Below are 52,772 nucleotides of genomic sequence, written 5' to 3'. Positions count from 1 at the left end.
AAGCTGAGGTGGGAAGGACCAAATAACAAAGGAAAAAATGCTGGAAGGTAAAGGAAAATAGAAAGAAAGTTAACAGGAAACTGAACAGCTGAGGAAGGAGATGCCAATGAACACAAGACATAGGCCAAGCAGCCAGTGATGAGGTGCTCCAAAAGGGAGTAAAAATGGAATGGCACTATGGGACTGAGGTGGAAGCCTGGGAGATGGTCCCAGCTTGCATTTGGTCTCTAGGGTGTTATCTTGGTTTGAAAAGACAGGTATCTGCTAAGGAGAGGCGGGGCCTCTCTAGGAATGGGAAATTCCAATCCCTTCCCTCCGTGTTATTATGATTTGGAAGATTAAAAAAAAAACTTTTCAGTCAGAGCTATGAGGAAAGGAATAACAGCCCTTTATAGTAAATATAACAGGACAGACAAACAACAACAGCAATTATAATAATAATAAACAGAACCAAGAACCTCGAAGGGCTTTGTCTCACAAGTCCCAGGCAGTGTGATCCCTTGGGACCCCGAAAGCACCAAGCCAAAATGGTGGAAACTCCGGCTGATGGCTGGAAATGGTGCATTGTCCCCAGCAGGCAGGGGGTGTCCCGGCAGGCAAAGTGAGCAGTGCTGAAGAAGCCGTGGCAGCTGGACCCGGGCTGACCCAGGTCCAGCAGGGCAGGTGAAGAGCTCTGGACTCCTGGGTGCTCCAGCAGACAATAGAATTCCCAGGACCGGACTCCTCCGTTAACCATGGACTCCATGCAGCTACCAGTCACCCGACTGTCCTCCCTGGAAAACTGAGAGCCGAGAGACTACCACCCTTAGCTCTCGGGAGCCTTTTCCTCCCCCACTAAACTAAGTGATCCACTTCTTTTGTACGGGGCAAGCACCCTTTAAGCATCAGTATTTAGTCTCTTAGCAGCTTATGGGGGGAAAAAAATTCCACAGGAAAACTTAACCCCCAGCAGGTGTGTTGGAGCAGTGCACAGAGAGGAGCTCTAACATGATCACCATCACCTGGCCATATGGTCGCTGTCTGGGAAGCTCACTGAGCAAGCTGTAAAAGCAGCAGAGGCAGGTCAGCAGCTGGATGTCCAGTTCTGCTATGTCCTGCACAGACACAGCTGCCACATGTGCCAGGACTGCTGGCAGCTCTGACAACAGCAGGGATCTTCAGTAGCTCAGGCTCTGACTAGGTGCCCTCATCATGTTGCCTCTCCTAGCACCAGTAACTGGCTCCAGTCCCAGAGCACCTGAACACTGCATGACTTCTTGCTCCAGTGAAGCAGAAAAGAGTTAACTCCCCCTCAGTTCTCGTCCAGAAGAGAGAAGATGGAAATGTTTCATACTGTGCTATTTTTAAATCGTTCAAGAAACATATTACTAACAGAAGAAGAGCATAACTGACATTTCCCAGAATCAGCTGATGAAAGTGCAGAGCACAGCTCCTCTTGGGCAGTCCAGGGAAGGTAGAACAACTTAAAATAGCTTCCAAATAGAAGAAAAATGCAGGAAACCATTATAGAGCTCGGTAGCTAAAGTCCACTTTAGCTCTTAGCCGTTGTACTTAAGGCAATAGAGAGAAATTAAGCAATGAGACCAATGGAAGGTTTGTTTCCCCATTGAATCCTAAAATAGCTCCAACTAATTGCTAGTGAAAGGCATCACAGTGACAGGGCCAAAGACCAGAGGCATCTACCCAGATGTCACACAAACCTCTGTACCAAGGGTCTCGTTTCAAGTAGGGGTCCCCAGCTCTTTAGACTGTGGGATGAACACTTGGGAGCGACCTGTGATGTTGACACCTCTCCACTGTGGCCTGATCTGAGACCCACAACAGGCTTCAGATGATTTGCCAAATGACTCACATTTTCCTTATGGAAGCTCACCCAGAAACAGGGACAGGTAGGACAACTCATAACAGCTACGTATGCAAGGATCTGAAATGACCCTGTGATCAAATAATTACTGCTACACTGAAAGAGCAGAACAGTGTCTTTCTGAAGGCTTTTTACTTCTGAGGGCAGCTAAAGATAAAATTTGCAGTGGTTAGTCCAGACTAATTTTCATGTATAATAAATTCAGATTTGAAAGAACTTGAGCTCTTGTGTGGTCTGCAGGAGGCAGGAGGTCAAGCAAAGAGATTACTCTGGCCTCTTCTGAGTTCCTGGTGTCAGAAGGAACACAGTTCCTTGTCAAAACACACCAGTGAGCAATAGTGGCAGCACTGCTGGGAGGTGTGCTGCAGTGAAAAGCAGGTGTCCTAAAGAGCCTGTGAGGAAATGCTCTTCCTGTTGGAGTGGATAGTAAAATGTCGATCCAGGTAATAAGTGTGGCTTCCCCACTTCCCCTTTGTTTTTGTTATAGGTTACGAAACCCCCAAGCCTTTCTTCCTTTGTTTTAAGGAAGCAAAAATGAAATGCAGATTTTGTGCTGCAGCTGGTTGTGCTCTCATCCTGAGGAGCGAACAGACTCTAAGGTGAACGTCTCCTTCTAGCTAAGGAACACAATCCTTTGACAAAATCCTTTTGGTGCTACCTTCAAACCTGGCATAAGCAGCAGCCTGCAGAGCAGTGCTGTGCTTGTAATGTCCCGAGCCCAGGCTGGGCTTGCATCATCTTCGTGCTGTGTTGCTGCTGCGGTAGATGCTAGAGACAGCATCTCCCAGCCTTTGAAGAGTTAGCAGAGGAGAGCAAGCTAACAAGCCTGGGAGCAGTACAAGCATATCTAATGTGTGACTAGTTGTGCCTTCCTCACTTACAAGCCATCATTTGTAAATATTTGTGGAAGTTGCCTAGCAGGAGGCAGGTGAAATGCACAAAGACGGAATTTTTTTCTGTCATGAGGAAGATATATTAGCAGCTACCAGTGGTAGCATAGACATGCCCTTGGACAAAATACAGGCACTAGGAACTGCCTGGGGGCCTGGTACAGGTTATTCTCTGAACAGCTACTGTGCACAAAGTCACAGTTATGTTTTGATTCAATCTTTTCACTGCAGGGCACCTTTTAGGTACAAGGAGCTTATCTTGCTGCAGAGCTAGCGCTGCAAGTTAGTTAGACACAGTTGTTAAAAGATCACTAACATGCTTTGTTCTCTGGTAGAAAGGTTGCATTCATCCCATGAAAGAGATCCAGAAGCCCAGTGGTGACATTTTCAGCCTGGCTGTGACAGTACTGCATGTGGAGAAAAAAAGCACTCCTGCAAGAGGGTTTAAGATTTGATGCTCTCCTTTTGAGAGGCTTCTCTGTGCAAACCCCAAGTTTTCTTTCACGGTGGGATTCTCTAAAGTGTCAGGCAAATTTGTACAAAAGCACTAGGTCTGTTTTCCTGTGGTCTCCTGTCCTTCTACACGGACTCTGCCAATGTAGGTCACCAGTAGCTCCCTGGTATGTTCCTACACCTTCGATCAGGTGGTGGGGTTATGCTCTTTTCAGTTCCCCTAAGGCAGAGCTGTCCTATCCGGGGAACAGACTGCCAGGGCTCTTGCCTGAACAAACTCTTAGTCTTTTTCTATCTCACATCTCCTACTAAAGGAGGTCTAAACAGCTCGCCGAACACTTAACCAGGGAGAAGAGTGATGGGGTGGAAGTCACTGCTTGTCTCCTGGTCATATAGATGCAGAAGCTGTCTCAAAGAGGGATTGAGATATTTATCTGGGGCTGCAAAACAAGTAGGCAGTAGAGTTAGGAGCTGACTCTCATACTTCTCTGACCCAGTCACTAGAGTAATCTTCCTTCCTGGCAAAAAACCTCTAGGAAGGACAGCTCAGAAGGAGTGAAGTGAGGGAGTGTGAAACTGTGCAGGGTAAAAATGAGCAGATCCATTGTTATTCTATGTTTTGTGTGTACAGAGGGGAGGAGAGGTGGTGCAATTTGCCTGGAGTGTTGTCTCCACAACTGGAAATATTTAATTATGTGAATTACTTTTCTAGTTCTTTAAAAGGCATTAGACCTAGCCTGAGCCCCATTTTGATAAGCTTAGTGGACTGCGAGGAATTTACTGTCAGATTAAGAGAGACAAAAACGTAGAAGTCAAATTGGTGGCAAAATGCAGTTTCTGGCTCCTTGTCAAAGCACCCACATGCCTCATTACCTTGGTTTAAAGCCAACAGACTAGCTTAACAGGGCTGTTTATTACTCCCTCCCCTTCCATCTATACAAAAAATGGGGTTTCAGCTACAAATCCTTCCTTTGCTAAGTTGCACTTTGCTTTTATTTTTTTTTTGGCTATATATCCTTTCTTAGAGCGCCTCATGGAAGCGCGGCGTTTGCATACAGCTGATAAATGCCACCTGCTGAGGACGCCTCTCGGGCCATTTCAACCAATATCCTGTCCCCATACCAGCTGTTTCTGCTGGGAACATTATTGTACCCTGCTGCCAGTCTTGGAGCCAAATGATCCTGGGGAGGAGGGGAGAGAGTGTTAATGAGATAATAAAAGTATGCACTCACTATTTTCTACTGCAGTGTCAATGTGGCTTTTTCTTGACTTTAAAGCCTGTTTAGCCATTGGAATGTGGCTCTGTCAAAGAGAAACGTTGATTCCTCTTTTTATTGCAGCCCTCACGGCACTGCACCACATGAATTGTCAGCTTTTTCTTTCCCTTTTTACCAGAAAGCATCTGTCCTGTTTTCCTTCATGTCCCACGTAGCACAGACACCCAAGCGTGGTGCTCGATTCCTTTGCACCAACCAACCTGCCGTAAAGACACCCCCAGGAGATGGATATAAATGAGGGACATAAATGCTTCTGCTACAGCAGTGTCCCTTATTGCAGAGCTGATGGGACCAGATGAGTCTCCAAAGAAAAACGTAGCTTCAGGAAAGGAATTAGCTGCAACCTGTCTTAAAATTGTCTACCCATATTAGGTACAGTAAATGTTCAACGGGGAAAACAAAATCTCGAAGCACAAGTGCCACAGCTGGTGCTGGTGCTGGAGCTGCTCAACCACAGCCCTGTTCCCATCCCTTTCTGCACTGAAAGGGCAGCTCCACACGTGGGAAGGGGTCAGAAAATGGGTGCAGACATAGAAGTGGCCTTTTTTTCCTGCTCATCACTCACTGACTGAGAGCTGGACTTGCACCTCCAAACTGCCCACAGAGCCATTAGCCCTTGACCTCTGGATTTATATCCAGCTAAGTGGTTTCTCCTATAAGGCTGTGCCAGGTCCCCATGGCCAAAGCTTCTCCCTTCTTTTTCTGCAGGCTCTGCTGAGGAACATGTTACCTAGCCTGTATCTACACCCTACTACACAGTGTTTCACAGTGATTCAGCCCCTGGTGTGCTGAAACCACTGCCTGCTATACGGACAGTACAGTCTCAGCGGTTTGTTGCAGCCTCATTCATATCTGTATCTTTCTCTCTTCTTCCTATCTTATCCCCAGTGTGTCAGCTGTTTTCAGCAGGAACCTTCCATGCAGGTGTCAGTCCAAGCAAGTGGGGCTCCTGCCATCAATGGGTCCTTAATCACAAAATACTTAAAGTTAGCAATAACAGGGATAGCCATTTTAGGGCAGCAGTGTTTAAAAAGTCAGGGGGTGAATAAGCACATGATTTTGTATTCAGTTATCCTAAATTTTAGCAAAGCTTTAGTCTGACCGGTCATGCTGTTCCTATAGGTTTTCCTGTGCTGAATGATCCTCCTTCATACAAATGCAAGCAGAGCTCCCAGAGAACCAGCCTGTGAACTTAGCTAATTAGTCAGCTTGCTTGGGGGAAACACAGATTAACACCTGGCTTCATCTCTGCTGATGAGCTGTCTTCAAAAACCTGTTTAGGAAGCAGGGGAGCCCTTCAGCTGAAAGGAGGTTTTAATGAGGTCTCTGCATGCTCACCCGGAGCAGAGAGGTGAGGATTTTGCTCAGGAGCTGTACTGCCGACAATGTTCATGCAGGGATGTGATGAGTAGGATGGGTGACGGGTTCCATTGTTGCCTGGCAGAGCAAACAGCATACAGGGGTTGCTTTTCCGTCCTCACCTACTTCCCTTTGGTTTTAATAGGGATTTGTTGCAGCTGTAAGCACTACTCCGGTTCTTCTGGAGCATTGTGAAAGAATGTGATGATGTAGCTCTTTATTATTTTTAGCCTGTGTTCCAAAGTGAATTATGCTTACACAACTACGTCTCTACAGCCCTACCCTCCCTGCCCCTCACACGCAAGCACTCGTAGCTTTTACATTCATATGCTAATTTTAAACAAATTTGAGAGGGAGCAGAGGTCTCAGAGCTGTGAAGGATAACTCCCAGCGCTGGCGTGTGGGCAGGAGAGAGGCGCACCCTCGCACGGCTCAGAGCCTGCTGCCGGCAGGGAGGCTGGAGCAGCTTGGCTCCGGACTGTGTCGCAGGCGGCTCCCAGCCAGCCTGACCTCACAGGCGGTAAGGGGAGGGTGTGGAAAAGGCCGGGACGGGTCAGGCATAAGACACGGGGGACATTGCGGGAAAGGCTGAAGGATATAGGAGGTACATCTGTGGCAGATCGGGCCTCCGCAGTGCTGGCGCTGAGGAGCTTCATGCATTGTCCGAGAGCGATTGGTGCCCTGGGCAGGGGTCTAAAGAAGTTTGTCTGCAGTATTCTTCAGTGGGATTAAACTCCTTTTAAACTCTCCTCTGGGATTAAGGAAACGGTGATAGAACCTGCCTCGACAGGTTTACTGATTCTGGTTCTAGCCTAGGACAAAGAACAACCTGAACTGGGGGGGGGGAAATGACTGGAGGGTGGGAGTGTGTGTCATTCACTCTTCCTATGACGAGTAGCCTGAAAATGTAAAAGGAAATCTAAAGTTCAGAGTCCCAGGCTTTATCCTTCCAGGTGAGGGTCATTCTCCCTTAATGTGCAAGGGCTACCAAAGCTCTGAGACCTTTGTTAAAACCCCTACAAAGCCCCATCCAGGTGAGAAATAATTTGCACAGTAATTGTAAAAGGGGTAGTGTGAGTGTGCGTGGGAGCTGCTGCCCTGCTGGGTTGGGATTCCTAAGCCCTCCATGATACGAGGCCAGCCTGGCAAAGCCGGGATGCTCCTGAATGTGAAGTACCTCCCCGGGATGTCAACAACCTCTCTGGTTTCTGAGGCTTCACAAGCTGGGGTGAATGAGTGACAGGACTTCCTGGGTAGAAATGCAGGGTACGTGGGTGCCTGCATCACCGTTCAACATGTCCAAGGCATTTGATACTCACCACCTGAAAAGTGAGTCTTTAGACATAAGATTTATTGTGTGCGAAGGATGAGGAGATAACCAAATTCAAAGGGCTTATGATGAGTACATGAGGCAGTTCGGTCTTTTATTTCTATCCAAGCATTGTTCCCCAACATTTTCTCAGCAAAGTAGTCCTGCTGCAGAACTGGGCTCTCTCAAAGGAGTATTTCTTTGATGGTGCTGGGTACAGGCTGATATTTAAAGGCAGAGCCACAGCTAGCACTGTCTGTTTAGTGGCACTAAAGTCAAACTGAGTATAAACTTATTTTTTCTATTTTAGAATTCAGACTCTAATTCTTTTTTTTTTATATATATTGTTACTATGGTCAGCAGCCAATCTTTCAACAATTAGGACATTATTTCGCTCTATCAAGCGTGAAGCTTAGAGGAAACTTCAACCTTCCATTTGAAGTACCATAGTGTAAGAGAAAGAACCTCTTACCTTGAAACTGGAACGCTGCTGACTGTCAGGAGACCTGAGCTGCCTGTGGGGTCAACCTGCCTGTGCCCTGAGACAAGTGCTGGAATCAAGCTCTTTTCTGAGTAACCTTTCATTTTGAAAGTCTCACCATTTGCATGCCTCTCCCAAAGACTTTGATTTCTATTGTAGAGGTTGTTGACAGTTTTCAGATTCCGTTATTTGTGGTTGCTTCCAGAAATAGAGCATGTGTATAATACTTTTATTTTTAAAATTTTATTTCTTTATAATTTTTGGATACACCAGCTTTGTATAATTGTGCTCCTGTTGCTATATTATGGTTGACTTTTATAATCACAAGAACCTTGTAATCAAGAGAAATGTAAAATTACTAAAATATCAGCTTAGCTCTTATTTTTAAACTAAGATAAGCACTTAAATGAGACACATAGTTGGAAACAGTCAACTTACTCTGACATTGTGATTTCACAGTAGGTCAAATCCAACCTTATTACAAATCTATAGAAGATGATGCTTTGGCCACATAAATCAGAAGTGCCATTTCACAGGAGATAAGTGGAGTTCAAAGGAAGCCCTTTCTGCATTTGAAATGCCAAAATCTGATGTGATAATATGTGATTTAGACCCCTCCTCAAAATAAAACAAATCCACTTTCTCCACCATGACCGCAAGATATAACTCTTTTATATTTAGCCTACCACTGGGCAATGCCATTCTAAGAAAGACAAAATAAAAGCTACTAAAATCAAACCAGTCAGGTCATCAGTGACTCAGGCAGCTAAAATCAAGGAATTAACTGAAAGCACAACAGCTTTTAAAGCCATAAAGCACTACAAGGATCAGTTTCTACCTGTTGTAGAGTATGGTAAAGGTCAATAGTGTCTTCTGCTATCATTCCTTTGCAAAAGTGGACATTCACAGAGCAGCCCAGGGAAGGTTGACCCAGCTAAGTGGGACATTCAGGGACCTCTTCAGGTAGTAAGGGGAAGAGTGAAAGGTGAGGGGAGCTGTGGATGCTTGGCCAAAGCTTGATCCTGCTGTATCCTGTCTGTGGTGGCTGGACCATAAGAAGCCAGCTATGCCAGCTGAGTAGTTTCCAGACATGAAGAAAAGGTGAGCTATTACTGCTGGAGCATTTCTGAGTTCTGTATCTGAAATCTTTGCCTTTTAACATGCAGGGAGGACGTGATAGAAAAAGTGTGTTCCTCTTGCCCTGATCAGTTCATTTGTTCCCATGTTTTGTTGAGGCTGCAGGGCCAGCTGCAGAGACACCACCTCATGTCAATGAAACATCGCCTCTGATGGACCCTGTGGCACGTCCTTTCAACCACAGTTTAGCTTCCCCATGGTGAGGAAAAGGGACATATTTCTTAATGGAGATAAGTTCACTGGAATGATAAGTACTCAGACTGTGTTTGAATGAAAAATTATAAAACCCCCCCATGGACCTTTCCCCCTGCAAAGCACATAACAGGTTTGTCTCACTGTCCCCTTGCAATTATAATCACACCAGTAAAGGAGCTCTAGGCTTGTTACCTAGCTGCATAAATGAAAAAATGAAGCACATTAGCAGGACAGATGGATAGTTGGCAGTAGAGGCTGAAACAGGCTAAAATCCAAAGTGCTCTGAAATATGCCCTTGGGCTTTCTCCGAAGCCTATTTGCTTTTATAAGAGGATTTTAACATTCATAAGGACTTCATGAGAAGTTTGCTTGCTTCCAGAAATTGTCATTGTCCATGGCATAGAAGCCCCAACTGGTGCTCGGATTCTTCATTTGTCAGCTAACACCGGTAGTTGTTACACTGTCCTTAAGATTTTCAAGTTGAGTCACTCACGGAGCAGCACTGCTAGTGCCATGGGTTGTGCCCTCTCTGCCAGGAGTGATCCTGGGGAAATTCATCACAGAAACTCCACAGAAACCAACCACCCTTTGGACAGACTCTTCTGAAAACTGTCCTGTGGTCCTCAGACCTCAAAGTAGTACTTTGTTTCTAAAAATTCTCTTTTCCCACAACTGTTTTGTTAGCCATACCTGTTTCTTTGTCAGGAGGAGAGGAAAGTCGGTACTGACATTCCCGACAAATACTGACAGGGAGCGCAGGGCTATATACTGACTAGCCAGGGGAACCGAATCTTATCCTACACATCCAAGAATGTCTTTGTTTAATATTTTTCTATAGCATATGCTGATATCCTTGTATATTTTTAAGGCACAGAAATTGTCCTTAGCAATTTTTCTGCTTGCTGTATAGTAATATTTCATATCATGGGCAAAAAAACATACTGCTGTTGGACTCTGCAGCAGGTGCCTTGTATGGAGATGTATGAGACATCATCCTTCCACTGCCTACAAGGGCATGATGTGCTCCCTTGGCAGAGCCAGCTTCCTGCACTGTGCATGGCAGGCTGGTGCCTTCTGCCAGGAAGGGATCTGGCTTGCTGCACCAGTGACCATTTCTGATGTGTATTAACTGCTCTGCTGAATCACTTGAAGTTCAGAGGCTACAGTTCAGCTCCCCAAGAAGTGGTTACAATCACGAAAATAAAAGGCCAAGTAGCAAAGACAAGCCAGTAAGTAGCAAAGCTAGTCTTATACAAGTGCATAAGAGAGTAAGGTAGGGATAAGTACTACCTCAGCTCCTGAGGTTGTCTGTAAAACTAGGAAGTACTCAGCTTCTCCTTCAGATCTTATGTGCTATTGGAAGAGTGGTGTCCTTGGGTGTGGTTCCATCATTCAGATTCCTACTGGTTAGGCTATCAACTCTGTGGCTGTGCTGGTGTGAAGGACCAGAGGGAAAGGGATGTTCAACCTCTCATGTTGGAGCCTGCCTCCCATGCTTGGGTGAGTGGACTAGGAAGAGGGTTTATATTAGAGGTGAAGCCAGCATCCAGAACTGATGAAGTGGAACTGACATTTGTCACTGAAGAGAAAGCACCATCACTTGAGGCTACCCGTCCATATGATCTGTCAATACTGAGAATACGAAACAAATGTTACATGTCTCAGAGTACACTTGCCACTCAAAGGTTTCAAAAGGATTTACAAATCCTGCATTGCTGTTATTAGTCTTCCCTAACTACTTTGCAAGACAAGCAAACATGACTGCATCATTCTGCAGAACACTAAAGTAAGCCACGTGAATGCTCTTCTGTAACCCACCACACCACGTCCCACTTGGGGCTGATGATGGATAATCCAAATGCTACTAGCCAGCTCCTTTGTCATCATTTGACCATATGGCTTCTCAAAGTTCCTATATCTATTACTTCAAAAGTGTTTCTCTTTGCAGTGTTAGCCTGAGCTAGAGCACAGGTGTTGCCCTACTTTAGCTGCCATCTGTACACAAAACCTTGCTGTAGCTTGGATTTCTTGGCTGAGATGGTCAAGTGGACATCCCACAAATACTGCTTTGTAGGGTAGCTGCAGGCTAATGCCTTAGACCACCTGTGGTCCTCCACACATTTCCCAGAATTCTCTGCCAAGCATCCAGAAAGGATAAGCATGTTCTCACACAGTACTATCAAAAGCTTACTACATGTCTGTGATTTGTGCTAGGCCTTGTATTGCACAGAAATGAGCTCAGGGCAGGTGTGGGTCATACAGTGTTTCTGCTGTCATGGGTGCCAGGCTCACCCAAGGTCAGCAATGTGACCACGAGTAACTCAAACTTCAGCCACTGGGAGGGTATTTCAAAAATGCAGAAGGCAAGAACAGAAATATATTCATGAAAGGTTTGTGTTATGTAACTTGCTTGACAAAACAAAAAAATGAGGAAATTGGGCAAAATAGTTAAAAACAAAACCACAGAGTGAATTCTTTGAAACCATAGGTCTGTAAAGTACTGTACTTATTTAGCCCAAGCCTGCAAAAATACTAAATAAGCTGAGGAGCTTGGTCTTGGAGTTTTAAGGAGTGTCTAGGGCATTTGTGTCTCTGCCAAGGGTTTGAGTGAAGTACTGAAAAAACATATCCAGAAAAAAAAGGGAAACTGTGTTTTACGTAAGGAGGAGGAGAATCAGAGCAATTAATCTGCCAGAGGCCATCTTCTTCCTTACAATGAGTAAGTGTTTACTGCTCCTGAGTGGGATACAGGTGATGTGTACTTTACAGCAGAGAAAGATGAATTATCTGGAATAGATAGCAGACATCTGAGCTTATGAAGGAGATGAGGGGTCTATTCATTTTTTTCTGCAACTGATTCTGTGCTTGGCTGGGAATACACTGGCCAGCAATTCAATATCATGCTACCTAATGCAAACACAGATTAACTACTTTTAGCCCTTATTAAGGCAGTAGTGTGTGACATTGGATTCATACTGTCAGGAAGGCAAGGGTATGTATGGTTTGGGTTTGGGTTCCCCCCGGCTTGATTTGTTTTAATTTGTTTCTGAAGGAGGTGGTCATGTTTTAATCTCCTTGTAATGAACATGAGGATAGCAAGCTAAAAATTGTTTTAGGGGAGTATTTTGCGGTCTCTGTAACAACAAAACATATATGTATGTCACAGTAAAGCTTTACTAAAGATGCAGTTGTTTATGATCTAGGTAGCAATGAAAAACTGAATGCAGTCTATTTTTGAAAGCAATGCGCCTTTGTAAGACAGAGGATGTACTGATCGATCCTTCTTTCTGGTTTGGATCCAAAAGTTTACATTTCCCTCTGTTTCCATCAAACCTCCCACAGAATATGACTTGGAAACAATACATTTAATGTCTGGCCTTTTTTTTTTTTTTTTCCACTTGCTTGTTTCCAAGCTTGTTTGAACGTCGACATGAGTGAAGGCAAAACACAATGGCTCAGACAGCAAAGTGCACCGTGCATCTTGTCCTAAGACTCTTAATTAAGCCATTAAAGATTGCTGGGGTTGGCAATACCACGTCTACAGGGACCTAATTACTTGTGCAACTGGTGAAATACCATGACAGCAACAAAGAATGATATTTTGTAGACAAGTAACAGTGACAAGCTCCTGCCCTGCAGCATGAAGTTGGTAAGGTCAGCTTGTACCCTCCCAAGTCAGAGGAGTGTCTCAAGTGAATAAGAGCAACTTAGAACCCAGATTTTTTCTGAGAATGTGATTAGAAAGAATGCAGTAAACTCTAGTAAATACACAGTCTAGGGATATGTCAATCAGTGCAGATACACTGAAGATATACAGTGCATATAGTTGGATACTACTTTAAGAGCAGAGCGATGGGCCCAGTGAAAAAGTGAAATTATTCACTTTTTCCTGGTTTGCACTTTACACTTTCATAGAGATCGTGGGTTTGGTTTAAAAGTCTCTCCAAGGCCATCTGCTTTGGTGTTCTTTTTTTTTGGTGTTGTTTTTTTTTTTCTCACCAATACCCCCAAAGGAGTTACACTTATTTCCCTTTCTCTGCAGCAACAGCAGTACAGGGGCTCTAATTTGTTTGCTGGAAGCATGTTTTTGTGTTGAGAATTATGTGTGTTCCTCTGAGACCTTTCAAAAGAGCCTAGCTTGTGTAATTGCAGGATTTCAGCTGAGGTCTGATTGTTGAAGGATCTCTTTTTACTCAGTAACCTATATCACTTACTTCTTTCCTTGATATAAAAGCCTTGATTTTTAATTAATTTAATATTCATTAAGAACAGAGACTAGTTGAGGCATCTGCTAAAATCTATTCTTGTGGGGTTTTTTATTGGAAAATAATTCAAAGCAAATTTTTATGAGGTGGAATCTTAAAAGCCTTAAGGGTGTTGGCATTAAAGCATGGACAAATACAGACTGGGAAGAGACTGGATTGAGAGCAGCCCTGAGGAGAAGGATTTGAGGATGTTGGTTAACAAGAAGCTCAATATGAGCTGGTAATGTGCCAGGCAAATTAAAGACAACCATATCCCAGGCTGTATGAAAAGAAGTGTCAGCAGGTCAAGGTAGGAGATTCTCCCCATCTACTCCACTCTCATGACACCTCACTTAGCTCTGGGGCCCCCAACATAAAAAGGACTTGTTGGAGCAGATCCAGAGGAGGGCCATGGAGCTGGAGTACCTTTTCTGTGAAGACAGACTGAGAGCTGGTGGTGTACATCCTGCAGAAGAGAAGGCTTTGGGAAGACCTTATAGCACCTTCTAGCACCTAAGCTGGGCTATAAGAGACTTGGAGGAGGACTTTTTACAAGGGCTCGCTATAGGACAGAGGGAAATGGCTATAAACTAAAAGTGTAGAGATTTAGATTAGCTATTGGGAAGAAATTATTTACTATAAGGATGGTGAGACTCTGGAACAGGTCACTAAGAGAAGCTGTCTACACAGTTTTACAGGCCTTGATCACATTCAACCTTGATTTTCTCTCCAAAGAGAGGAACACATGCCTTTTTAGTCTCTTGAATTCAGCTTCTCTCTCCTCTTCTAGTTGTCCTAGTTGCCTCTCTTTAACTCTGCTATATCCTTCCTGAGATGTGGAGACCTAGGCTGCACTCAGCTGCTGTGTATGCTTCAGGACATTGCATAGCAGCAAAACGGTGCCTTTCAGCCTCTATCTCAGTCCTTTTTGTGCTGAGAAAGGAGCATTTCATGGTGTGTGGTGGGCGTCTGTATTGCTATATAGGTTTGTCAGGACTAATAGTACAAAACTGCAGCTTTGTGCCTATCCAAACAGCACAAAATTCCCTGAAAAATCTATTAGGGGATTTATGGATATTTCTAAAGACTGAATTAGCCATTTATTCTGGTGACTGCTGTTTTTCAAATGAGCTAAAGGGGAAAAAATATCCCACAAAATTGAAAACCTGCCTGACACTTCTGTAGACACCCATTTTTTCAGCATTGTGGAAAAATAACACTCAACAGGAAGGGTCTAAACTCTGAATTTATGCAAAATTGCTAGGCACAATTTGAAATAAGGAATTTTTAAGTCTCTGAGACCTGGACTTCAGCCACCTTCCTGCAGCTCTCTTTCCTTTTCCTACTCCCACTGGGCAGCATAAGGCATTCAGTGAAGGAAAGAGCTGTGGTGACTGGGGACCTAACTATAGGCTCCTGTTTGTGGACACCAGCTGGGAATCTGCTTCAAATTAATACCACTTTATTTTTCTTCCTAAAATGATCCTCCAAAAAAGCAGTGGCCAGAAGCAGAACTCATGGCAATCCCACTCCACTGAAAACCTGGCTTGTGAGCCTCAGGAGAAAGGGAGAATGGTTCAAAATTGTGAAAGCTATTGCAGAAACCACACAGTTTTCCTGGCCTTCTCCAATGGATTTTTCCACCAAAAAGAAAAAAGTATTGGCCTAGTAGCAGTAACTTGAGGTTCAGTATGCCCAGCAAAGAGTTTTCCACACACAGCTTCCTGTGAAACCCACAGGAGAAGCTGATCTGTTCCACACAGGCACACAGAAGGAAGGCTTGCAAGGACGGAAACACAGTGAACTGCTACAAGAAGCACCCAGGCGGGAGTGCTCACTGTGCCAACTCAGCATTGAATTTCAACCACATTGCTTACTAAACTTGCTGTACCTTCAGCATGAGGTGCTGTTGGTACTGTGGAGGTCACGTGGCGGAGGATGTTTGGCTGCGAGGGTGCCGTGGTTTCCCTGCTCGCCTGTCTCTCTCTCTCTCTGTGGTGGTCAGCAGGGCTGGCTCAAGGTGAGAGAACGTTCCTCACTCCTCCACTTGACTTATGAGGCCTTGCTATGGAGCTGATCTCAGCACTCCTCGCTTTGCAACCTCCTACTTTTGGCTGGGGTAGAGTTAATTTTCTTCACAGTAGCTAGTATGGGTCCATGTTTTGGATTTGTCCTGGAAACTGTTGGTAATACAGAGATGTTTTGGCCACTGCTGAGCAGTGCTCGCGCAAAGCCAAGGCCTTTTCTGCTTCTTGTACCACCTTGGCAGCCAGTGGCTTCAGAAACACGAGAAGCTGGGTGGGCACACAGCTGGGAGAGCTGACCCCAACTGACCACAGGCATATCCCACAGGATATGGCACCACGCACAGCATGTAAAGCTGGAGGAAGAAGGAAGCAGGGGTTATATCTGAAGTGATGCGTTTCTCTTCCCAAGAAACCATTACACATGATGGAGCCCTGCTTTCCTGGGGTTGGCTGAGTGCCTGCCTGCCCATGGGAAGTGGTGAAACAATTCCTTCTTTTACTTTGCTTACATCCGCAGCTTTTGTATTCCCTATTAAACTGCCTTTATTTCAACCCATCTGTTTTCTCATTTTCACCCTTCTGATTCTCTCCGCCATCCCATCGGGAGGAGTGATCAGTGTGTGGTTTAGTTGCCAGCTGGGGTTGAGCAACACATATATATGGACTTGGTATTACAGACCAGGCTTTACATTCCTGTGTAAGTTGTGTATAGTGTTTTGCTACTGCAGGTATGGAATTTACAGGTTTTCAAATGGCCTTTCACTACACAATGGGTGGATGGATGGATGGATGGATGGATTGAGTGAGTTCCTACTGGATTGTGCTCTGCATGGCAATCTGCTAGAGACTACTGGACATGATATTCATTAGTCATTTACAGTGAGAATGTGCAATAACATCCTGAAACCTCTCTGGTCTTGGAAGGTGAGAAATGCCTCTGGCCTCTCTCACCTCTGGAAGGAGACTTCTGTGCCATGCAAGGAAAATGGGGTGGGGAGGGGGGTTGTTGTTTTAATTCTGCAGAGTTACATGTGTCTCAAAGCTTTTCCTAGTTTCCTTTCCTGAGAGATCTCTGTTTCTAATAAAGGAATGGATACAGCTGCTAGACCAAAGATATTTTTTGTTGAGCTCTTTGTTTTTCTATTGGTCAGGAAGGATCAGCACTACCTGTTTAACCTTCGTGCTCAAAGACTGTACCATATTTCCATACACAGAGCTGTTTTGGTGCTTTTCTGCCCCTTGATGGTTGGCTGGTCAAAGGGATTCCCTTAGACATTTATAAACATGTGTAAATACCCTTTAGACCTAACTGGTCCATCTCATCCTGTCCTCTTTCTTTAATTGCCCGAAGTGAATGCTGCACGCTCCCAGTATCACTTTATGAGATGCATGCAAGCCTGCACTGTGCATGGGGATGGGAAAAATAGGTTCAGCAGCTTTGCAGCTTGCAGGCAGCTGAAGGAAGACAGCCATATGAAAAAGAAATCATATGAAAGAGCATATAATGCAAGAAAAAGCAACCAGTGATGTTGGAGATAGCTTTCCAGATATAACAGTGAGGAGAATCAAACCTAAATTGAACTAAAATCTCAGATTTTCATGTTTAAAAACACTTTTTCATTACTTCCAAGATCCTAGCACTTATAAAAGGAAGAGCAGGTTTGCATCCTCTCTTTTACCATTCAAGTTGAGTACTGCATCCTGACCACAGATTACTAGTGTCACGGTGATTTACCTTCCTGCCAGTAGTTTTGGCCTTTGCATCCTTACTAGGTGGACAGTTTAGCCTTCTGACATTTAGGGTAATAGTCCAGAGAACATGAGTTTCAGCAGAGGCAAATACAAACATTTAAAAAATAAAAAAAAAAAAAAAATAAAAAAAAAATAAAAAAAAAAAAAAAAAAAAGGAGAGACTTTAAAAAGGAAGGGGAATCATCTGCATTTAATTTCTGTGTATGAGTTTTCTGAATTCACATTGTGTAGTCTGTCCTCATGACTCTAAGGGCAAAGAATGCAGATTTTAAGTGCAATGCAACTAAATCCATGTGATTTCAGAACTCACCTTAAAATGCCAGTGCAAACACCACTCGTTGTTCCCCAGCTTCATTTCCAAAGTCTGTAACAGCATTAGTGGTTATTTGTAGATGCCCATAACTGTTTCATCACTTAGTAACTACAAAGAGCAGAGCATAGTGTCTCCTGGGAGCTCTAGTGAGGCACTGCAAACAGCACATGATCCTCTTTTTGTGACAACCTCTAGCACTGAAGTCCTGAGAGGAGATGAAGGACTGGTGAGTAACATTCCCACAGCTAGCAATTGTGATGAGAAAGTGGTCCCAGGCATCTTAATACCTGATTTTGCAGGGGACCGAACAAACAGGAAAAACAAAGTCCTTCCCCTGGATGGTAGGAGATTTGGGAGAGATGCTGCCCCAGCTGCTTTCTGCCAGCTCCCTATAGTGAGGACAGTGGTAACAGCTGTGGCTGAGGCTGGGAGCTGAGATCAGCTCACCCTGGAGCCCCTGGGAGCCTGGGTTGCACAGGCACGCAGCTGGTTGGCCCTGGGGTCAACAAGGCTGTGAAAATGTTGGACTTTGGAGGCTGTCCTTAGGGAGCAAGCGTATCGACTGCTGTAGCATGTGAATGTGTAATTGCACTCTAGTGGCCTGTGGACAGTAATAGAGCCAGGACTGTGCAGATGTGATTACAAATATTGTCTACATGGGCAGTTACATTTACTCACAAACCCTACCACACTTTTGTATTGAATCCCTGTTCTAAGGTCACAAGAGCATATTAAACTTGAGCTCTGTCCTGCTGGAGCGTGGGGGCAGTGCTTTGGCTTCCTCCTGTTCTTTGTGGTTCCCGTGTGCCTTTAGGACAGAAGAAAGAGCCAAGTACTGAGCTGGTGTATTTCTATTAATACTGATCCAAGAATTATAAACCACACAATCTATTCTAATGTTTCTTTGTTCAGTCTTATAAATGATCATAAACTCCTAGTGTTCTTCCAGAGGCTTTTCAGAGTTCTGTTAGACTTTTCTCTAGCTTTTTATTTTTCATTACAGCCTTGTTTTATCCATCCCTAGCATTACTTTTGTCATCAAGTGTGTTTGCTCTATGTGCATTTTGAATAAGTGAATCTTACCTACTTCCAAAATTTTCTTCACATGGAAAATCAAAAAGAAGCCTTTTACTCATAATCATGAAAAGCCACAGAAGATACTAAGTAAATCAGGGAGTTTGCTTGCTCAGAGTGTTGTGTGACACAGAATTTGTGCCCCGGCAATGATTTGGAAAGATACAATATATACAATAAGCAAAGAACAAGCAATAGAAAGAAATTATTTTGTTTTTGTAGACATAGTCAGAAATAGTCTGCAGAATTAATTACTTTAAATGGTTAGGCAAGCTGAGACAGTTTAACATCTGTGGGGTTTGTTTGGTTTTTTTTTTGCCTGCATCTTAGGAGAGATAGCAGTGATTGGCCAGGCATAGCACGGCCATGTGCATGTCAACTAAATGCAGAACAGTTGTTAGCTCCAGATATTTGCTGAGGATAGGCTTTCTGAGCCGTACAAAATGATGCTGACACAAATGTAGTATGCATGAGAGAGAGATGTACATTCAAAGGATAGGACATCATGCCCACGTGGGACTTGACATAGACTTGTTTTTTTACTTGGCGACTTGAGGCACTTGTCGTTTGTTCCTTTTGGTAAAGAGCTTTGGGATCTCTGCTATCTACCCATGAACTGAATTATTACGAAAGAGTTCCCTTGATTGCCCTTTCCACAGGCGGACTTTGGCCTTTTTCCAAAGGCGTATTGTATTTGCATTGATCACACTGCTGACTATATGACCTTGTCATTAGGAAAGCATGAAACATAAAATATGAGTTACTTGGACTCTTTTTTCTAGTATTATTCATTATTTTAATTTTTGATCTCTGAAAGAGATTGCAAAGCCAGCAGGAGGTCTGTTTGAGACCCGCTGACACCGTGGAATTTGTGGTACTTTAATTATCCAAATGATCTAAACAAAAGAAGTTAAACACTGAGTAGTATATGACGGATTGTTAGCTGTAAACTGCAAAAATTAATTTGGCAGCTGGAATGGTTACATGAAACTCTGGAGGCTGCTTCTCTAACACCCCGACTAGAGCATCAGATTAAATGTGCTGGATGCAAATAAAGCTGGAAGCATTCACAGAAAATTGTTTCTATACTCAAAAGCACTCTTCTTTCTCTGTTATATTTCTGTAATGAACTACTCAGTCATTATGGTGGCCATTCTCATTGTTCTTCAGGTCAGTTTACAGTCCCTGCATCTCTCTTCCCCTTATGTTCTTGAGTGTTTACAGTTTTGTATTCATTTAACATGCACATTGGTGCATCAAGCCCAGCAAATCCACGTGTTCAAAAAGTACAGAAAGCAGTGCTTTCTACCATAGCACATTACTCTGCGGCTGTGAGTTCTGTATGCCCTGGATGGTAAAAAAAATCTGGATTTAAAAAAAGAAAAATAATATACGGAAAACAAACAAACAAACAAAATCCAATTTCTTGGCTATCTTTGTGGCAGAAAGCTCTGTCAAGAGTGGTTTAGTGGATATGAGTACAGCAAAGTTGAAGGAGTCCTTAAGCTGCGGCTTGCTAGAGAGTATTGTGGGAAGAATCGCCTTGTGCTTGCCCTTTGCCAAGCATCCCTTACTGGCAGTAAGAGAGTGACCTTTTCTGGCACCCTCACCTTCTTACAGTTTTGTCCTGAAGACGGAAGGAACAACTGGGTCACAAGGACACTTTTCTCCCTTTCCCATCACTGCCGGACTGGTCTTAGGAGACACAAGTCAAGGGGTGTTAGGAAGCACCGTAAACCCAAATGTAGCAATGTAGTTTGCAGTTTCTAGTAAAGTGTTCTTTTTTTACTTGAATCTGTCTTTAAGAAAAGCCATGCAGAGCTAATTACCTGAGTGCCTGCAGCAATTTTCATCACACTTAGAACATGCAAAGCATCCTAACAAAAAATCACAGAGAACTGCCATAATGGAGCACTTACAACAGTACTCTGTAACAGGAGTTGATCTCAGTATTTATTTGTGTATTTTTAGCATGTAGAAATATATTTGTCAAAGTCTGCAGTGCTACCACTACCTGTGGCTTATAATTCATCTCACAGTACCAAGTATTTTTGTTAGCTAGTATTGCTACAATTGACTTAGGAGAATCTCCATCTTCTGAAAATAAAAACAAATGGATGGTCATGAAAACTAAATCAGAGGAGATGGGGAAGAGGAATCTGAATCTGACTTGGCAAGGAGTAAGTATTAAGAGCAATGAAGACAGAGCTTACAAGAAGTCAAGGGGCAGCGTTCCCATGGCTTAGGAGAGGCAACTAAGAAACTGGCTAGAAAGACTGGCTTAGAAACTGGGATGACTGACAAAATTGTACAAGCTTCCCTAGATGGGAAACTGGGCATTAGCCAAAACATGGGTGAAGCTGACAACAGAAACACACTTGAATTCAGAGAGAAACTTGGGTAAGGAGAGGGAGAGGAGAAAATGTACAGACTATTTGGAAAGAAGGGACAGAGGGAAAAAAATGGGTAGAGAATCTCTTTCTGTAAGCAATCACCTTTCCATTGCTCCACATCACAAGGGTGAGGCATTACCATCACAGTCAGTTATTTCCTTGGTCTAAGTAACAGAGGTCTGTGTAGGGAGACCCAAGTGTCACAGATGATGTGTAACAGCCTGAGGCTGGGAATTTCTACTTTTATAATATGAATAATTATGTACTGCACTCTCTCTGGCCTCACCAGCATGATTTCATAGTCAGGCCTTCAACAGTTGGAAATAGCAGGGTTAAAAATGCCTGTGTGTGTTAAAGGGCCACTGTCAATTCTGTGGTCACACAGGACTCCACAAGGCCTTGCTGCACCCAGTGCACAAGATGGATGATGCTCATTTAAGGAGCAGCTGCTCAGTATTTTTTTCCTTCATTGTTCAGAGTGTGTCTCCATGCCTTACTGACTGCATACTATCTGCATGGAAGGCAATTACTTTCCTCATGAGTTTTTCTGTGCTGCTTATTGCTATAGTAACTGTGTGCCTCACAAATACTAACTCATCTCTTTTCCTTCTTCCCCTTGGAGATGGGAGGGCACTACCTGTGTTTCATGAATGTAGAGCTGAACAATGGAGAGCAGAAGCTGAAGGCACTCCAGTGTCCAATATTAGAGTGGAACTGCATATTCCACAGCATTTGGTGACACACAGCACTTTGCATGCCCTAATTCCAGCTTGCTTTGCCTTTAGTTCTTCAGTAATTCCTGTAATCTCAAAGCCTCAATTCAGGCACCTGGAAAATAATGAACTACTGACCATCTCTGGAAAGTCTGAGTGGCCTAAATTAATGTCACATGCAAAATCTGTGTCTCAGATTGGGACAGTATCTATTTGTGCAGCTTGATGTTCATCCACCTGTAACCATGATATCAGCCAGTCCCTCATCTCACTCATCATGTACCATATGTATTAGGTACATTGCCATGATTACAAGAAGCAAGGGAAGCATCAGCTAATAAAGCAGTACAGTGAAGTGAAAAAAAGTGTTGCCAAATAAATGTTGCAAACATTACAGAACAAGCCAGTAAGTTATGCATTAGCAGTATGATTGCTCTGTGTACTTGCACATTGTCCTTTTTCTCTTCTCTGTTATGTGTTTTAATTCTTTCTATATTACACTCCCCAGGGTTGCGATTGTCATTTTCTGTGTTTGCAAAGAACCCTGCATATGCTCAAAGTTATTTGAACAGCCTGTGAGATAGGTAAATACGACCAGTTTAGATGGGAGAAACTTCAAGTAAGAGGCCTAAAGTAAAAGAAAAAAAAAGAGAAGTGTTATAACGATTGCATATTTGTATTTGCACAAGAAAATAAGCCATTTATGAGCTCATAACTCTACTCCTGTGGCAGGTTGAACAAACAGATGACCACAAGAATGAGGTTTTTAGGCAATGATGTGCAGAAGGTGTAAATAATCTAGTGATTACCTATATAGGAGTGTATATGTGAGTCACTCAAAGTAACATAGGAAGTCAATCAATCTTGTCATCTAATCAGTATAACAAAGGAAAAATATGTTTTCCTAAAATAGCAAGCAAATAAGTCATGTGAGATATAATACTTTAAATTTTGCTGAGAGTCCGTAAGTTCCAATAAGCACCAGTCTTTCTCACTTAATTACCCTCCTTGGGGAGCTATATCACAGGTGTTTTTCATTATTTTCAGCAATTTAGCAATTTCTCTTCACTTTGTCTTTTCTCAGGACTAACCTTTGCTTTCCAGCTGGAGATAGTTTTGTTTCTAAATTGTTTCTCTCTTTATCCCTCACACGCCACTGGAGAGAAAAGCACTTTCTCTCCCCCGATCATCCTCATGTACTTTCCTGAAGAAGAAGCAGCAAATGTAGGCTGGGGAAACAGTGCTGCTGCCTGAAATCTCATCTGTTTGGATGCTAAGCACAAGTAGAAATCAATGAAGGAAGAAAATCCTTTTTTCATTATTAGTAATAACACAATCCTAGCCAGACACAAGGGAAAATAAGAGTTTCTCATTAGAAGGCTTGACCAGCCTCCTGTAAGATTATATTAAGCTGTTTTCAAGGGCTTATGTCTTATTTTAGCAAGTCACATACTCGTATGCCCAGCTGCCCCCTACTCACGCAGCTCTGGGTCGGTCAGTTTACTTCACGTGCCAAAATGGGAGTGACCGCTTGGCGACAGAAAATATTTGGAAATGCAGTTATGTGGAACAGGCAGTCACAGGCTTTCTGTGGGGTGGTTCTTCAGTTCAGGGAGCATTCAAGCTCCAAGGCTGGCTCTGGTTTTTGTGATTACATGGCCTCTAGGGTGATTACATGGCCTTGAGGGTGGATCTCAGACCTATGTTATGTGCATCCATTCCTTTCCTCTCAAAATGCTTGGGAGTCAAAAACTTACAGCAATATTTGCTGTAAGAAAAAAATTAAATAAATTAATACTTTCCATTGACATAGGCTGGAAATTGGGTGCCTCTTGCTGCTCTATGCTCTGTGTTTCTAAACATGCTGCATAAGTGACTTCTAGACACTATGGAACTTGAAATTACAAAAATATTAATGGTAAATTCAAAATACAAACATAACCTGAGCTCTGTTCTCTGATATCCTTTACAAGGCAAGTGAATCTCTAATGGGGGGCATGAAGGACTATGAAGGTGGGTGAGTGTGAAACAGAAAATGTTTCTGTAGTCTTACCGTTAACAATTAATTTTCCTTTCTGGCAAGGACAGTGGCAGAAGGTCTGTTCAGTGAACTCCCCTGGGATCTGTAGCGAGAGGTAGCTTGGAGTGGAGTTTACCAGCTTTATCTGCAGGCACTCCTCGGTATTTTAACCCACTGACACTCTGTAAGGGGAGATTCGTTGTGTTACCAGATGCCTAACTCAGGCCCTGGAGCAGGGCTTTGCATTTACAGTCCTTTCCTAGCGGGAAAACTCTCACAGCCTGTTGACTAATTAGGTTGTTTTAATTTACAGAAACATTAAGCCCTGATTTTCAAATCCGCTCTTGAAATGCTGCCACTGAAACGTCCTTGCCTCCACCTCCAAGTTCGCTTCTGCCAGCGTTAGGCGTGACATAAATCAGTGCATCTCTAACTAGCTGTCTCTTAGCAGTTGCTTTAGTATCTGCGTGCAGTTTGGCGTGTGGGAGCGGGCAAGAGAAGACGTGTGCCTGGGATGTGAGCAGAAATCTCTTTGCTCCCCAAGGTGGGCAGGTGCACAGCTCACTCCCTCGGCTGCCCGTGGCCACCGCTGCCCCGCACAGCCAAAGGACCGCCACATGGGCAGGTCTCAACCTGCCACCGTGTTCGGGTGTCTCCTGGACGCTCCAGATCTGGGAATCTGGATGGAGACGAGCTGAGCTGGCCCGGGAAAGAGCCTCCTTGTTTACCAGTAATGCTGTTTGCTGTAGCTCTCATGCGGCGCTGTGCTGGCCTTGAGAGCCATCAAGGCCAGAAGAAAACGTTGCAAGTTGATCACACCCGCTTTTTTGAAACGGTGACGCGCCTTCCCATCATAATGGAAAGAAATGGTGACTACAGCTTGTTATGTATCCTTCTTTGCCCGTCCACGGAGACATTTTGCCCAAAGGTAAAGATAAGGAGATAACCCCTGCCCTGAGGAGAAAGGTACAAATTCAGCCCATAAGTACTTGATAACTACCTTGTACAAAGTGTGCACAAGCACCATGCAGAAGTAAGGAAGTGGAAATGCCCTGAGGAGTGCAGGAGCTTTTTGCTTGGTACAGCAGTTCACAGGAGACCATCCCAGCTGTGACCTGACCAAACAGGCTCTCCTCTCTTCCTCGAGAAGTCAGAGAATCTCTGATGAAATTGGAATAAAACTCTAATCTTAATTCCTTATCTTTTCTGGTCTTAGTTTGAGCCTTGGTTTTGTCACTTACGTTTTTGTTCAGACCTTTACAATACATCTGGTGCCAGAACCCCTTCTGGATATAACAAGACTCTTAAAAAGGAGGTAGGAAATGTTCAAGAAATTTCTGTATGGTATTTTCTAGGTCATCTTATGGTGTTGGTAAATACAATGGGGAAATAAATACTGAATTCATCTTTGGCACTGTTCATTTTACATGTAATTTACAGAACGTATATAATATAGGGAGCATATGTATGTTCACATCTGTATAAATCAAGATGTACACATGTTAAATATTAAGTTAATTAGTAACAAAGCAGCAACATTTACTTCATTTTCAAGATCTGTTTTATGGAATGTATTTAGGACTGTAGCAGCAGCCAGTCTACAGCAGCTAGCTTCCAGTCATTTCCAAATGAGTCATTTCCACCTACACTAACACATGTCAAAATGGTTCCTACTGTGTGTCTACCTACTGGAAATAAACAGAAAATAACTATGTTAGTCTGAACTTCTACAGCTTCTTTTACCTTAGGGTCTTAAAGAGGTCTAGAAATAGAGACCTCCCAGCCCTGCTATTGTGTTAAGGTGTTACAATTATACAGATTGTGGCATTTTTTAAATGGGGAAACTGAGGTCAAAAAAAAAAAAAAAAAAGTAGTTCATTTGGCTAATGCCACATAGCAACTCTGAAAATAGAGTAAAGCTAAACACAGCCTGCTCCCATAGCTTTGCTGCCTACCCACTGGACGGTACTCTGATTAAATCCTAGAATTTTTTTTTTCCCCTTTTTTTCTTTATTTCCAGCTGGAAGTGATGAAGACTTTTTCCTTTCTGTTGCTTAGCTACCCCCTGACCTTTGGATAGTCTTTCTTATTGGCTGGGTGAATGCTTTTCCCTCCAGCTGCCTGGACATGCACATGCCTCAGACCTCCCCCTCCGACAGGATTTCATCAGCTGCCCTATCTCAACCACGTGTTTCTCTTCCCACCTTGCTGTAAGAAAATTTGTTAATTTGCCTCTAGCACTTATCAAACGGTGCTAGAAAGAATGCAGAAACAGCCTTTGTGACTAATGTCTATTTTATCGATTCACTGTATTGCTTAACAACATGTGATTAATTAATGCTACCCCACTAAATTTTGTGATTCTGCTTCTCTGGACTTTAACACAACCTACGGACCAGTGGGTGTAGTGGCCTGACCCTTGCTGGACACCAGGTGCCCACCAAAGGTGCTTGATAACTCTTCCTCCACAGCTGAACAGAGGAGAGAGAATATAATGAAAGGCTTGTGGGTTGAGATCAGGACAGGGAGAGATCACTTACCAGTTGCTGTCATAGACAAAACAGACTTGACTTGGGGAACTTAATGAAATTTATTACCAATCAAATCAAAGTAGGATAATGAAAAATAAACTCAAATGTGGGAGAACAGACAGAGATAGTGCTGAAGGCACTCTTGCCCCTGATATATTACAGCTGTGTTAATTATCCAAGAGGGGGAACAGTCTTGCCCTCACAGCTATGGGTGTGATAAAGAGTGAGTTAGCTGGGAGGGAGTTAGTTGGAGATTGCTGGAGCTGCTGTGAGGAGGAAGGGACAGGAGGTTGTGCAAGGGACAGAAAGGATTAGGTGGTTGTGCTAGGGACAGGAAGGAGTGAGCTGGAAATGCAGAAGGAAGAGAGAAGAAGGAGAGAGAGAGCCAGAGCCATGTGGAGCTGCCTATGGGAGGCTACATATAAAAGCTATGAAAGACTTTTAGATAACAAGGTGCTGATACTTGAAGCCCTCTGAAGTTTTTAAAGAAGCACTCTTGAGTGCTGTGGCCATCTCGATGATGACACTCAAACATAAAAAACACCTTCCCCCCAAATCTCCCTTCTTCCTGGGCTTAATGTTTCTCCTGAATTCCGTCCCTCCTTCCCCCAGCCGCACAGGGGGATGGGGAGTGGGCTGCAGCTAGTCCATCACATCTTGTCTCTGCTGCTCCATCCTCCTCAGGATGATGACTCCTTACACTCTTCCCTTCCTCTGATGTAGGGTCCCTCCCCACTAGACAATTCTCCATGAACTTTTCCAGCAGGAGTCCTTCCCATAGGCTGCAGTTCTTCACAAATTGCTCCAGTGTGTGTCCTTTCTACAGGCTGAAGTCCTTTGGAAACAGACTGCTGAAGCATGGGGTCCCTCTAGGATCACAAGTTCTGCCAGCAAACCTGCTCAAGCATGGGCTCTTCTTCCAGGGGGCCCACAGGTCCTGCTGGGAGTTTGGTGAGCACAGGCTTCCCATGGGGTCACAACCTCCTGCAGCATCTGCCTGCTCCAGCATGAGGTCCTCCGGGGGCTGCACATGGATATCTGCTCCAGTGTGGATGTCCATGTGCTGCAGGGGGACATCCTGCTTCACCATGGTCTACAGCACAGGCTGTGAGGGATTTGCTGCTCTGGGACCTAGAACAACTGCTCCCCCTCCTTCTTCACTGACCTTGGTGACTACAAAACTATTTCTGTCCTGTATTCTCACATCTCACCTGTCCACAATTGCTCTTGGGTAGTAACTTTTCCTCCTCCTTAACTGTGGTATCCCAGAGGTGCTGCCATCCTCACCAGTGGGCTTGGCCTCAGGCTCACACAGTGGTAAGTCCACCATCCACTTGACACATGACTTCACTGATACTAAAGATTTCTTCCTAACAAAAGCTTCTATGAGAAGTCTGCTTGATACAGTGGGGGTTTAAATCTTTAAATAACACATTTGAGAGTGAAACTTTTAGTCTAATGGTATAAGCACCATTTTATACTACTTCTAGGAACAGAGTTCCAAACCTATTCCAAATTTTGGCTCCAGAAACAAAGGCAGATAGAATAATCAGAGATAGTTTATTTTTAATTATTTCTTTATTTTTAACCTGACAGATTTTGTACATTCTTATCTGGAAATATTTTGCCAATTATCACATTTGCTAGAAGTGTAGAAGCAGTGGTTGGAACACAAAACACAAAAGAAAGAGAAGAAGCATGCCTTGTCTGGCCATTCTGTAACTTTTCTTGAATTACTTAATCATAGAGGATGACATCAAATGGACTGTATAAAATGTAGAGCCCTATGTTAGGCATGAGCCTCCTACATGCAGTACAAGGCCAGAATTGAATTTTCTTTCTAATGTGACTTAGATGGAATAGAATGGAGCTTCCTATGTTCAACCTTTGATGAACTGGCCAAGAACCAGCTGGGAAATGCTGATGATACATAAGCCTTAAATCCACTTCTTTGGGAGTCTTTCAGGAGGCATATTCATCTGTTTGGGATCCATTATGTACAGCTTTCCCTTTAAGAGTTGAGAGGAGGTCACTCTTTTCTTTTCCAAACTGCCAGAAGGCAAGTTGGGAGCTCATGCTTCTGCAGAGCCAACCTTTGCAAAACCCTGGGCTCCTGGGGTCAGTTTTCACCCCAGTCAGAAATGCTCAAAACTGTCTGTGACCTCTTGGGAAAGTGTCCTTGCTACCAGGGTATTTGGTATGTATCAGAAATAGCTCACATGTGAGAGACTGGGCTTACAGGAATCTGTCCAAACAGTTGAGATCTTCAGATGGAAGGTACTGCAGAACTGCAAATTATTGTATTTAATCATAGAGCTCTTGAGACAGCCCTTTGGAGCCTGGAGGCTTTCATTAGCAACATCATCATGTAATACCAAGCTCTTAGTTGAACATAACGAAGATATCCTCAGGATGAGGGGAGAGAAGAAGCACCTCATTTCCTCCCATGGGAGGGAGCACAGGAAGCAGATATGCAATCCTAACAGATATGTTTCTTCAGGAGAGCTGAATTTGTGTGTTTCTTCCAGCATCAAAATGAATTTACCAGGAATTCTGAGGCAACCTTGCGCCCCTGCTGATTATGTTCTCAGGTTGTTTTCCTCTTTGTAAGAAAGTGCATCCTGTCTCCCTAATAGACTATGCAAAAATCCCATCTGCAAACAACCTTAAACACCAGGATATTTTCAGTCAGATTTAAATTTAGGCTCCCATGCTAGCATCCTTTCTGTGGAGGTGATGTGATGCTGTAACACTTTCTTCATGAGGATCTGCTTCTCAGTTTTGAACTGGGCTCCACTATGACCCTAAATGCTTGCAAATGCTTTGTGACCAGGATGGGCTCGTTACTACATCAAAATCTTAGATCTGTAGTGCACCAGGGGATGACAAAGGGACCCACAGGCACAGTTTGTGCTCTAACCTACTCAGGCCAGAAGCCAAGCAGATGGGTAGGGAGCTGGAAGCAATCAGCAGTGCAGAAGTGAGAACTATTCTCACTTTTTTCTCACAATTGAAAAATGTGGATTTTAAAGCCACTTTGCTGCAAAGTGAGTAAAAGAAGGGTATATACCTGGAGTGCCATTAGAAGTGCAGGCACAGCACTGGTGGGAACAGCAAGTGTTGGAAGCAGAGCAGCTGTAACACTATGGCCTTTGTTCTGCTGACATAAACCTGCAAGCTGTTCTTTTTCCTTGATATTTGTCACCCACCCATTCTTCCAAAAAAAAAGAAGCAGGCTGGAAAAGATTGACAATTGCAGTATATTTGTAAATTCTTCTGTAAACAACTTTACTTCTGTAAATAATTTCTGTGCAGTACTAACTTTTAAAATACAGTACACATGGAAAAATCATACCTAAAGGCATTAGTTGGTTCCAAGGACACATAAATATCAATAACTCCTTTGAAGTTCAGCTGGATAAAAAATTATTGGCGTGGTTATGAGCTTTCTCCTGGAAGGAAGTCAGCTAGCAGTAGGACAATGAGGGAAGCTTTGTGAAATTTTTGACCTTGTAGGGGTTCTGGAAAGCAATGTATTTACTTAGGATTATTCGAGGGGCTTGGCAAATTGAACAGTTAGGGTCTTAGTCATCTTTGCGTGGGAATGGAGTATGCTCTCTGTGTTGCAGCCTTGAAATGAAAAGGCTGCCTGCCTGTCTGCCAAGCAATGGGGCTGTGAGCTGATTCAAGATGGAGGCATTGTTTATTCTGGGTCCAGATTTGTATCTTACTCCTTTCTCCATTCTTTCATTTTTTGTTAACCTGCAATAAATCATCCATTCTGGAAGCACGTATTTTTCCCTTTGCATTTGGAAACTGTTACTCTGGAGACCTCTGCTTTCAGTACTGAGCTACATAAGCTGATGTGACAGATTATTAAAAGTTCAGGAGATTATTGTAGGGTTTGGGGATACCTGTAGGCACATAGTCTAAAAAGACAGGTGAAGTGGCAACATTTGCTTGATCTTACTAGGTGGAAACTTAGTTGAGTGATGACTGGCACCCTTGGGGCAGTAGGCAGTGTGCTGATGGCAGGTCTGCCAGCCCTCCATTCCCCGCTCCCCCATGTTCCTCCTCCACTGCAGTGCTTCTGACACCCTGCTTTAAATCTCAGGGATATATTGGTTTGCCAGCTGAGGAAAAATTATTTCCATGGCAATACAGTGCACATGCAACTTTATGTCCAACTTAAACTAACTTGCCTGGCATTTTCTTTCATACCTCTCTGCAGGTTGTTTTTTTCTGATTTAACAACACAAAAGTCATCTCTTCATTATTTTATAATCCTTAAATTGGAATGTGGTGGCTGCATAATTATTAATATGGACAGGGCATGAATGTATTGACCTGACACGTCTTGCTTTATATATCCTGGCACCTGCTGGAATAAACCTTCCCAGAATGCAAAGAAGAAAAGGGCCCTCTGCCTCTTCTGCCTCTCTTCACTGGCTATTTTTCATTTATTCCTTTTCCATCGAGTGGTAAATGTGAAGTAGTTGCTCCTGTGATGCCTCTGAGATGGGATGATTTATCAGCGTTTTGTAAGGATTAGCTGAATGGGTGGGTTTGGGTGTTATAAATGGGATGTGAAAGTCTAGGATTCCCGGCAGTAAGCTTGGCAGGGTTAACCTGTTTGGCCCTTTGTTCTTGTTAGACAAATAAAATGACTTTCCTCTGAGTGGGTGGTAGAAGGGTGTATTTTGGATGAAATCTCAATCATGAGGTTCTGTGTGGATGTTTAAATACTCTCTGGCATGTTGTGTGAGAGGAGGGATGGGCTAGAGGAGGAGCAGGGTTCTGTGGCTGCAGGAAGCAGTCTAGCTCAGCTGCTGGAAACAGCTTTGGAGGCACTCCACCAGACAAATATTTGACTGCTGAGAAATCCAGGCCAGAGTTATGTCCTTGTACAGTGAAAGCGGTGTTTGGTCCTCCTGTGGGCTCCATCCTGCCTTTCTTTATGTGAGCAGGGAGGTCAGGAAAAAGATGCCTGAAATTTTCCACTCTACATCCCACTCACAGCAAAGGCCAACCGGGGCTGTGACTGAACACCCTGCTGTTGGAGAGGTGGTAACTGAGCCTTTTCCTTGGCCCTAGAGGGGTTATTCAGCTTCCTGCTCATCGTGCTTTCCTCTTGGCATGCAGCAGCAGGTACTGGGGATCCCGTGTACTGCTCCTTCCTGGACCAGACCCAAGGAAGGTGGCTGCATGTATTGCCCTTAGGGCCTCTAAACCACTCTGCACAGCTGACAGATTAAGAAAGTCTCTAGGAACCTCCATGTCACCACCACAGCTCTATCCTCATCATTGCTCTAGGTGATGCGAATGGAATTAGGGTAATTAGACCAATAGTCTGGGAACAAGGACTGGAGCTTGTAAGAGAGTTTTTGCATGGCAAAAATTATTTTTAAAATGGGAGCAAGGAGAAATGTGATGAAAATAATACTAACAATGTGCAAATCTTCCTGCAATGTAAGAAGAAAGGGAGGGGGAAGGGGAACACACCCACAGAAGGAAGAAAATATGTCTTGGAGAACTGAAGAGAATGGACTGTAAAAACAATGCAATCAATAGCTAATAATCAAGATCAAAGAGAAACAGAGTAATGATTAACTTATTTTCATGTAATTGAATGTAATTGAAGCCTAATCCTTCAAGTGAAAGTAAGACTGAGCAGAGTTCAACTTCCTAACCTTCATATATGGTATCTGGAGCCAAAGGTAAACTGATTTCTGATTCTTTTTCCTAAGGGTTCACAGATCAAAAAAAAAAAAAAAGAAAAAAAACAACAAAAAAACCCCAAATCATATCCTCTGAAATCTTATTGATTTTTTTGTAAATACTATGAGGCTCTCACAGGCATTGTAAACTTTCTGTTGCTTTAGTTCCCAGGTGGTGCTATATTTAAAGGAACGAACAACCTCTGAAATCATGCCAATCAAATGGAGACCTCCACACCCTGCTCATGATGAGCTGTACAAAGAGGAATCATGGCAGGGTTTAGGCAGTTTCTGTGCACTCAGAGGATACCAGTTCTGTTTCTGGCTCTCTTCTCTGATGAGAGGGGCTCAAGCCCACTTGTCTTACTCAGAGTTGGTGCTTGAGTCAAACTCAACAGTTTGATCTGTGTGAGTCACTGCATCCCTGAGTGAGTTACAGTCTCAAATGGTTTATCCCAATTACAAATCAAAGAGTACGAATTGCTTCCATTGCACTTCATTCTTAGCAGCTTGCTACATTTTATTGCTGAGCATGTATGGGAAGAAAAGATGCACAAAAAGAGCAGCTTAATGATTACAGCAACTAAGGGTCAGACCCTCCAAACCTGCTATCAGATGCAGTGCTTCTCCACTTTGTACTGCCGAGGTTTCCTCTTGCAATGGCAACAAACACAAGAAGAGTCAGGCATTTGCTTATGGCTCTTCTAAAAAGCGCATCTGTATTGAGTCTTTGGAGTGCTAAAAAACTGATGCCAAGCCAACTGCCACACACTCTCCCAGCAACATCAAATTAAAGGAAGGCATGGTGCCATAATTTCCCATGGCTGCTTTAAACTGTTACAAAAAGAAAGCCCACTCGTTATTCATAACCAACCAAATTATAAAATATCTGAACCTCTCACACAATTTTAAATATGTAGATTACCTTTTTTAAGGAAGGCTGTAGTGTAAGATGGATGATGATCACTTCTCACTATACTAGCAATTACTTCACCAAATGTGTAATTTACTAATATTTGAAGACCACATTCAATAACAAGGTAAAGTGAATGCTGCAAGGGAACTAATTACTTTTGAGTATAATTTTTCAGACATAATGAAATCTCTTTTGAATGGATTTAGGAATGTTATCAGAGCTCATGTAAGTGTGTCCATTATCAGCTTTGTCTAACTACATGCAGACTCTGTTGTGATACTACTTATACCAACAAATATTTAAAATATGTGCAATTTTACAAGAAAAGTTTGGTTTTGAAGAAGTATTAGCACAGTAGTAAACTTTTTCAATAAAAGACAAAATTTCACTCTACCTTATTTTTTTATTGTCCCAGTAATTATTGCTCTGTGTAGAAGACAGAAGAATAAAGGCAGTCATGACTTAATAGAAAATGTCTGGCTAGAAGAGACATATTTATAATTCTCTTGACTGGAAATCTAATTTTAATAAGGGACTTTGGTTTGGCTAAATTTCTTAGGAAAGATGGTATGCTAAGTTAATTTTTTTCTCCAAAATTAAAAACAAACTGGGAGACTGTTGGTCTGTGGAAATAAAAGCTCTCTTACAAGAGAGTCATGGAAACATGTAGTAAGTTAAGGTAAGCAAATTTTTCATAGAATCATAGAACATGCTGAGTTGGAAGTGACCCACAAGAATCATTGAGCCTGACTCCTGGCCCTGCACAGGACACCCCAAGAGTCACGCCTTGTGCCTGAGAGCATTGACAAAACGCTGCTTGAACTCTGTCAGACTTAGTGCTGTGACCGCTGCTCTGGGGAGCCTGTTCCAGTGCTCAACCACCCTCTGGGTGAAGAACCTTTTTCTGACATCCAACCTAAACCTCCCCCAACTCAGCTTCATGGTATAGTTATTCATAGCTGTATAAAAATGCTAGTGCTACAGGCCAATTCTACAGAAATAATGAAAATTATTTGGTAACAACACAATGAAAATTTCATCCCTAGCACTGTGGGTTGTCATCACCCCAAGGTTTAACAAAGTAGGTAGGCTCTGGCACGGTGAGCCCTCTGCCTAAGAGGGAGATCCTTCGAAGAGTATAAACGAGTTGCTCAGGTGAGGCTCTGAGGAAGCTCCAGTGTGAGCAATGGGTGAAACCACTTCTCAGCTGATTACTCCAGGAAGAGGATTAAATAATCAGGCATCTGTGAAATCTGTGTGTAGGGTTCCTCAAGTAGCTGCTTCCAGCCTGATATTCCTGGTTCATTTTTCCCTGAACTGCCCTGCTATCATGGGTTGGCACAATTTTGTTTTCTGGTTATAGAGAAATGTGAGATGTTTTTCCCCTGCCCTGACCATGGAGTGGTTTGGGGGGGGAGGACAGGGACCTATCAAACAGCTGGCCGGGATATTGGCAGCTAGGTTGACCAAAGGGAAATATCGATGCGACTTTGGAGGGGACATTTAAATCTAATCTGCTGCTGGTGGCTCTCTCTCGCTTTGGAATCAGCCATGAGGTGCCATCGTGGGCGGCGGGGCCGGGCTCAGCCGGGCCCCCGAGGGCCGCTGCCCGCACGGGGAGCAGCCTGGGCCGGCTGAGCCCCTTTCCCCTGCCATGGCAGGGAGGAAAAGCGGCCGCAGCTCGGCAGTGCTGGCCACGGGCTCGGACCCCGGCAGAAAGGGCCGAGCCATGGCCCAGCTTAATCGCCGCTGGCAGCAGAGAGAGCAAGCCTGCAGCTCCATAACAGCTCCGAGCCCAGCCGCCCTGGATGAGACCGAGGGGTGGAAAAAGGGACATCTTCCAGCTTCCTCCATCAGCACGGCTTTGCATTTCCTTCACTCTTGCAGCCTCAGTGCTTGCATGTGGCCCCTGCAGGCCCAGGTGGATGTAACCCTTTCCTAGCAACAGAGAACTTTTAAAGCACAATTCTTCCTTGAGAGAATGAAGAAAGAAAACAGAGGGTACGTGGAACAGACACTACATAAAGTCAGTTAGATTAGAAGTGAAAGAAATAATAATATTGGAATAGGATTGAAGAAGTGGACATTTTTAACCGGACTTTTCTAAGGTAAATTTTGGAGAAGGGAACTGTTCTTTGCAGCATCTTAGTGTTGTCGGGTAGAATGCTATTCTAATCAAAATTAAAGACTGATGTAATTGAGATTTATTTGGGAACTTTAAAGCCCCCGCTCTTGGGTTAAAAGGATGTCTCAGCTTTTGAGACAAAGATGATTTTAGACTAGAAGAAGTATTTGTAAATAGTACCTCAGATACGCTGAGAAGCTTTGCTGATAGAACATCACAGTCTGGGAAAACTTCGGGCAGCAGCAGATGTGTGACATTGGGAGCACTGGACTATTTTGTCTTGTGGCAAACATCTTCATAAAAAATCTTAGAGGGACTCTTCTAAAAAGTAATGAGTGATTATGTCTAAATAGTGGAACTGACTGAAAATCTCAAGTTGTTCAGTAAGAAAGTTAATAGTTTTTAAGAGGAGAGAAGCATGTTTTAAAGTGTCGTTCTGTTTGTTTTCTTTTTCTCAACTTTCTTTTTTTCTTTCATTTTTTAGTGTACGTTAATAAAACTATTTTTGTTCATTTTTAAACTTAAGCCTGCTTTGTTTTTTTTCTCCTAATCTCTCCCTCCCACAAAAAGAGAATAAATACTAAACCCCCTACATTAATTGGTGTTTCCACCTGGTTTTATTAAATTAAAACCATTACACCTGCTTAACAAGGAAGCAGTTTTGCGGGGAGCCTATTCTTCTTTTGTTTTTATGGACGAGGGAGGCAGTTTACATCTTCCTTACATTCTCCTGAATACTTCTGTCTGGGTCTCCTGAGAGCAAGTTATGGCTCATGTTGGTGGAGGAGGCTGCAAACCAGAGGTTGCAACTGGTAAGCTTTTCCTATGCTTATCTGCAAAGATTAATATTTATTGCAACTAATAGCTGCAGCACTTTGACCAAAACTCTGGCAACTTGTGCTTTTATTTCTAGAGTTATGTACACCAGCTGTTCTTTGTGTTGGCCAAATGTCCTTATGCATCAGCATTGTTTTATAAGAAAGCAAAACAAGCCTGTCCTGTAAAGATGTTACCTGATCATTCTAGATTTCTGCCAAGAGGTATTTACAGCATTAAATTTTGTGGTAGATTTTTTGGTGACTAATCCACACTTGCTGTGTTTCCTCTGTGCAAACAGAATGTATTGAAAATAATAGGACTGTGTTTTCTGAGGCTCCTGATATTCTTAGGGGCACTGCTTCTAAAAGAAACGTAGTAAAAAGGCAATTTTCAGCCAAGCAGCTGCTTAGGTGATAGCTTTTTGTGCTGAAGTCCAAAAGACTTGAACTCAGACTTCATGAGTCATCTATAATTTGTTGTGTGTTGAGGTATATCTTGCTTTTGGGCTTTGGGCTGAAATGTGAGCTTTCTAGTATAAATAAGCATGCAGGGATTGGCTTTATAACTCACAGCTCTTAGACTGTCACTGGCTTTGGATTATGTCCAAGTGTGACATACTGTCGGGAGCTGAATGCTTTTGATAGTTGATGTGTGTACCAGCACCACAATGCTAACAGGCTTCTAAATGCCCGCAGTAGTAAATTTGAACCAAAACTAAGGGCATATTCTGTCCAAATGTCTATAGCAACTGCCTTAGTTCCTTACTGCTTGGCTTCCTTTTGCTCTTGCTTTTACTCCACTTCCTACCTTCATTCTGCCCGTGTAGCTCTGGTGTGTTGGTGCATCCATAATGTCCTCCTCCAGTAACGGAGAGAGAAGCCGACAGACAACTCCTGCATGTAGCAGGTCACCAGGGGTCTGTAGGCTCTTGAGGAGGGCTATGCTGAGGAGGCAGATCCCATAAGGTGGGATACTGTAGGAGGAGAGCCACCTCCTATTGCAGCCTTCTCCAAGGAATTACATTCTCCCAAGCTTCAGATCAGCTGGAAAGCTACCATTAGGGAGAGGAAAGGGAGAAATGCCATGCCCACATGATCCACTTGTGAAAAGTTTGCTTATTTCATCTGAAAGAGTTAATAGCATTGAGTACTGTGATACTGTGTTTTGTGAATTGTTACTGGGAAAGATGTTACTGCCTGTCATTCCTTCTTGTCCCTGGCAGGCAGCACTCAGCACATGACAGGAAAAAGACCAGTGATTCCAGCATGGAAACTCTCCAGGGCCAATTTTTCCCATATAAGAAAGAGAAATCCTAGCTTGAATGCCTGAGATTACAGCTTCAGACAAAAATCTCTAGACATTACAAAAGTCAAGAGACTGACAGAAAACATTCTTCTGTGCGAGACATTCCATTTTCCATGTGGTGATGAACAGCATCTCTTTCCTCATCAAACACCAGGACATTTTGAGGCATACCCACTGATGCTGATCATGGCAAATAAAGTGATGCTAAAGCACCAGACTTGTGCATACATTCAGCACTGGAAATTTTTTTTGGGCTCTTGCAGCTGCTATGGTTACCAGTCACGCGGCTGGCCACCTTCTGTAGTGGAAGTACAGATTGATTATACTGTACATTGTGTGAAGATGTCGGATAGATCTTGGGGGTGGGAGGTGGGTGTGAGTTTCATACCCACTGCAGAAGGATCTGGAATCAAAGTTGTCTGAAAGAAATACATTTCAATACTAATACTGCCTAAGTGTTTGTAAAGCAACTCTCTTTGACTTTTATATTACTTCTAAGGGAAAGAAAATCAACTGCAGGTTGGTCTTCAGGAAGAAGCAAAGCACTTTTTGTTCAGACATCATAGTTTAAATCACCATGCTAACGAAAGAGCTGTTCATTTTGCCTATCCAGGGATATTCTTCCTGACTTTAAGCTGGCAGCATGCCATAGCTGACAGAAACTTGAATTTCTTCTTCTTGATGACATTGCAGCTGTTTACAAGATAGGCTATTTCCACATAGTTCAACATCCTGCCTTTTGTTGCCATGAACAAATGGTGCTGACACTTGTGCAGCTTTGATTGCGTTTTCACAAAAGCTGTCACTGTGGATGAGACCGCCTTTGACTTTTTCTTTGTTTGTCAGTGATGTCTGCTTGTGGTTTTGTCTCCAGCTTTCAGTATTTCTTTGGGCTTTGGTGGCTTCCACCCAAGGTTTACACCTGCCATGACCTAGGTTCAGTTGCTGGTGCTGACTCCTGTGAGTTCATTGCTGACGGCAAACCCTCCAAAACCCTCTCACATTTCTTTCCAATTCACCCTTCCATTTCCCACTCCATTACTGGTATGTTAACTGGGTTGAAATGGTCATATTTATCAGAATCTGTTGCACATAAGATGAGTAGCAGCAATGGCTTGATATCTTAATGTTTCCTGTTTTCTTACCCTACACAGGATTCCCTCTATGCATGCACACCCACACGGGCATGATTTTACTTGCACTTCTATCACTCCCTGATACTCAAATCAGTCCATGGAAGTTTATGGTGACCTTCTTGGTAGTATGTTAAAGAAGCAATAAGGGTCCTATACATAGGAGTCCTGATATCCCTAAAGGGCATAAAGGAAAACAAGTAGAGTTAAGTCAATAACAATTTCCTGGCCAATGAAATAGCATATAGAGTGTTGTGAGAGAAATGGTAATAAATCCAAAAGATTTTTTTCGTTTGTGAAATGTTCTCATATATTTATTTTGTCAGTTTCCCCTTCTCTATGAGGGTAAGAAAAATCCTTCTTTTAAGAAATTTTATTCTGCAAGTTTATTTTCAAAAAGGCTACAAGCAAGTTGTCACAGACAGGGAAGATTATGATTAACCGAAATGTCATCAGCCTGTTATTCTGCACAGAAGCTATACGTATGGGAATTAAGTAACAAACTTCTGCAAATGGCTGATAGAGAAGCAGAGGTAACAGGCTGATTTCTCAGCTAATGCAGGGCTTTGCTAAATGAATGGAAACAGTGAGATTTTCCTTTTAAGTTCTTACACCTCATCAACTCCTATTATCCAAAAAAACCCCAAAACTCTCTCGTGTCAAATCTCCAAGATTATACAGAAGGGAAAAAGTAAATTCCTCTTTATTTAACCAAAAGTCTTGTATTTCTAAACTTTGGGTTTCCTGTTAATATACTGTGGCATACATGGTGCTGATCCCTTTCCCAACATTGGAAGATTAAATCATTGCAAAGGTAACTGATGCATTTTCCTTCACAATGACAGCAGAATGCTGATGATTTTATCTCATGGGAAGCTCATGCCTGATTCAATCAGGCATTCTTTAACTTTTTAAAATTTGTTTTATCAAAGGAAAGACAGAACAGCACATGTTAATCTATTAAGTTATACATTAGAACTTAAGATGAGTTGAAGCCATAGAATCGGGATATGAATTTCAAATGCATCTAAAAAGCCCATGTCACTTTGCTTATTTGAGTATATGGCTGGTGTTTGAACTGTTCAGGGGTTTAGGGGTGAAGTCTCCAGAACAGTCTGCCCTTCTTTATTGGACAAAATGCCAAACTTTTCCGTTGCAGCAACAGAGGCAGTATTCCAGCCATGTAACACGCAATGGGGGAAATGTCTCCTGTCAAATGGCAATAAAACGGCCTTCTGTCCAGAGGTTAACATACCTCTGCAAGTCCTTGTTGACAAGTCAGTTCCTCTGTATGTGAGGAACCAAGCTGTGCTTTAACACCTTTTGGAATCTGTCCTGCCATGAGCTCTTCGTCGTCGTGTGACAGCAGCAGGCCAGGGTCCCAACAGCCATCTGTTGGGCACCAAAACTTGGCTGTGCTGAAGGAGCCTTTAAACTGTCTGTGAGTTATGGTTGAAAACCACCTCAATGTGGCAATGAAGTGCTGGGCTGAAGAGAAAAAGCTGTGAGACAATGGGTCAGATTCTTCTTCCCATTCCCGTCCTTTAGGGACACACGCAGGAGAAACCATCTGCAAGACCACTGATAGCATTCTCAGAATGTAGTGAAGAATTCATACAGCTGATTCTTGTGACTGTTCCCATTTTCCCGCCCCTCCCAGCAAGTGCTGAAGAAGTAGACTGCCAGCCACACAGAGCCAGGACTACAGTTGGGAATCAGCTTTTTCCCTAGAGGTATTTAAAAGACATGTTGGTGTGGCATTTAGGGACATAGTTTAGTGGTGACTTGGCAGTGTTAGGTTAATGGTTGGGCTTCATAACCTGCAATGTCTTTTCAAACCTAAATGACTCTAGTATTCCTTTGCTCCTTTTTTTGGTTGTTCTGTGGGAAGAGCATTTGCCCTGCTGTTAGCCTAATCAGTTGGGTTTCCATGTTGCCTCCTTACATTAGATGGGAAGCAACCAGCTGAGTGATCCATCATTGCCATTTCCACTTCCCTGAGACACAGAACAGCCCACAGAGGCACAGGATCCAGCTATAGCACAGAACAGGCAGCCCCAGCCTGTAGCATTGCTGGGTTACCTTCAAACTGCTCCAGGTAACCTGGAAGTGGTGGAGCTTTGTGAGGGGTTCCACATCTCCAGCATGTCAAAGAAGTGACAAGATTAGTTGAATCATGCATTTCAAAACCTTCAACACAAAGTCCAAGGACATGTTGTAATAATGTAATAATCTTGTAATAATAATGTAACATTTCTTCTCTCCAAATGGAAGCACACAATTTTCCAAGATCACAAGTGGCCCTGCAGGTCAGAGGTGGTGACATCCATTGACCAGTTAAGGGAACTTTGTTCTAATTATTTAATATAGAATGCTAATAATATTATTTTATATAATAAACTCTTAAAATAACAGCTCTCAAACCTTGCTGGATTGCCAAGATTCCATAAAAGGTCACTTTTTCTCTGTCAGTTGCTTTCTTTTCTTCTAAGCTGCGGTAATTAGAATCTAAAGAAACTCTAAGCTGAATAGGGGAATTGAAATCTTGCAATTTCTTACAATCACATATCTTAGTGCTTTGAATAAGGCAAATCAATTTTTGACAATGTTGTCTTTGTGATCTCTCCAAAATGCCTTCCCCCAACCCTAGTGTAACTTCAAATATTTGCCTTTTTTTTTTTTCTGATAAGTAATTTGACATTCATTGGCATTTCTTGCTTGTAATCAGAGAACCATTCCAGCATCCAGCAGATGTCTGCTGTTTTTATTTAAACTGGGGAGGCTTTGATCCCCGGAGATGTCCTACCAAAATCAATGGGGCTGCCTGTCTGCTATAAAAGAAATACTCAGGGGTAAGCTGGGTAGAACTGAGCTGCAGAGCTTTCAAGAGAATCGAGCAGGTATTCAGAAAGAATTGGTGGGAGCTGATTTTGCAATAGTAATTCCCTTGATGTACTGATGCAGGAATGCATTTCAGATGGGTTGTGGAATAAACTGAACAGCCAGCAATATTCATTGCTGCCTCCTTCCTGTATGCTGCAATGAGAGCAAGACTGGTTTTGGACAAAGAGCTCCAGTTTCCTATTTCTACTGCAGTTCTTGTAATGAGCTGAAATAGAGTACACTGTAAAGTAGCCTACAACAAGACCAGGTGTGGAGATGGTGGAAAACAGAGGTAAGCAGATCTTACTAGAAGAGTGTGCAGCTCAGATGCTACTTTTTTATCTTCTTGTGATGGTGGGCTCTCAGCTAGCTGACAGCTGCATCACTTCAGACTTGTGGCTGAAGTTTGTAATACATAGCACATTGCAAAGAGGTACTTATGTATTTCATTTGTTGGTGAAATACATGACACAGCAGAAAACTTTGAAGATGTCCCACATAAATATCTAATGAGGGATTTTCATGTGCAGTAGTTGTGACAATTGAACAGCAGAGGGAATGAAATGCTATCTGCTCTAGAGAACCTGCTGTGATATATTTAAAGCCTCTGCTAATACATTACACAGGGGCCCATTCCAGTAGCGTATAACAATCCCCTGTGGCCAAAAGCACCACTCTTCAGGATTGTGATGCCCACAAGAGGCTTTCTTTAGGATGAACAGGACTTGTCTTAATCCATCTTGATATCACTAAAAAATCTTTCGCTTGTGGCGTAGTAGATGCCAAAGATGCCAAATGAATAATCACTGAATAAATTTTACTATCACTAGGTTGTAATACACAGTTTCAATTCCCTATTTATTCAGGTTTACTACTTTGATATTCACTTGTTGACACCTTTTATTGTGATAATCAATCACAAGTCTTGCTCTTCCTTCAAAGGTGCTTTATATCCTATTAAGTCTTACACAATTTTCAAATCTCACTGCTCCCTTTCCTGCTTTCCCATATCGATTTAAGCCATGATATCAGGTGTACATTATGCACATGACTCCTTGTAAACACTGAACTGCCCCTTTTATGGCACCCTCAGTATGTCACTTACTTCCACTTTTCAGGCCATCAGAGACACAGAGGCACTTTTCTTTAAGTGACAATCAAGCCCCATGAATCCAAGTGTGAGATCCTCTTGGCTATAGCTGTGTTTTTTAGGAGTATGATAACAGAAGTAACATTAAACAAAAATGAGCAAATATTGGCTCATCTAGTGACACACCAGCAGTACTTCGGGTTGCCATGCAAAAAAAAAAAAAAAAAAAAAAAAGGCAGGATGTTGGGGAGACAGAATTTCAGAGTGGTGGGAAGCCAGGCTCGTCAGGGAACACAAGTGATTTAACATGGCCCTTCACGGTAAGTGCCTGCAGCTAGCTGATTGCTAAAGCAGCATTGAGAGGATCTGTAGAGGAGATTAAACAATCCACCAGGCCAACTAGCAAAAAGGATGGCAATAGTTGCAGCAGTTTCCATTAGAAAGGAGGCTGATTCCTGCCACTAGTGTTCTTAGACCTCTGATGATCACTTAGAGTAAGCTTTGGTTTAGTATGCATTTCTCAGTTTACCTTGTTTGCAAGCTTTTTTAGCTTGCTTTTTGTTTGTCTGCCCCTGAAGATTGTATGAATTGTTGCTCCTTTACTTGCCTCTATCAGCAATCGTTAAACCTTTCCATTTCAGGTGCACACAGTGACTTGAACCCTAAGCCTGTGAATTGTAGGACAAATACTGAATGTTGTAGGGCTACTCAAGCCTAAAGGTAAGCCTCTGTTCCCCGGGGAAAGAGATGGGAGGGGATATCCTGTCATGAGAACCCCTGTCATGAGAACCCGTATTTGATCAGCCAACAGAGATAGCTACAGAGTAGTTGCTCTTCTGGTAGCATTCCTAAAATTAAATAACTAAAACTGAATTTTGAGGTAGATGTGCAGAACGCTATCCACGTAGCATGAGGCCAACCCATGAAAGTATAGTTAATAACAATATAAAATTTTTTAAAACATGATTTTTCAAACCACCAGCCATAAAAGATAATGATAGTCATAAAGAGTAGCAGATGGAGAGTGTCTTTTTTCTTGCCTGGTCCCAGACTTTGATTTTGGAGTGACTGGCAAACATTAAACCTTAAAGGGTTGCATGCAGCTTGCATGAAATACTTTGAAGGTGTCAAGATTGATTTCTGGAGGTTCATCAGCGAAGGTTACTTGTGTCATACAGCTTTACCATGTCATCTGGAAATCCTTCTACTGCCAATAAGAAATGACTCTATAAACAGTAAGGTGTGCCAAAACCCATAAAGCACCGTACAAACCTGATGATGTTCCTGCCAGGCCTCAGATGAGTAGTGACTCTCGCTGATCTGAGCTGTGATGTGCATTAAGATGTGACGGTATGTGCATATTGACACGAAAAGGGCCTAGGTCAATATAGCCACTTGCAAAATGAAGGGGATGCATCGATATGGAACTAATATTAGGCAATGTCAGAGAGGAAATTTGAGCCAAAGACATTAGTGAAAATACTGAAGACAGTAAGAAGTGTTATGGGAAGTTTAATATCCATGCACAACACAGGGGCATAAGCTCTCATCTGGAAGATAACATCAGGAATATTTTACTCTATGTGCCTGCATTAATTGCATGCTTACAGCCTTAGAAGGGCATCAGGGACCTATCAAAAAGCAGAAAGAAAAGAAATTTCCATCATATCTTACTTCTTACCAAATGTGTTTCTGTGATGTTAGAGCAGAAATCTGATTTCTATTAAACCAGCATAAATTTCAAAATCCCCCATCACTCTAGGTTTATATTGGTGATGGATTTCACTGAACAGCTTTTGTCTCCCCATTTCTTACAAGCAATAAAGATAACAACAACAACAACAACAAAGCTGAAGGATTTACAGCAGGAAAAACCTGCAAAATTATTGCTTGTACATTTTCAGTTACAATGATCCTGTGCAATCATGAACTATTTGGTTGCTTGCAAAAATGTGTAGTGTTATTTGGTCCTTACATAATTGTTGTACTTGTTTTATCCAGGCTTAAAATTGCTAATATAAGCACGTTTCCAAGCAGTGACATAGTAGAAAAATATTGAATTTTTATGCTATTTGTCAATAAATTATAATTAAGAGGTCATATAGACATGAAAAAAAAGAGTGGAAAGCAAATTACAAAACAGAGACAAAAAGTATTTGTACACAAAACTCACCTCTTGTAATTCACAGAATCACTAGGTTGGAAGAGACCCTCAAGATAATCGAGTCCAACCCACACCCTAACACCTCAACTAGATCATGGCATCGAGTGCCACTTCCAGTCTTTTTTTAAACACGATTCTGAATGTCCAATCTTGGTAAAGGCCATTTAAGTATTTAGGTAAGAAATATCAGCTAGGTAAAATGCGCTGCTGCATTTACACCTATTGCCTTCAATTTGGAGAGTATTGCCAACAACACCACTTACAAGGAACTTGACTCTGCTTGGATATAGATTTTCTAATGACTACCCCAGGGCAACTACCAGAGAGCATGGCCACATCTAGGATGTCTAGACAGCTAATGCTTGCCTATTTTTACAGTTCACTTACATTTCTATTGAGCCTAGAGATCAAAGGAGGGCAGAACATAAAAGTTACTAATCCATTAATGTTCCCCGTTTGTTTCGTGAGAGGGTTATGAATTGTTTCAGTGTTGAAATAGAGTGACTTCAGGGGTTATCAACAGATGTCTCAGATTAATGAGTCATAGTTACTGTAATTCAACTAGGTTGCGTTTTGGGTTTTTTTCCAGAGAAAAGAGATTAACTCCACCAGACAATATCATAGAAAACAATCACTGCAAATTGAACAGCAGTATCTGCCTAGCAGGGCAAGAATGGAAGCTCTGTGCGTATTCTTAGTACGCAAATAAAACACACAAAACTGAAATTGTGGGGGCAAAAAAGGCAGAAATCATAAAACTTGCAAAGACTCTGTCAAGGCAGGAAGTCTTGCAATCCATAAATAGATCAGCACACCCATCTGTGTCATTAGGTGACTTAGGGGGCACTGAACTGAAAGAACATACATTATTCTGCTAAATGGCATGTGAACTCCTAAGGGGATTTTTAATACGAGAGCTTGAAATTTGTAAAAGAATAAAATTGTTGAAACTCAAAATACCGTTCAGTTCTGAAAATATTAGGTTTTCAGGCCATCCAAAGCGAGGGGAAATGTAAAGTATGTCTGGAGACTGTGTGTGTGTGTGTCTGTGTGTGTGTGTGTGCACAGTGATGTCACTAGGAGGCCTCATTAAGACGGACAGACTGACCTTGATTTTAATCTCAGGAAGGCTTTTGGGAAACGGAGAGAGAAAGGTAAGGATTTATTCACCAGAAAGTGGGACAGGGAATTCTACAGTTATGACAACAGCCAGAAGTACAAGCATATCAGCTGCTGTAGATCAGAACTGATAAAAAATGTCATGAACTCTTTTCCCCAAGTTTTAGTTGAGGGAAATGTGCACATACATGTAAAATTGTCCAAATAGTTTCTGAATAGGCTTTGTACAGTATTATGTAGGGTTTTTTTCTTTTCTTGGATGAAAATTGAAGATAACGTTTTATTCAGTTTAAAAAACTTTTGACTCTTACAATCCATTGTTTTTCAGTTTTGATAATGGATAATTTCTTCCCTGCTCTCACCAAAATGAAATGCACATTTTGGCTTTGGCTGGCATTCTGAGGCATAGTTCATTAGTCCCTTGGATACTGCAGAAGATTTTTTTCTTAAAACAACGTCTCTGGGTCACTTTTTTTCCTTAGCTCCCTCCCCTGAATAATAGCCCAAGGTGCCATTTTACAAGCTCCTGTGTATTTTTTTTTCCCCCTCTGATTCTAATACCACTGGGATTTGATAGTCTTAAAACATTGTTTGTACCTCAGCTCTCAAAACTCCAGCCTGGCATTCAAGCTTAACAATGTCTGTAGCCACATCTATCTAAAGTTTATGCAAATACCCTTGGGCTTGTTCCTGTAAATAATTTTTGTGTGATTATATAAGCTAATTTAAAAACCATTAAGCACTGAATGAACATTTGTATCAACAAACCAGATTTCTGTGCTCTGAAACCACAATTTACAATAAAAAAAATTATTTTATTGATTCTGCTTGTGAAACTGCTGTGGAATTTGACAAAGGACTGCGTACTTGACCCTTGAAAAGAAAATGCTTATCAAGAAGCAAGAGAATCTTCCCACAGAATATTGTTTTCAGGCCACAGGACACATTCAAAGCTTTCATGATTTAGCAGAGCAACTCTGGGCTAGGCCAGGCCCTTCATTTTCTACCTTAACAGTGAAAATAAATCTATATTGGTGCACTTATATTACTGAAAAGTAATGCATCATACTCACATCCTCATTGATTTACTTTAAATAATTCCTTAGTTTCTGCAATAGGTGTAGGTTGATATAGCTACCATTACAACATAACTAATTAATAAAAAGCTCGCAACACATATTTGTAACTTTTATGACATGTTGAAGAGTCATGGTAAAGAAATTCTGTGGCACAAGACAAGACTGCAATTCTCCCACTTTCATAATATGAAATACAAGCTGCAAAAATAAAAGGAAAAAATAACTGTGTATATACCTGGCACTTTTCCTTTACAGATCACTGCAGTCATACTCCAAAGACCACCACAGTTTCCTACTTGTTCTTAAGCTGAGTTCCAGTTGCAGTTGTAAGTTGAATCCTCCTATTTCAGTTTTTTGGCAAAGTATCTGGAAGATGACTTCAAGGCAGCTGAAACTTGATGTACGCACAGCAACAGACGAGGAAGGTGAACACAGGTTTGGATAGCACAAAGTGCTTTTATGAGATCCTAATTTATAAGTTGCTTTTAAGTAGTTTTCTCAATCCCACATCAAGGTTTTCACACCCTGTGGAAGTAGAAAAGCCAAACAGAACCTACACATGAAAGGGTGGTGGCTGGAGCAATCACACTCTCTGTGGAAACCCTATGGAATGGATACCAGAGGAGAGGAAGTTCTGATTTCCACATCTCTCCCTCCCACCCAAGTGGACACAAGATAAGAAGGACTATTCCCAGCAGAAATGGTAGAATTCAAGCCTGAGATCTACAAAAAAAAATCTGTTGACCCCTAGAGATCTATGATGAACCATGAGGAACTGAATAACCAAACTGGAAGTATAGCTACTCAACATAACTTGCTTCATTGAATTAATGTACTCTGTGAGTATAAATATACTTTTATAATAGGTATAGTAACTATAGGTCGCTCAGCTCTTTCAAAATAGGATGAAAAATAATTTCATGTTTTAGCTATGCTCCAGAATCTTTTTGTCAGTTTTTTGACTTCAAAAATCACAGTGTTTTTTCCCCTCCTCTTCCTGCTGTATAAAATCCTCAGACAAACAACAGAGTGACTAACACCCTTTGCTATGGAAAGAATGAAACTGAGTATTTAGAGAGTTGCCAAATGCAGAATAAACAAACCGATACAACGATTTCCCCTCTCTATCTAATATGGTGATCTCAGTTTGAGTTTCAACATCAGTACTGAAATCCTCAGACAGAACAGTCTTCCAAACAAATAATACCTCTTTGAATGTCGTATTAGAAGAAGCAACATACTCTGCTGAAAAGTGGAAGTTGCTGATACCACAATATAATCCTCTTGTGGTAACAGTATCATCTCTTTTCATGCAATGTAACTGTTTCTTCCATAATAATTTCAGCCACGGAACCCTGTGACTGCAATTTGTGATTCTAAGAGAGTTCTCGGAATATATCCCAGCACTCTCAGTGATTGGCAGCTCTGTAAAAAGCGATAGCTAGCCCAACTATCCATCAAACAAATGAGTGGTAAGTCATTTGGAATTTCTCCCAATGCTATTCAGTTTTCTTTAGAATTTAATTCTGTTGTGTGTAGGAGAGGTTTCACAAAGGTTAATAACTGTGTCATTTTATATTTTGCTCAGAAAACTGAGAGCTAGAAAACCATATTTCAGACTAATTGTGTATAAAATACTTTAAAAAACAGTCACCTAGAATTATGGAAACACAAAAATGAAATGTATCTGAGGGCTTTTTATTTTATATTTTCTTCAGAATGAATCATTCAGGTTTGTTTAAGAATGCTGCTCAAACTTTCTGGAAATTTCTAAGAATACTGGGTTTTGTTTTCCTCCCCTTTTAAATGAATCTACTGTTAACATCCAAGATAAAACTAGGAGATACTTCCATTCCTTAGCATGAACAGCCCAGAGCCCTTTGCTGGAGAGAAATGCTTGTTACAAGTAGAAATGAGAGGGCACCCTTTCATTTTGAGATGTTGCCAACAGAAGGGGTGCTGCTCTTTTCTGCCTGGATTAAACCTTCCTTGAATACAGAGCACTTGGGTGATGTTCCTCTCTGGTCCATATCAATCTCCATCTACATGTTCCATTTCCTAGGCACATGCTATAAGCATGCTATTGTGAGCTGTCTTGGTGGGAATGTTTTCCATGGCTACTGCTGAAATTTTGCCATTTCCCAGGAAGGAAAGGAAGGATTTCTGGTGCCAGAGTATGAAAGTCAGGACTGAGACACTTTGGACTTTACATGAATATCATCCAGAATGTGTTCTTCAAAAAACAGAAACAACCCCTGGGGCAAGAATCAAACCACATTTCCTCCTTCCAGCTCACTTGTCTTAAATATTACACTAATTTGCAGAATAAAATGGATCTCCTTCTCTACAAGATGCCCAGAAAAGCTATGAAGAGAGGCCAGTTTAAATATTACATTTGAACTTAGCGTGTGAGCTCCATCAGTGAAGAATAGTCCCACAGAGAAGGAAGACTCAAGGGAGACAGGCAGTCAAAAAAGGAAGAGTTCTGTAGTCTCAAGGTAAAAGGGCAGCTGAACTGAAATTGTGTCCTTTCCACCACTTCCACACCCTCTTGCAGCCGTAACTTTTCCTTTCAAGTCTAGACCTTGAACAAAACTGATGTGTTCGTGCCTCTAATCCTGAGGTTCAATGAATGCTTCTATCCAGGGCAATCTGATGCTGCCTTTGAGTGAAGGAATCCTACCTACCTGTCCTCTCGGCTGTTTGTTTCTGTTCCTGTATTTTGTCCTATCTTGTATCAAACATTTATGAGACCGCAGTCTAAACTGGATTAGGAGACTGCTCTGTCTGAACACCAGTGGTTCTTTTTCCTGCTGTGCTAGTTTCTAGCTGGAGCAGGTCTCTGAGTTAGCTGGCTGTAGAGTCACACGCACATCTGTGCGGCGCAAGGGTTGGGGCAGCACAGGGGCAGGAACAGGCAGCCAAGAGGAAGCAGAGTGTGGAGTAAACAGATCTATTTCTTCCATTAGCAGTGCCTGTGTATGCCATCTTGTGTTGCTTAAGCCTTACTCCAGAGAGCCTGCGGCTTGATTCGCAGTAGTATTCACAATTACAAGGGAATTCCTGGGGAGATGTGCTTCTGGAAAGGAAGAGCTATCCCTTCCTAACCACACAGGAAAGCTAGGTGCTAGCTATTTGATCTATAAAATGGGGATAACAATATCACTTTACAGGAAAGGGATAAAAATGCACTCGTTGCTGTTTGTGAAACATTCTGTTCTGATGAACGCTCCAGATCAACCTAGTTGGCAGAGAGCACCCGTTTGCAGAAAGGAAGGTGTGGGACTGCACTCTGATTTTCCAGGCTTCGGAGAAACTGGGGAGAAAGTTATACAATCGTGTAATTGCAATTCATATTATAGAGTGTCTATGGCCAAGAAATTTGAAATAAAGGTATAAGCAGATGGTATTTTGGATTTATTACTTTTGAGTATTTGAATTTTCATCTCTAATCTTTTAATGCATGAGAAGGGAGTTTTTTATTAAGTAAAGCGGTGAAATCCTGCTTATGTTGTTTTTAAATACTTGAAGGGTATGATTTAATGGCTGACATTATATCACATCATTTGCAAATTTGAAACAAAGAACCCTCTCTCCAGAAATGTCCCTTTTGCTTTACCTTCTTGTCAGGCAAGGAATATTTCTAATTTTCCTTCTCTTTTCTTGCACTTTTTCCTAAGCCTGTAGTACTATGACTACTTGACACATTATGCTGAATTACTGTACATTGTTCTAACCAGCCACTTTCTTGTTCCAGGTACTAAATTAAAACAAAATGTAACATCAAAATAATATTTTTAAGTATTCTGATCTGCATCCAAAAAAAAAGTGGGGTTTTTTTACAAAAAATCTTTCAGCCAAGGTTATTAACTGTGCTTTTATTATTGAAAAGCCTTCTTGATTCATAAAGTTAATGGCTATATACATGCCTCTGTAAGTGCAGACTTGAAACATGCTCTGAATGTGTGTTTTGCAATTCTTTTCTGAGGAATCTACAGCTGTCTAGGTCCTGAGTGGCTCCCATTAGTACAGTTGCTGGGCTTTTTTCTCTATTCCAGTGGTTTGGCAGACCATAGAAATGCATAAGAATAACACTGATCCTTGCAAATTGTGGGAAAGAGGCTGCTGACTGTAAAGCAGGACAGACAGGCTTGGCAGGAGGAATCTGCAATGTGGCTGGGTGCCTCTGTGAGCCTGCAGCTGAGAGGTCACAATTCTGTCCTGTCAGACTTGATGCTGATCATTTCATTTTGTGCTTCCTACTTGACAATCCCTTCGCACCAGCCTTCAGCCTCACCTGCACAATTTGCTCCATGTGCTGCTTTGTTGTAAATGCTCTTGCATGCTTTCTTTTCAAATCCTTTTTGAGGGAAATCCTTCAATATTTCTACTATGTTAAATATACCAAAGTCTGAAACCTTTCCTTGGATTTATAAAGAATTACATTTTTTCCGACTTTTAGCTAATGTGTGTTTCTCACTTTGAGTTTTAATGACTTCAAATACTTTTATGCCCTATTAGTAATTGCCCATGCCAATTAAATGGAATAGATTTATTTCAGGATGAATTCTTACAAGCTGCAGAGAGCATTGCTTTAAAATGCCTCTGAAGTCCCTTGGAGAGTTCAAATGACTCTATGAGTTGCCTAGAATTATAACTGGTGAAGTCAGGGAGTGTTTGTACCTATTTGATGTCAGAAAAGGCCTGTTGACGAGTGAAAAAACAGAGAAAAGAACACAGAAGTTGTGTTCTCACAAGAGCAGGCCTTTCCTGCCAACGCTGGCTAAAGAAGTTGTCTCTTGTCCCTGTCCCCAGTGCTCCAAGCAAAGCTGGCCTTTCTTATGGCAGTAAAATTGTTTATGTGCTATAAACTGGATCGCTGAAATGATCCATAAGAAAGACAGTCCTCTAATCCTCAGGGCCATAATGCTAGAAAACACTCCAAGAACCTAAAGCTTTCCCCACATATAGGGACTTCCTGAGAATATGGATATCCTGGAATGCACTGATCTGGGGCTCCATCAAATCATTGCTATGTGAATTGCTTCATCTATTTTTCTGGGGAGTTGTATATCCAAAATGTAATGCTTCTTGGAAGGGTGTGCTGGATACAAACTTTCACAGGTTCATTGTTCCTCAATGAATAAATTACATGCTCAGTTTCAGGGTGGTTCAGGTTCTTAGTCAAATTTTCCCTGTGCTTCCAATAGCTCCAGCCAGCTCTACTCAGAAACAGTCCTACTCTTTATTTACCCTTTCATAAAGCCAAATCTTCAGAGAGCAACATAAATATTAATTAATTTACACTCACCTTGCTCTTCTGAGCTAAATAACTGTATCGTTTTCCCTTTTTGTTTAAAGGACAATGCTAAAACAAATCAAGTGACTTGCCTATGGCAACACAGCAAGTTAGTGGCAGAAGAAGGGGTGGCATTCAAAAATCATTGGAGTTTTTGAGGCTTGTCTCTAGACAGGGAAACCAGCTGCATATCCTTCATTCTGTAATAGAGAACTAGTCAAGCAGAGACTGGTGAGAGTGCTCTATGAAAGAGAAGAGAGTCCTTTTGTTCTGGAATTAGGTGTGCATTGTTGAGGCAAGGTAATTATTTTGGAGTTAATCCCCTGTTATCCATCTTATTTTAGATCAGTTCTTCTGATGACTTTCATACATAGGCTGGGGATAAACTCTAAATTCTCCTTCTCTCCCGGCCTCAAGCCTAATCAATAACTGCTTATTATAAAAGCACAGAAAAGTTTGTACTTCCACAAAAAGAAAAGAAATGAGTTCTGGATATCCTGACACCTGTGAGAACACATCCCGTTCTTGAGTGCCGCTGCTCCCCTAATCACAGCTCTAAAGGAGGAGAATCATGCAAGAGGGAGAATGCGGTGAGAAGAGCATCTCACAGCAGCAGCGCTCACACGGGACCCTGCAGAGCAGATACCAACCTCTCGGGCCTGGGACCCAGGGAGAAGCTGCAGGGGCTCCTGGCTCCTGGCTGCACCGCGGGCAAGGCTGTGCTCAGATAGCACACGGGCTGGGCTGGTGCTCCGTGTCAGAGCCTCTCCCTCCCTGCGCGCCCCATCGGAATGTCTTCCTCCTCTGAGGAACTGACACAGCAGCAGTGTGCAAAGGAAGATCATACAAACCGTTTGAGAATGTGCTAGCCTCATTAAGCTCATTTAAGAACTTGCAAGGCAGAGCCTCGCTATCTAAATTCCTCTGATGAAGGCAAATTCAGTAATTGCACACCACAGTTCCTAATGCTGCAGTCACATCCAGTGCTGTTGTGTGTATGAACCTGAGGCCTGTAAGCCTCTTTGGACTTCCCTTAATAGGACTGGGGCTCCAGCTACCAATAAAAAAGTTTTCATTTAAGAAAAAACCAA

The 52,772-nt window shown here is 42.4% G+C and overlaps 1 long non-coding RNA gene across 3 annotated transcripts; it reads left to right on the top strand.

Moving 5' to 3' along the window:
• Positions 1-35,453: 35,453 nt before the first annotated feature.
• On the top strand, positions 35,454-49,789 carry LOC120754314 (uncharacterized). Of its 3 annotated transcripts, none has more exons than XR_009207989.1 (6): positions 35,460-35,602; positions 42,662-42,740; positions 46,638-46,807; positions 46,897-47,221; positions 47,728-47,854; positions 48,445-49,766. It is a non-coding gene; the product is annotated as an uncharacterized LOC120754314 (long non-coding RNA). The 3 variants fall into 3 exon arrangements; XR_009207990.1 differs by having other exon boundaries at positions 46,638-46,817; XR_005701381.2 differs by having other exon boundaries at positions 35,454-35,602; positions 46,638-47,221; positions 48,445-49,789.
• The last annotated feature ends 2,983 nt before the right edge of the window (positions 49,790-52,772 follow it).

The sequence above is a fragment of the Hirundo rustica genome, chromosome 6, assembly GCF_015227805.2.
Source record: "Hirundo rustica isolate bHirRus1 chromosome 6, bHirRus1.pri.v3, whole genome shotgun sequence".
Lineage (NCBI taxonomy): Eukaryota > Metazoa > Chordata > Aves > Passeriformes > Hirundinidae > Hirundo > Hirundo rustica.
Note: the sequence above shows the minus strand (reverse complement) of the source record. Positions and strands in the feature narration are given on the sequence as shown.